Below are 72,089 nucleotides of genomic sequence, written 5' to 3'. Positions count from 1 at the left end.
CTGAAATACAATAGGCATGTGGATCTCCAATTAGTTCAACAGTCATTCCTGTCAACCTAATCTTATAGTTTAATAACATCCTCATTAACAAACTCTGCTTAAGAAGGAAGGATACTCAAACTTAGTGGAATCTCTGAGTTACAAAACACAGTTAAGGAATCATTACAAAATCAGGTACTTGTCCAAGAATGGAGAAAAGTTTAGTTAGTCTAACTTGTAGGTTATCTTATGTTTAAATAAATAGGTTTAAAAAAAATAAGTCAATTTTGTAGTATCAAGGCATTTACATGATGCTTAATTATCACTGGTAAAGAGTTCATTGACCATCCCTCTTAAGGAAAATTGAAGGAGATAAAACATTGGCAGATTGTCTATTATGCACCCACCTCTAGCCCTCTGAGCACATTCGTAACATCTAATTTCATCCTCACATTTGTGATCATTTCATAACAAAGCCTCTTTGTGAAACTAAAATGCACAAATACTTGAGTATCTAGGTTTTCTGGAAATCACTTCAGACACTGAAAATTCAACAGCAAATTCACTATACAAGTTCTCTGTTCTCACAGATATGGACAGATCAATATCAAACCAGTAAGCAAATAAATAATTATGAATAAATGCCACAATGACAATGAAAGAGTAAAATGGGATAGAAAGTGACCAGGTTTCATCCAAGGTAGTGATGCATTGCCTGCCAACATCAGCCATACTCGTTTTCATCCAGATCAAATGAGGTAAATTGACACTGGGAAATTCCTTTGGTGTTCACTGAGCTCCCCAGATTGAAAGTCAAAACCAGATCATTTAGGTAATGGTTTTCTGGGCCTGAAGCCTGCATAGTTACCTTTCTGAATTAGAATAGGAGGAATTTAGAACAGGAGAGGTGGGAAGTGCTATGTTATTAGGGTTTTCCAAAAAATGTCTCTCTGACAAAGTCACCTTTGAGTTGAGACAAGAATGGTGATAGGCACTAGGCCTGCAAAAATTTAGGGTAACAACATTTGAGGCAGAGGGGACAGTGGCAAAGTGAGGGAGGGAGAGGTGTGAGATTGATGAGCCAGTCTGAAACTGACAGTTGAGACCTTGGAACACGGGAGAGCTGTTGGATTTGTTTCCCTATGCAATGGAAATATATCCGAGAGTGTTGGGTTGATTACTGATACATCAGCCCTCAACTGCAGCACCTGAGGCAAGAAGGAAAACATTTTCTAATACCTAGAATATAGGAAGTCACGAGGCATCACTTTTAGGAAGCTCTTGCTCCTCAGGCCAGAGTTACTGATCTGCATTAATCTGTCTGTTCTGTCTTTCTGTCTGTCTCTCTCTCTCTCTCTCCCCCCCCACCCCCATTTTTTACCATGCTTTGTTTGTTCAGACCACATTAGACCCCTTTTCCCATTTGGGGGAGGGCACTGTCTTTCCTGAGCCTCATGGTTTACCCCATACTGTCCTGAAAAGGAAGGAAAACAACTTCAATATGAACACACAATTCCAATGTCTTAAAAATAACTCCTAAAATCATTATGTTCTGCATTCTTTGGAAAAAGAAAAGTTAAATTTGTTTGTTTAACAAAGTTCTTAGGATCTAACCTTGTGGAATCTGATCATTACTACTTGGTACTAATCGATTTATTATAAGGTACATTGGTACTTGCTAGAATACAGTTTTGGAAACATCATTAATTAATTCCCTATTGAAATAAAAATTACATTGGTGTTCTGATATATGCTGTACAAGATTCACATTTTATTCCATAGAATCTTTATCAAAATATCACCACATAATAATTATAATAAATGATACTTCATATTTTTATTCCTTGTCATTTTTTTCCAATTTTAAGTTCATTACTGACATTAATTAGAGTTAAAGTATTCTGCAACTCTGGAAACATCTGCAAAATAAAATGCTGCATCTGTATTTTTAGAGCAATATTCTCTGAATAATTTCTAACTCTCCGTGTAGTTGATTTAGGATGAGAATGTAGCTAACAGGGTATTCATTTTTCTAGCAAGATTGCATTTCAAACAGACATCTAACATGAGTTTGCATTATTTCATATAGACAAGTTTTACACATGAGCTACATGGGGTGGGTGAGGATAAGAGAAAGGAGAAAGAGAGGGAGAAAGGGAAGGAGGACAAAATTGGACATATAAAATAAATGTACACTACATTATTCCTGAAGCCATACTCCACATTTACAAAATGTGATCGGCGGTGGCCACTGAGAATGGCATCTGTATTAGCTTTGCTTCGCTGTGACCAAAATTCCCAACAAGAACTATTAAAGGAGCAAAATTTTTTTGGTTTATGGTTTCAAGAGATTTAGTCCATGAACAGCTGGCTCCATTATTCTGGATTCAGGTGAGGCAGAACATCATGGTAAAAAGACATAGAGGAGGGAAACTGCTCATCTCATGGCAGCCAGGAAGCAGAGAGAAGAAGCAAAGAGGGCCCTATGGAAGATGAACCCTTCCAAGTATGCTCGGAGTGACTCACCTCCTTCAGCCCATCTACCAAAAATTACCACCCAGTTCATTCAAAGTAGGATACACTAATTAGGTTACAGCTCTCACAATCCAACCATTCACTTCTGAATATTCCTGCATTAACACGGGAACTTTTGGAGGATTCCTCATATCCAAAGCATAACAGAGCCCATTAAGTTTAACAGGTTAAGGATAATAGGGAATATGCTAAAGAATATTCATGCTTGATTAAACCTTCTGAGAGGGAGCATCCTTGGTTTGGAAAAGCCCCTGTTATTGGCTGGACTGGCACTTTTTCAGTTTTCTCCTCCCTTGGCCCCCTTGAGAAGGGTGCTCTGATGGACAATGTTCCCCAAAGTAGGCTCTTAGAACCCTTCTTCCTCCCTTAATGCAGAAATACGATGGGGTAGAGAGAGAAGATGGGAGGGGAGGGGAGGGGGGATAGTAGAGGATAGGAAAGGTAGCAGATTACAACAGTTACTAATAGGGCATTATGTAAAAATGTGGATGTGTAACCGATGTGATTCTGCAATCTGTATTTGGGGTAAAAATGGGAGTTCATAACCCACTTGAATCTAATGTATGAAATATGATATGTCAAGAGCTTTGTAATGTTTTGAACAACCAATAAAAAAATAATTTAAAAAAGGCAATCTTTATACCACTAAAAAAAAAAAAAGAAATTTGTTGTTGTTGTTGTTGTTGTTGTTATAAAGTAAGCTTACTAAGTGAAGAAAGAAGATTGAATAGAATTGTTCAACAACAAAACCAATCCTTCCTCTGGAGGCATTTGATTGATTATTCAGACGCTTAAAATGGAATACTGCATGAGTGATAGACTGATCTGAAAGAATTCTAAGGCTTCTTTATAAGGAGCCAAGGTATGGATGAACATTTTCACTAATTATAGAGTAATAAGATTCCTACTACCATGGATATCCCTTCAAATTCAAGTTCAAATTACTTTGGAGCTCTTAACATAAAAAAATGATGATGATAGCAATAACAGTGTTATTTAAACATGCCTAGTTATTATAACATCAAAGGAAACATCATGTGCTTCTTCAGCCTTTTACAAATCTGTTTCCTTTTGACTCATTTTTCTCTTTGCTTCTCAAATGGATAGCTGTAGCTCCTTCCACTGCCTTTTGTGATGTGTCTTCTGCACTCTTAGTCACTTGATAATACCACAATTCATGACCTACATCTTTTCTCCAACCTCATCTTTCTTTTGCATTTAATACCAGAGACTCCTGGCTGACTCAATTCCTATAACTCTCTAAGCTCAAGAAGAGCAAAACCATATCACAAATATACTCACATCCCCTCCAACATTGATTTGCTCATAGGAGGCTTCCAAATATGCATTCAGTAAAAACAACATTTGACATCTCTATTTCAGTTCCTTAAATTTAAACACCCATTGTCATTTACTGTTTTCCCCACCTTGCTACGTAACCCCCAAATCCAATCAATTCCCAATGCATATAAATTTAAAGTAAAAGTATATCTCCTAGGGTTCACTTTCCAGAACTTATCACCAAGTACAGAAAAAATGTAGCATGGAATGTGGAGTTAGATGAGCGTTTTTGTGTTGTGAATTCAAAGAATGAGATTCACAGACAAGTATGGGTGACAACAAAGTATAAAAATGTATTAAAGCAAAAGGAAACAAAGCTCCCAGGACTGGGAGAGGACCCAAGAGGGGGTGCCAGCAAACGGCTGTTATCTGGAGATTTTAATGGATCTATAAGTTTAAGGAGGTCAGCTCACTGGCCATTCCTTGGTAAGGCACTCAAGGTCCACAAGGTATTCATGCAGGCTGGAGTCCAATCAAAATATTGATCAGGCATTTTTCCTTCTTTGGAGAGACCATAGAGTCTAGGTCATGTATGTTTAATTTAAAAAATAACCTTTTTGCAAGTTTCTCAGCAAACTCCTTCAATAGCTGTTTGTGCTCTACTGCCAGGAAGGTGCTTGGGGGCCCTTTTCCCTATCTGCCTAGTGGTATCTCTTCCCCCTGACCTCAATAGTTCTCTTCAGAGCTGGGTTCTTTCAGTAACTTCTAAGTCACTAAGTCACTAAGTCACTAAGATCACCTCATAAAGTGATCTTAGGGAAGATGAGATAATCTTCAACAGATGGTTTTTCATCACATCACTCCTACCACACCCTCAGCAAAAGACCTACCTATTGCATTCCCATTCTCTGAACATATTCTGACTCCATAGGATTAGCTGATCATCTACTTTCTCCGTAGGTACCAAGGATTGAAATCAGTTTTGACTTCACAGGAAATACAGTTTCCAACCTATAATGGTTGGACTTAATAATAGTGCAAAAGCAAATATGCATTCAGTGGAAGCCGTTTTTTGAATTCTGACTTTTTGCAGGCTATTTAGAATTGGTTAGGATTCTCTCACATCCTAGGCAGCAGAAGTGAGCTGCTTTCCCAGTCAGTCATGCAATCATGAGCATAAACAATCTGTACTCTACAAGTGTACTGTATTTCTAAGCTCTGCTTCTCAGTAGGATAGGTATATTAGAGACATTTTCAATTTACAATATTTCCAAATACAATGGGATTATTGAGACAAAACCTTTACATAAATCACAGAGCATCCCTATACACACTAGACACCTGGAGGAGACAAATTGTTTCTAAAATTCAGCAACAGGTGATCACATTAGTTTGATCAATTAACAGTTTGTGGCAGACAGAATTCTACCCCTAGGATTTCCAGATTATGGTATATATACTTTGTATGGGTGGGATCTATGAATACAATGGATAACACTCTCATGATTAAGTTACTTTATATGACAAAGGAAAAGTGATGTTGCAGATGTAACTTAGGTCTTTAATAAAGTGACTTTCAGTTCATCAAAAAGGAGACTATCCTAGATGGGCCTGGTAGAATCAGATGAGCTCTTTCAAAGAGGGTCTAGAGGTAAGAAGCAAGTATCACCAATGTCTACTACTGGCCTTGATGCACAGAGGGTCAAATGCAAGGAATGGCAGGTAGTCTGCCTGGGCAGAGGACCCCAATCTGATAATCACAAAGAATTAAATTATGCCAACAACCACTGAGCCAGGACGAGGACCTTGAATCACAGATGGAACTGCAATCTTACCCAGCACCTTGATTGCAACCTAGAAGACCCTGAAAACAGAACCCAACTAAACTTCCCAGACTTCCCAACCACAGAAACTGAGATAATAAATGTATTTTTGAGAAACTAAAATTGCGGTGGTTTGTCACGCAACTTAAACAAAGGATTGCATGCTTTATCTCCTCTTACTGGTTTGCCTGGAACCCTTTGCTTCGCAGTCCTGAATTTTCTGATTCACATGTTAATTACCTGGAGTCTTAATCTATCAGCCCAGCCCAACTGCATGTTTGTAATCTGCCCAGAACCTCAGTGGAGTCCTGATTCTGAACTCTAGACCTGCCTCCTTTCTTTAAACCTCCACCTGCCTCTTCAGACCATATACTCTAATACTTTTCTCCTGGTGGCTGATTTACCACATTCACTTCTACCCTGCCACCCATGTCCCTGTCATCTGAAGCTCCTATCTATCATCCAGGGAAAATCATTTGAATCTAAACTATGCTACACATCAGGTTCAGTCAAGTGCAGAACTACAGAACAAAAGATTTTCACATATTCACAGGAGCCAATTTGCATCGGGCTGCTATTGAGATCCCCTTTCGCCTTGAAGTCATAATTATCTTACTGAGGAATATTCAGAGAATTCCTAAAGGAAGAAAGCACTTGATCTTGGTCACAGACACACCTTAACAAACCTGGTCAGATAGTTTGGTAAAAAGAGGCTTCATCTGGCAGCACATAGCCTATGATACAATCCTGTGTCTGCAGGCCCCAGAAACAGGCCTCCCTCTTCCCTCTGATCCTCCTGAACTTTACATCTTCATCTCTTTTGTTCTCTAACTCAGTTTAGTGTCTGGCTTCAGGTCTCCCTCAGATCCCTGCCAGAGGGTCAATCACCGACTGTCCCTGATCCTGCCTATACAATCCATTTGGAAGTGGCAATAGCTGCCATCTTGTCCCAGGCTCTGTCACTGCCCTCATACCCCAGGAAGGGCAAACAGCCTCTGCTTGACACCTCCCAGCACCTGAGCACAAGCTCAAATAGTGTACAACAAGTGCATGAGCTACCTGGTGTTTTCCACATCCTTGTCTGCATATGCTTAAGGCTCGATTTTGTGTGTCAGCTTAATTGGACCACAGGGTACCCAGACATTTGGTTGAACATTATTCTGGGTTCCTCTGTGGGAGTGCTTTAGAATGAGATTGACAATTGTACTGGAGGAAAAGTAAAGCAGATGGACCTCCCTAATTTGGATAGTCTGCTCAAATCAGTTGAAGGCCTGAATAAAACTAAAACTAGGTAAGAAGGAGCCTCTCTGACCTAACTGACTAAGTTGGGACATTGGTCTTGTCCTACCCTATGACTGAAATTTGGTCATCCTGGGTCTCCAGCTTACTGACTGCAGATCTTGGGACTTGTCAGCCTCATGACAGTCACATGAGTTAATTTATTATAATCTCTCTCTGTCTCTCTCTTCCAACTTTTTAAGAAGGTTCTAAAGAGCAGGAACCATTCCTTGTGATTTTTTTTTTTTTTTTTTTTGCCTTTTTTCCCCCATATACAGAGACCCATGCTTTGCATGCTGCGAATGTCGTATAAATGTTGTTGACTAAATGCTCAGAGAAAGAAAATCTACTGTTGAAATCCCTTACCCAGAGTGTGATATATTGGTATAAGCCATATTGATCATCATGCCCATTAGTGCTCTCAGCAAGGCAAGGGATTTCCTGTGGACAAGTAATTTGAGTGGCCCTGGTCACAGGGAAGAACAGAAAGCAGATAGCCTTTTCTTCCAGCAGAGGACTGCTGAGTCAATTCTCCTAAGGAGGCATCCTCTGTGTTTGCAATCACATCAGTATGTCTAAAATGGCCCAGAAAGGTACAAAGGAGTAAAAAAAAAATTACCCCTTGTCAAACCAGAATCAGAGTAAAAATAAAAGAACTAGAATTTAAGAGACTTTGTGATTATTCCATTCAAAGGATAAAGCTTCACTTTTTTAAAAGTATAAGAATGATGGAGGAAGAAGGAAGTAAAAATAGCTAATCCAGCCTGGATAGAGAAACTCACTACAGAAAGCATTCAAACAGCTAAAGGTCTCCATCAAAAGAGTAGGGGGTGGGGGGAAACCAGGTGTGTTAATCTCCAAAAGCAGCCTAGCTCAGGTGTGTAACATTTCTCTGTCCATAAATACTGGAAACAGGGTTACTTGGCCACAGTCCAGGCTATTTTTCAGTCCAGTCTTTGGAATTCAAGGACAAGTATGTCCATTGAAAAAGACAATTTACATTTGACTAGGCTACCCAGTGGATAGACTTGGGGCTGGATAAAAATCATTCTTAACCTGGAAAAAATCAAAATTGCTTTTCATGCAATTGATTCAAAACTTGGGATCCTGAACAAACTTCAGGGAGAGCCTGACCTGACCTTGTCAGGCCTCAAGAGTTTTCCATTCCCATTTCCAAGAGCAATACTATTGACCTCAGTAAACAATAAGCAACTGAGATTCCAAGTTTAAAAAGAAACATCAAAACATCCTGGTGCATGCACTGAACCTCTTGCTTCTTGGGAAATCAACCTGAAACTTAAATATAACCTGAAATTGGCACAGAGTGTGTTTATAGTTTGAATGTTGATTAAATCTCTCCAATTCCCACAGGCTGTTATCTACAAAGCAGTAAGCTCCGCTTTTTGTAGCTCTATAAACATATGCATTCTTTCCAGTGGTTAGATTGCCTCCTGTGAATATGTTACATTGGTAAGTGAGACCAATTGCCTTTTTGTTTTCTGGTTATGAGGCCATCATTTAGCCTGGGTCTTCACATATGGTTCTGAGTAAATTGAAATACCTGCTCTCCACCATTTCTGATTATTTTAGAAAAAAATAAATAAATAAATTTGTTGAAAATGGGTTAAAACCTGATTGAATGTTGTCAATCTCAAAAACAGAGTCAAAATAAAAATCCAGAGAATTGAAAGGGATGTTAACTGCTTCATGGAAAAGGTATTACTGTTTAGCCTAAATGACTCTATTACACTAAAATAACCTGTCCATTTAATCTTGTATTGAGGATACAGGATTTCTGCATAAATACAGAGTTGTATTGCCTAGACATCAAAGTCGTTCTCTGTCAGTTGGAAAGAGTTAAATGTTCAATTAGTACTAGGCATGGACTTAGGCATCAAGCCACAAGAAAACCAATAGGTAGCTTAGAATTCTGTCCAGAGAAAGTGCATGATCCCAAGTGGGGCATGGTCATATTCCAGCAGAAGTGTATACAAAATACAAAGAATATAGAGTCTGAGTGTACTGAATGTTCAATTTAAAAAGGTGTACACAGAAAAACCAAACCTCAGGTTTGAAAGCTAATCTAGGACTGTGACATAAAATATGAAGGCCAAGTGTTGGTCAGATTCAAAAGTGGTGATGAGCAGGTGAGAATAATGTAGCTGGACCCAAAACTGTTTCTGCACATGGGGCTGGCATAGGACATTTTTAACGGTATGATCATTGCACACCAGCACAATGATGCGTGTTCCAATCTTGTGTGAGCCCTGGTTCTGCTCTATTGACCCTAAGCAATTTCCCTACTCAGGGCAGTGGAGGTTTTAAGAGCACCAAAAACACTAAGGGAAAAGAATCTTCTTGCCCAGTGTTTGGAAGTCTGTTGGTAAGGTAAAATAAGAGAGCCAGATGCTGTTCTTTGCTGCAGTCCGGCTGCAGCAAAATAACGGGTGGGGGGGGTGACAAGCAACTTGTGTAGGTTGACACAGCAGGAGTGGGAGCCGTTTATTGTAGGACAGGAGGGGTATATATCCATTCCACACAGCTTATCTTAATTAACATAAACTAGATACAGCAGTCAACCAATAAGGAATCTCCACACTTAATGGCTCTCTGGCGTTACTTCACAAACCACTCCCTCTGGCAAAATGCCAGTTGCCATCCTGACTTGTTTACAGACCCTAACAGTTCTTTTTGTCCCCCAGCAGGTTGGCCAAGATGTAGGTATGGTCAGAGGGAGTATGCAGGAACATGAAACCCTGGATTTCTGGTGAAAATGGAAGTGCCAGCAAAGCACAGGGTACCAGAGAAATTACAATAATGAAAGACTTCAGAAAGCAACACTATGAAGTTGTTCATGACTCATGGGCTCCACTCCAAGATGTGTGTTCATGAATTTGATCCCAATTACTACACCAAAGACAGAGAACTAAACTGCAAAACAGGCCACTGACGAAGTCCAGCCTGACCACTGAGCAGTGCACACAGAGAAGAGGTCCAAATAAAACTATGAGACTAAAAAATAAAAAGGTCCAAATAAAACTATAGTTGATAGCTGTATCAACTATTACAGCAAAATCATTTGACATAATTCAACATCTATACGCTCAGCAAACTAGAAATAAAAAGGAATTTACTGAATTTTAAAAAAAGGAATTTACTTAATCTAATTTCCAAAGGGTATCTATAAAAAACCAAAAGCTGCAGCTAACATCATGCTTAGTAATGAAGGACTGAATGCTTTACTCTAAGTATGTGGGGGGATTTGCCCCTTGAAGGGGATCGTGGAATTGCCTTCTTGTTCTCTATCTCCTTCCTGGCTCATGTTGTAAGTAAGCAGTTTGCTCTACCACATACTGCCCTCACCAATGCTGCCCTCACCAGAAACCCAAAACAATGGGATTGCCCGGTCTTCGACCAGAGCCTTCAGAACTGTAAGCCAAAATATCTTTTTTTTCTCTTTGTAAGTTGATCGCCTCTGGTATTTCACTCTAGAAACAGAACTGAAAGGAATAAGCCAAAAATATTTGCTCTATTCATTCCTACCCAACATCATACAGGAAGCCCTAACCAATGCAATGAAATAAGAAAAATAAGTAAAAGATGTCCGGAGTAGAAGGAAAGAAATAAAACTGATCCAATTCACAGATCAAAGAATTTGTAAAAAAAAAAAAAAAAAAAAAAAACCACAAGAATTCTACCCTCAAAAATGTCCAAGTTCTGATAAATGAGTAAAGTTGTAGGATAAGATATCAAAAAAAATTGATCATGTTCTATGTAATATCAGTGAACAACTGAAAACAAGAATTTTTTAAAAATAATAAATGTTTCCCTCCCTAAAATAAAATATTTTGGTATAAATCTTATAAGATGCATACAAGATCTATATGCTGAAAGCTATGAAGCATTGAGAGAAGAAATCAAAGACCTAAATAAATGGAGAAAAATAACACATCCATGAATTGGAAGATTAGATGTAGTTAAGATGTCCTTTCTCCCCAACATGACCTAGAGATTTAATGTAATTCCAGTCTCAAAATACAGGCAGGAAATTTTATAGAAATAGCCAATCTAATTTGAAAATTTATGTAAAAATATAAAAGAACTAAAATACCAAAGTCTTTTGGTAAGAAAAAAGTGGGTAGATTTCCACTAACCAATGTTAACACTATAAAGCTCCAGAAATCAAGAGAGTATGAATTGGCAAAGGGATATGCACACAGATCAATGAAACAAAAAAAGAGTCCAGAAATAGAACCATATAAGTATGACAAATTGATTTTCTAACTGTTTTATTGAGATATACTTCACATACTATACTATTTGCCAATTTCAAGTGTGTAATTCAATGGTTTTAGTATATTTAGAGATGTCATAATCAATGTTAGAACATTTTCATCACCCCCAAAAAGAGATGCCATATTAACAGTCATACCACACATCTTCCCAATTTTCTCTGCCCAAGGAAACCACTGTTTTACGTTCCATCTCTACAGAGTTTCCTACTCTGGAAATTTTCTAGAAATAGAATCAATTAAAAACAAACATGAGATATAATTTCACATCCATTAGGATGGCTATAGTTTAAAAAATGGATAATAACAAGTGTTACCAAGTAGGTAGAGAAATTGAAACTTTATATGTTGCTGGTGGGAATAAAAAATGATGCAGTCATTTTGGAAAACAGTCTGGTGGTTCCTCAGAAGTTAAAACAAACTTTGCTTCTGACCCAGCAATTTCACTATGCATACCAAAAATAGTGAAAGCATATGTTCTCAAAAAATTTGCACATTTGAATGTTCATGACAGCATTATTCATAACTGATAAAAGAAAATAATCTAAATGATCATCAACTGATAAATGAATAGATAAAATGGGGTATATCTATATAATGGAATTTTCTCAGTCATAAAAACGAAAGAAGTATTGATCCATGGTGTAACATGGATGACCCTTGAAAATTTGCAAAGTGAAAGAAGTTTGTCACAAGAGACCACATACTACATAATGCCATTAATATGAAATGTTCGGAATAGGGAAATGTAAAAGTACAGAAAATAGATTCATAGTTGTCTAAGCCTGGAGAGGATGGGAAATGAAGGTGTACACTATGTCCTTTGGGGATGATGAAAATATTCTAAATATTATTGGGGTTGTGGATGCAGAGCTCTGTGAATATACTAAAAATCACTGAACATGAATTATATGGTATGTGAATTATACTTCAACAGAGCTGTTACCCAAAACACCCACATTTTCTATGGTGAGTTTGTCTATTACTTTTCCCCAATGAATTCTGAGGGTCCTCTTATTTTGAGGGATGTATATTATCCCTCAAAAATAAGGGATGTATATATTTTAAAATTGTATGAGTCTGCAGGTACAAAATAGCACAGAAATCTACGTGGTATCATTTCTTTCTTAGTCCTATCTCATCAGGTGATATCTGTAGAGAGGAAGTGCAATACAGAGTATTTAATTGGGATTATTAGATAGTCCAAGTTTGATATGGAAAACGAGGATAAAGAAGAGAGAACAAAGACAAACAAGCCAGCCCAATTTCTCAGCCTCTGTGCAAATTATAGAAAAGTACTTAAAGTGAAATATAAGAGCTGTATCTCTTATCTTTCTAAAGCTTCTAGTACCTAGGCAGTTTGTCCAATTCTTCCTCTTTCTCTTGGGTTATACTCTCACCTTTGGCCCTCCTGGGGAAATTTCTTCCTTAGATATTTTCTCCACTCCCAGACTGAAAATCTCCACTTATAATTTAGGGCTCAGTTCTATAACCATTTCCTCTTGATAATACAATAATATCACTTTCTTACCTTAGCTTAGCATTGATCACATAATATAATAAAAGGCAAATTGTTTAAGTATTTACTAGATGTGAGGCACTGAGCTAAGCTGGTTTACATTTACAGAAAACAGTGTCATAAAATTCACAGATGTAGATGCTCTTTATACCCCCACTTCACAAATGAGGGAATGGGTTTACGAGAGATTAAGTAACTTGGCCAACATCATACAGCAGTGCATGAGGGACTCAAGGTCTGAATGCAGATTTGTACCCTCCGAGTCTCCAGGTCACCCTTGTTTACCCTTTTTCTCCTCCACTTCCCTGTATCCATCTTGAGAATAGGGATAGTGTTCTGTCCACCATTGCCACATCACTAGCTGCTCTATTACAAGTGTTCAACAAATATTTACTGAATCAATAAGTAACTGTATTTTCAAACATGCATTTAATGTTTTTTCTTGTTCCAAGACTTTTCTCTTCTCTTCAAAACTTGGAGACACAGTGAAACTTTCATATGGCAGCAAGCCCTTCCCCAAAGCAATGATAACTCAGGACAAAATTTTTAAAGCAACCATTTTAGGGCTCTGGAAATTAACCAAAGGCAAACAACAAATTGAGAAATAGATACTCCTAGAAAAACTATTAAACTCCAGGTAAGTACAGTGGATATTTTTGGTGTTTTTGCTTGAAACTGCTCACACACTCCCTCTCTACACACCTTCCCTGCCCACTTTGGTAGAAAGTGGACATGGTGGTTCTACCAGAACAGGGAAGGCTGTGAAAAATCAACAGCTTCATTTCCAGAAGGCCATGCCCGGGGCCATATTTCACATCTTATTAATATCACCTTTATGTTTTACTCACCCGGCATTTCTCAACCTTTGCACTATTGATCTGGGGAGAGTAATTGTTTGTGGCAAGGGACTGTTCTGTGTGTTGCAGAATGACATTTAGTGACATCTCTGGCATGGATTCATTAGAAACCAGTAGCACTTCTTCCTAAGTGTGACAACCAAACACATCTCCTGACATTGTTAAATGTCCTCCCAGGATCAAAATCACCCCAAGTTGAGAACCATTGGTTTACATCCTTATCCCACACCATACAAAAAAATTAATTCAGACTGTATCAGAGACCTAATGTAAGAGCTAAACCTATAGAATTTATAGAAGGAAAGAGGGACAAATTTTTTGTGACCCCAATCTAGGAAAAGAATTCTTAAATATAATGCCAAAGTATAATCCATGAAAGAGAAAATTTGATCTATTGGACTTCCTCACAGTTAAAATTTTTCTTAAGTCAAAAGTCACCACTAAGTAAATGAAAGCAAACTAGAGTCTGGGGAAGATTTACAAAGCATATAGGTGTTAATGATCTTTTGTCCAAATTATATAAAAATACTTGAAAATTCATAATAATAATAATAATACAATAAACAACCTAAATTAAAATAAACAAATGATCTGAAGAGACATTTTACCAAAAAAAGAGAGCACATGCAATGTGTTCAACACCTAATAACTCAGATTGAGTTATTAGGGAACTACAATTCAAAACCAAAATGTGAGCCCACTATGTACCCAATAGAGTGATTTTAATTTCAAAAGACAGATAATAACCATTAGTGTGAATGAGGAGAAACAGGAACTCTACATGATACTAGTGGAACTCTAAAACAAAGAAACTACTTTGGAAAAAGTTTGGCAGTTACTTTGATAATTATACGTAATTTTACTCTATGACTTGGCAATTCCATACATAGGAATCTGCCAAAAATAAAACAATAATAGACTTGTATGTAAATCTTCATCCAAGTATTAATCAAGTTGTAAATAAATAAACAGCGTGTGGTACATACCTATAATTCAATACTATTTTTCAATAAAAATCAACAAACCACTAATACATGTTAAAATATAAATGAACCATAATAGCATTTTTCTAAATGGAAGAAAATTGACATGAAAGAATTTTCTGGAGTAATGAAAGGAGTCTAAAACAAGATTATGGTAATGACTGAAGAATTCTATAAATTTACTAAAGATCATTGAATTGTACATTTAAAATGGATTAATTTACAAAATTTAAAGTATTTCTCCATAAAGCCTCAAAGAAAAAAACCCCATCAAGAAATAGATAGTGGGGATTTGTAGAGAAAGCAAGATTGACAAAATATTAATAATTGCTGAAGATGGTTAATGGGTACATTCAATTATTTTTCCTACAGTATCGCCCTACCCAACCCCACTCCTGCCCTCTCTCTGCAGTTTCCCTTTTCATAGTTTCAGTTACTCACTGTCAACCAGCATGGTCATGACTCAATGATTTTCCTTCCGAGTTATTGTCAGAAGGCTGGAAATAGCAGAAATGCTATTCACAAGGCCTACATTATTTCACCTCACTTCATCTCCACATGTAGTCATTGTGTTATCTCACATTATCACAAAAAGTGAGAATAAAATATGAGATATTCTGAGAAAGAGAAACAGGTATCACATTCATATAAACTTTTTTTGTACTGGAAACTGAACCCAGAGGCACTCTAAACTACATTCCCATCCCTTTTTATTTTGAGACAGGATCTTGCTAAGTTGCCCAAACTGACCTCAATCTTGTGATCCTCCTGCCTCAGTCTCCTGGGTAGCTGAGATTATATAGGCAAATACCACGGTGCCAAGCTTATATAGCTTTTATTACAGTATTTTTATAATTGTTCTATGTCGTTATTAATTTTATTATTAATCTCTTCCTTGCAAAATTTGTACAGTAAGCTTTAATATATGTATTTCTACATGGAGGAAAATCATGCTATTTACAGGGTTTTGTAACATCTGAGGTTTTAGGCATCAGCTAAGGGTCTTTGAATGTATTCCCTACGATAACAGGGAACTACTTTACTTTTGCTTATGATTGAAATTGGAGATATGAATGCATACAAATATCAGTATACTTCACGTCCAAAAGTGGCCCTTTAGATAATCAAAGTTGTTATGTAGACTTCCAAGAAGTCTTAGAATAAATATTTTCCTAAGTATATTGATGACTGCAAGAATTTGCATAACATGATATTAATGACAGCAGAGCTTGCTAAGGAAACTGTACATTCTACTAATGGATGAGTCCTGGCAGGTTCTTCTTTTCAAAAGCTTGCCAAACAAGAAAGGAGTGTTGAGCTATTTGAAACTCCCTAAGCAGGCTGAAGTTGTGGCAAACAGCTTCAGCATTTTAACACCCTCCTCTGCTAACCAGACTCAACACTCCCCAAAATGTGTTGTTTTTCTGAGTGTTAATATTCTTCAGAATTTTGCATTTAAAATGATCCCAACTTTTCTGGAGAAACACTAGTGTGGTAGAAAGATCATGGAATTTGGATTCAGAATGGGTTAGATCCAAAACACAAAAACTTAAATCAAACTTGGTTGGATTTTAAACTTCATCAACTTATTTAATTTGTTCCTTCAAATATAAAACTGTAATAATAAACCTTACCTTTCAGGGCAATTGTGATTATTGAGTTAGATCCTATATAAACATGTAAAAACCTAAACACAGTATTTGCATAAATAATGGTTACATTTACTTGTCATCTAAATCATTTCTAAATAAGAAGTATCTCATAATAAAAATTTAGTAATTATTTTTACACTCTTACTCAATCATGTAAAATGCCCAGATTTCAAATCCACCTTTACGGAGGACGCTAAAATCCAAGTGTAACCCAGTTAAAACCTAAATAAACCTGTGAGTTCCACTTGCGTTTAGTTGGTTTTAAGATCATCAATTTCAGATATCACACAGCTGAGCAAGATATTATTAGCCTCCTATTAGTTTTGCTGTAGCTGACACCTCTGAATACAGCCACTTAAAGGTTAAAACAGTTGTGTGGAAAGTTGCATTTCACCATCCTGTCCAGCCAAAGCTGCCTTTCCCTTATCCATCATCTTGCCCTGTTCTCCAGGGCTCGAGTGTCTGCCCTGTACTACCAGGGTCAGCTGTCTTTCAATATCTTTCCCTCTTCTCCTATGAAAGATGATTTTTGTATCCAAATGATGAACTGCACAGTTAGCGATTCCTGGGAAAAGGAACTAAAAAGTCATGTGTCATAAGACTTTCTAGTCAGTAATTTCCTTTACATTCACAAAACCCAGAACATCTACTGACTTACAGAAAACAGCATCCCATGCCTCAGAAGAGTAGGCCACCTGAAACTTGTTTAACTATTCTGGTATGCACCTATGGGATATGCCTCCCCCAAATCCCTGAAAAAAAGACTTATACTGGCAAATCCTAAGTAAGATGATGTTTTTAGGATAAGAGTCCCTGTCTTCCAACCTGCCAACTTGTTGTCAATCAAGTTTTCACCCCCCATTACTCAGTCACTTCTTCAGCTGGGAAACAATGGAACCAGAGCTGTCCTGATTACAAGAACAGGTGCTCAAAAATTTAGAGATGGGGGTTTGGCTAGATGCAGAGTTTCCTGATTCCTGAAGTCAGTTTAGCAAAATTATTAAATGTCATCATTTTATCATGTCTTTCTGTTTTAGTCAGCTTTGTTGTCACTGTGACCAAAAGCGACAAGAACAATCAGAGCAGGAAAAGTTTATTTGGTGCTCCCAGTTTCAGAGGTTTCAGTCTTTAGATGGCTGACTCCATTGCTCTGGGCCCAAAGTGAGGCAGAACATCATGATGGAAAAGTGTGGAGGAGGAAAGCAGCTAAGGACTTGGCAATCAGGAAGCAGAGAGAGAGCTCTGCCCACCAGGATCAAAATATAAACACCAAACTCGGCAACCTACCTCCCAGCAACCTACCTCCTCCAGCACTCCTTCCCTCCTACAGTTACCACCCAGTTAACCCATCAGTGGACTAATTAAATCGCAACATGCAGTATTTGTCTTACTGCATCTGACTTCTTTCACATAGCATAACATTTTCCAATTGCATCCAGATTGTCAATGACAGAACTTCTTCCTTTTAAAGGCTGAATAGTATTGTGTACACCAATCCATTCATCTGTGGATAGACACTTAGGTTCATTCTAAATGTGGCCATTGTGAACAGAGCTGCAATGAACTTGGGAGTGTAGCCATTTCTTTGGCATGTTCATATCTTTTAGATAAATATTCAGAAGTAGGATTGCTAAAAAATATGGTAATTCATGTTTTCACTTTTCAGGGACCCTTTATACTGTCTTCCATAATGGTTGCACTACTTTACTTTCCCACCAAGAGTACACAAGTGTTCCCTTTTCTTCACATCCTCACCAATAAACCTGCAGAACAGCCACCATCTCATTTCTCTCTTCTTACCCTGCTTTTTATTTTTTCAAGGCACTGCCCATTTGACAGCACTGGAGATCTTATGTAACTGTTGCTGTTGTTTATTGTCTGTTTACCCCCCTCCCCCTACATCCAACTGGCATGCAAGCTCTAGCATTAAGGTAGAGGTCATTTTGTTTCTTTATTCATGGTGTCTACAACTGTGAGTGACATATAGGAGAACGTCACAAAAGTAACCATTCACTGAGTATGTGAGTAGATGAATAAGTAAAAATTAGTTTGAAGTATTGTTAGCCCTTGAACTAATTTTCCTGAAGTTCTTTTCCTTTTGTGGTGTATTTATCATAAATACCTAGAAACAAAAATGATATTTATACATGCATGTCTGTTTCTAACATAGGAGAGGCTTCTAACACTTTAAAATAATTTAATGTTGGTATTACAAACAAATAATTGCAAATTTAATAAACCTCTTCCAAGCAGATATCCTAGCAGTCATTTGATACCTTTTTAACACTGTAAAAAAATATTGATGGAATATTGGAAATGATGGAAACTGTAGGCTTTGATGAAGAATTACACTTATCAATTTATATTCCAGTTCCTTAACCAATCCCTAAATTTAGTAGTTTGGTTAATCTAGTAACAGAATGACTAATGAAAATAATTCAGAAAGCATGTTAAACTAGAAAGTGGGGGTATTAAGACACTAACTATTTCTTTTCAGAATCTATATCCTAGAAATTCTGAGAGAAAAATTCAATTTATTTCAAAACCCTAGAATAACCACAGTTAGCATGAGTAATCGATAATGCAGGAATCAACAAATTCTTATTAATGATGCCTCCTTGTTATAATATAATAAAGCAAACTGCTGTGATGCTTATTTATCTTTTACCGTTTGTCCTACTCCCTATGGACAAACCAGGGATAGCTGCATACATTTAGCAGATGTGAGAAAATAGCTGTTCTTCGGGCATACTGCAGTCTGCAGTGTGCATTTTAAATTAATGCCTTGGAGAGATGGATGAACTGTAATTGTCTCAGTGTGTCCATCTTGAGATTCGTCAGATTTCTGTGTTTCAAGCTTCTGATATCCACTGGGCTACATCCATTTGCTGTTTCCTGGGCAGGCACTGCGCTTCTGACTTCCTGTATTTTCTCAGCAAGGCCAATGTTGCAGACTTCCTAAGATCCTGGACCCCCACGACCCATACACCTAAGCAACAACCTCAGGGTTTACATAAATTTTACTCCAATAAATTCACTCATAAATTTTCCCTTAGCATCATCAGCTTACAGAAGTTCAGAAAAAAAAAAGGTTGAGGTGTAAGGGTCCGGCGAAGCGTCGGAGGGAGAGACCACAAGAGACCAGCTCCATGCAATTGGCAGAAGGGGTTTTATTGATTCAGCATACTGAGGCTCCAGGCTCACTCAGGAAGACAGAGCAGCCCAGAGCCCAGAGCAGAGGTCAGGCAGAGCTTAAGTAAACTTTTTGGAGAGGGCGGGGGGCTTTGCATACATCAGAACAAATCATCATGAGGCATGGGAAAATTGAACAACAACTCTGAGACCTGATTAGTATATTTATTGGCGGGAACAGATTGGACAGGGGTGATTGGTCACTTCTAAGCAGGGTGCACATTTAAACTGATTGGTTTTAGGTTCTGCGATGCCTACATGCCAGCTTCACAGAACCCCAGGTTATTAGACAACCAGAGAAGTCAGTGAGAATATTTACTGGGCAGTTCGGGTATTGTCCTAACAGCTACAGAGATTACAGGTTCCGGGGGTAGCAGAGGAATTTAACAATACTTGGTCTTTTACTTTTTAATCCAAGCCTTGCAGCCTAGAAACTTCACAATGTCCGGTCTTTTACACTTTAACTCGGGCTCTGCGGCTTAGAGTCAGCTTAAAAATTTTACCTTTACAGAGGCACTAATTAAAGACAAAAAAAAATTAAGAAATTTGGAAAGACATTAATTCACAACTACACTCACCCCTTGTTCCTTTCTCCTTCTTTCCCAACATGTATCAGCTGTTGCTGAACTGGGTCAAATTGAAGAGATGAGGCACAGCATTAATGGGTTGCTCAAGGTTCAACTTTTTAAATGAGTAAATTTAATAGCCCTATATTAGCGTATCACAGAAATATTTCAGCAGCACCAAGACAGGCAAGGTGTTATTATCCCACTTCAATGAAATAGGCTTTTCATTGGATCTTGAAAGCGGAAGTCATATGCTGTATTTCAATTTTAAATACTCAATTAGAAGCCAAAGCTTAAGCAAGAGGACTTCCAAAAAATAATAACATAGGTGTTAGCTTGAATCCCTTTGAGGTGCGTCTCTGTTCTGCCCTTGGCAGGGAGGATTCGGAGTGTTCCTCCTGTGTTCTGGACTTAGCCCATTTTTCCTTGACTGCTCCAATATATTACCTATTTGTGCTAATGGAACAGGCTTGGGACCTCTCCACATGTGAATAAAAGGAACATCTTTCGAGTCCTCTCTATCCAACCTTGATAGCATCCATTAAAAAAAGAGGTGTCTCCATTCTCAAAATGTCAAAAACAGGTTAAATGGGTTAAACAGTACAGTTCCTAAATTCCATGTCTACCCAAAACTTGAGAATTTGGAAATAGAGTCTTTACAGCTGTAATTGGTTAAGATGAGGTCATGCTGCATTAGAGTGGGCCCTAACTCCACTGAGTGGTATCTTTACAAGAAGCAAAGACACACAGAGACTCCCAGGAGAGTGGTAGGTGTAGACAGAAGCGGAGACAGGAGCAATGCATCTATAAGCCAAGAAAAGTCAGCGATTGTTGGCAACTACCAGCAGCTAGGAAATAGCAAGGCAGGACTCTTCCCTGGAGCTATTGGAAGCGGCCAGGCCCTGTCAATGCCCCTATTTCAGACATCCGGTCTCCAGACTGTCAGAGAAGGAATTTCTATTGTTTTAAGTCACCCAGTTTGCATTAATTTGTGATGACAGCCCAAGGAAACTAATAAGCAACCAGCACAGAAGATTCCAGAGAACTTTCCAGGTTGATTTGGAAAGGATGTTTTTTCCTCCTTGAGAACAGAGTTTGAAAAATAAAAACAAAGTATAGGCTGAGACGGCATCCAATGGGAATGGGTATCTTCCCATTCCATTAGGAGGATTTCTAGACACCATTGTTAGTCAGGGCCACACTAGCCCTCATTTAATTCCTTCTCACTTCTCTTACCTAATTAGGTTCTTCTACCAATTATTTGCCAAATGGAGGCTGATTTTTTATTCAAGGTCATAGAGTGTAAGGACCAGTCTGTGATTATAAGGCTACAACTTGGTGTTCAGATTAGGCAGGCTGCCATAGGTCAAAATTTCCTGGGCAATACTGCAGCAGAATGTTTCAGAAAATCAAGAGTTAACCAGCGTTAAGGAAATCACAAACTAAACACTCTCCTCAAAAATAAGGGGGGAAACCTTAAGGGAAATATAATTAAGCCAAATGTGTGAGTTTGTTTACATATAAATTAGGCAGCATGAAATTGAGTGTTGTTGGCCAAAGGTTAAGGAATTTGTATCCAATTTGTAACTTGCAGTTGGCAGCAAACAGGAAAAAACAAAGACAAAAATCCATCCTTCAAGATCCTCCCTGCCCATGGAAGTTGACTGACTAATGGCCCTGGTCCAACATTCTGCATGTCTTGTTGCAGCACTCGGGACACAAGTTTAAAGTCATTTTAGCCACAGAAGATGGTCACAACTTATTCTGGTGTTGGCTTCTCACAGAGATTAGTAAGGGAGAGAATCATGTTGTTTTCTATTCATTCCCAGCTTTTCTAATGCCAAAGAACAGAATGGAGCTTTCAAAGGCAATGCACAACAAAGAAAAAAGAATCAATAGTAAAAGCCAACTAATGGCCAGCCACTGTCAATGTTTGGAGTACACAATACACAGCTGCGGGAGGGGAAAGAAGGGAGGGCAAAATGCTGATCAGAAGAGTTCTGTTCTGTTCAGTTAAAAGAATCAGAAGTGAGACTAAAGTGAGATGACAAAAAGATCAACCATTCAAGTCCACGCTCTGTGCTTACCTCTCACAATCTCATCTTCCAAGTCCTTCCTGAGAAAGAGCTACAGATTCTCCTTGAATTCTCTTGGGGTGGAGGTGGGGGGAACACAAACTGGTTTTAGCATGCTTACCCATAATATAAGAATGTTGGGGGGAAGATGAATTCTTGCTATGCATGGATGGTAATTCAGGATCAGATGCAATCTGGACCCTAACAATTTTCTTTCCGTGGCTTGGATAGGGTTTATGTGCATCCCCCAAAAGTCATGTCCTGGAATCTCAGTGCCTAAAATAATACTGAGAAGAGGCAGCTCTTCGAGAGGTGGGTCCTCATGGAAGGTAATGAGGTCATGGAGATGCCACCCTCAGCAGGATTAATGTGGGTTTTTCAGGACGAGGTTAGTTCTCAGGAGAGCAGACTGTTACAAAGCAAGACCACCCGCACATACTGTTCTGCACATGGCTGTTTCCTTTTCTTCGATGCCACATTGTGACACAGCCCAGAGAATTGTTGCCAGGTGCCAGCACCATGCTATTGGACTTTCCAGTCACCAAAATTGTAAGCCAACTTTTTTTTACTTTATAAAGTAGCCAGCTTTCAGTATTTTATTATAACAATACAAAGTAGATTCAGATACCTTTCTTTCTCAAGATCGGCATGCTCTAGCTTTAAGCTGTTGCCTGCAGCTCTATAAAGTAATCCTGCACCTCTGATTTATCAGAAAAGCAGGATCAATGAGAAAGCAGTTTCTAGCACTATGCACATGGAAAACCCTAAGAGAGATTGACCTGCATGGCAAGTGCCAGGAGTTGGTTATGCATAAAAGGAAGTACAAAGAGGTCCTTGGAAAAAAAAAAGGATGGAATTTGGAAGGAACAGAATTTAGGTAAAGTCCTGGCTTTGTCCCTTAGTCCTAACTTGGGGGTCTTGGATAAGCCCTTTACCTTCTAAATTCTTCATACTTCTCTCTTGAAAATAGGGGCAGTAAAACCTACCTTAAGGAACAGTTGTAAAGATTGAATGCGAAGCATTTTCTAACTTATTTTCTTATCATTTTAATGCATTGTTTTTCTCACTGAGGAAGATGCTGCCAACCTAGGGGACAATACAAAGCTATCTTCATACTTGGTTCAAACATAGTTTCATCATTATTATCAAAGTGTGAAGAGCAGAGATCACAGATATGACCTCCACAGAGAATTTTTAAACTTAGAAATTTAAATCAATTATCAGCATTTAAAGCTTGGACTATTTACACCCATATCTGGGACCCTGCCTTCTCTGCCAGCTGTGTAGCAACCTCTCCACAGAGAATGGTCATCAGACCTGAGCAGGGATTCCAGGTGAGACGAGACAGGTGCTCCCTTCCACACAGCCCTACATGCAGGCTTGGTTGGGTGTCAGTCTTTCAAGTGTTTTCCTGGTGGTTTTTCTTGCACCTGCCTGCTTTGCTCAGTATGGTAGGCTGAATAATAGCTCCCCAAATACGTCCATTCCCTAATTCCCAGAACTTATGCATATGCCACCTTACTTGGTAAAGAGACTTTGCAGATGTGTTTTAGAATCTTAAAATGGAGAGATTATCCAAATAAATTCAATGTAACCCAAAAGATCCTTGTAAGAAGGAGTTACATGACCATCTGTCATGACTAAAGAACCAAATGTACAAAGTCATTCTTAGCAGTACATGGCTTACCACTTGCAGGACAGTTTTTGTTGTAAGCAGCACAACTTTATTCAAGTCCCATCATGAGTCAGGGATAGATTTAAAGAAATAACTAATCTATCCTATAAAGTCTTTGCATATAATTTTATGTTTTGTGCCAATTTGATTACTAGTTTCCCCCTTTAGGCTACTGCTGTTTATATCTTAGAATAAACTTGTACAGGACTGTTTTGCATAAAAATTGGCTGATGGTTACATAAATCCAATTCTTTCTCAGGTCAGTCATTTTACATTGTTCTAACATCCTAAGGAGGCTTTAGTTCAATTCCCCAATGTATTTAACTATCAATATAAGTATTATTATATAACAGACATACACAGGTAGTCGAATTTTACCAGTAATGTTGCTGTTACACCATATCACAGCATGGTAATTGTTTGATTCAATTTCATTTAACACAACAAATCAGTAATATGGTAGCAACGGAATTGGCCTTTGTCCACATGCCAAATATTATAATGGACAAGTATGGTTACAACTATGATTTGGTTATTTCTGAAGACAAAATTAGTCACATTGTTCAGCTTATAACCTTATACTGAGATTCGTTTCCACCATGTACTGTTACATAGCAAGACCCCACAGGGAGGATATAGATAGTATTCAGAATAGTTTCTATCCTCTCCCTGCTAACTGTACCATAGGATAAGTTGTATTCCAATTTATTCTTGGGGAGTCATGATTCATAGTACTAAATACATGTGTACTCAGAGAATTTCCATAGGTAAGAATCCATCCCACAGATATTCCCCTTAAACTACAAGAGTTAGGATGGAGGGCCATCATCACGGTATTTTGGCCTCCACCTGTGTGAAAATAGTCAAGAGGCCACGACTATTTCATAAGAGTGAAAGTCCTTTTCTAACCCTGAATCCTAACATCATCCAGCATTATTTTTGAGTCTCCCCCAAATTTTCCAATTTTCATCATCATTTCAGGCTGACTCTCATCTTTGCCTTCCTCCTAGAATGGGAATTCCTCTAATCAGTTTTTTGTTTATGAACAGAAGGTTATTCATAGGGTGCTGCTAATCTTGCGTTTAGATTTCTCAGTTCCTCAGACAGTTCCAAAGTCAGCTCAGAGGCGTCTGAGGCTACCTGCTCTTGGATGCAACATGTACTTCCTGCATTCTCCCAGAAGTGTGTTTCTGCACAAACCACTTCTAGCTGATTTTGGAACTCCTCTGCGTCTACCTTCCAAATTAAACAATTTCTCTGATATCATTCAAGACATTCTGGGTATTTCTTATTTCCACATTATTTTATGTCCTCAGTTAATGTTTCTGTTAATGTCAATGTAAGTGAATAATTTTCTCTCCAAGGGTGTTTACCTGGTCCAAACTCCCTGTGACCACCACTGGTAGTATTCATAGGATTTTGCCATAAGCTCTAATCTGCGTAGGTACTTATTACAAGACACTTTGAAAATCATATGTAACTATGGATCATAACAGGCCAAACACATTAAGACAGCTACCGCTTTTTGTAATTCAGACATAGTCTGCTTTTGTTGAGGTTGCCATTCAAAGATGACCTTCTGAAGAAGGTAGGAATCCGAAGAAGGAAGGTAGTCTTCGAGATAGGATCCACCAATATTTCAAGATGTGAAATATATACTCTCCAAAATCCACACTGACCAGGTATTGTGATTCTTACTTAGGTTTCAACATAGACAACAAGAGCAGCTAGTGTTTAGTACTCTGTGGAAGGTCAGTGGTGTCTCCTGTCCAGGTTATTCCTAAGCATTTTGTCACTTGGGCAGACCCTTAGATCTTTCCTGAATTTATCAACCAGGTTTTACTGGTAATGTGTGTTATCATTGCATTCAAGTCAGTCTTAGGTTGCTCTTTAGTTTCTGATATTTTCATATCATCAATACAGTATATTATGATACTTGAGACCTGCATCAAGTCCAAATCTCTTCTAACAAAATTATGAAAGTAAGTTAGTGAATTCAAATAATCCTGTGATAATACTTGAATCATTCTTATACAAGACAAACTATCAGTGGTTTTTTTTTCTGAAATTGAGAGAGAAAAAAAGAATTTGCAAGATCAATCACTTAATGCCATTTTTTAGCCTGTTATACTCTTTGCCTTGTGGAAACCATTTGCAGGACAGCTTATGTTGAAGCAGCACAACTTTATTCAAGTCTCAGTAGGTTTGTTGTGAATCTCATTGAGTCATGCTCCTTTATCAAGGGCCATAGGGCTATTGCACAGAGAATTTTTGGTATCAACACTCCAGCTTCTAACATTGTATGCAACTAAAGTAGTAATCCTTTTGTCCACCAGGTATTCTATATTGCTGTATTTTAATGTATAAACACAGGTATAGATTCCTGTTTAGTATGTCTAGTTAATACTGCCTGAAAGGTAAATATGCATGCCTTCTGTTTCATAATACTATGAAGGGACATATTCACCCAGACATAATATCCATCCCAATAATGTGTTCAAGTAGGTACAACCATGTCACTTAAAGCCCATTTGAATTTTCCAATTTTCATCAAAAATTGACCAAAATTCTGTTAACTATTTCATTCCAATATCCTCCAGGGTAGCTGTAGCCCCTGTTAGGTACTCTTTCAAACGTTTGGAATCATAGTACATTTGACTCCCACATCACAGAGTCCCCAAAAACCTTCTTCTCCACTAGCTAGCTGTTTTATTCATATATGTGAATATGGCTTTGCTCCCAGGTAAGGGTTGAACCAGAAAACACTGTTCCACTATAAATCCTCACCTGATTAATTTGTCAGACCATCACCCCTAGAAATAGAAATCATATTTCTTATTATCATCTTTGCCTTCCAACTTTTTAAATTCTTTCAAACTATATTAAGTACAACAGATTTTTTTAGTGCCCTAAATCTTAACAACTAGCAGGGCTTCCATTGAACCACCCAGCTTCCCATAGTGCTGCATTAAGAACTTGCTACAACCATATTGAAATGTGCTTTATACATGCCATTTATAAATAACTATCTATAGATACCCTTCAAGCTGGGACAATTCCCATAAAACACTTCTTGGTTTCTCCCTCATTCTCCTGTGAATAATTCTAATTTTCTTAGGATATATAGACAAATGGGAGCTGAGATAATAAATCTAATAAGACTTCCCAGACCATTGCTTGATTTTGTAGCACTAAGGATACATGGGTTGTCCATGCCAAAGTGAATCCCTTAATCATATCATTTACCATGACTCAGTTATGGGGCATATTATGGAATCCCAACCATTATACAATCAATCTAGCATTGACATATAAAACATATCATCCACTTAATTTATGGGATTGTATTTAGCATTTAATAAAGGAAAAGTAGAACTCCCATCCTGACTAAACATACTCTGTCCATTCCTCTGGGTTATTGGTCCCCTTGGGAACAACCTGTTATGTATCTGGATCATATATAATGATCTGTGATTGTTCATAGCTGTGTGTCCTTTACCAACCCAAGCCCTCTCTTCTGTACTGTAGCATTCAAAGCCATGGACCAGAAATGGGTCACACTTACCATCTATTTCTAGTAAAGATTCTTTAGGAAGCTGATGATATCAATCTGTAAAGTGAGACAACTTTTTGTTCCCTGATTTCGGTAGCTCATTGGTTTTTCTCCCCTCCCCCACTTGGACTAACTTCTTGGTGAACAGAGGTTGCAGAGGTTCTATCTGTTATCCCAACATAATTTATTCCTTTTGTGGTGGGTGTAAAGCTTTATCTGTATCTTGGTGTGGCTGAAATCTGAGCTTGGTGAAATGTGTAGATATGCCCCAACACTCCCCTTTACTTTCATTTTAGCTATAAGGGATAGCAACAACCAAGGAATTGTACAGTTAGCTAGCTTCTTGCTGTTTTGCATTTCCTTATGTATCTAGTGAATCAACTCCTTGACAGTTTTATTTATCATTTCTATATTCCATTGGTAACTTTTACCTATAGCAAATGGTCACATGTTTCATATTCTCATTTCACAATTGCCATTTAGCAATCAAAATTTTGTCCACCCCTGCCTTCTCATTCTTTCTTTTCCCAAACTGTGCTTTTGCCTTGTTTCAGTGAGTCAGGTTCATCCTCGAGAGTACCACTTCCAATGCAACTGTTATCAGTATCCCCCAAGACTGCCTTCATGTCCAAGGATCAATGAGGATGATTCAGAGAACTCAGAAAAGCTCTTACACTCATGGTTTTGCTTATTACAGGAAAAGGATACTAAACAAAATCTGAAAAAGAAGAAAGCACCAGGTATGTGCTTCCCACTGTTCTCTCCCTGTGGAGTCATGCAGATAGAGCTCCATTCTCCAGCAATGATATGTAACAACATATGCAAACTGTTGACAACCAGGGACCTTCACCTGAGCGTTGCTGTTCAGGATTTTTCCTGGCAATCAGTCAGTAGGCATGGAGAATCTGGGTGGTTTAGCTTCCCTACTCAATCTCTAACCCCTCTAGATGTCAGATTCGTACATTATGGCCCAGGGCCCCACATGAACAAAAGCAAGCATTCATCATAAATCATACTGTTAGCATAAACTATCTGGCGAGGCCCAAAGCCTCAGGTATGCAAGACCCTCTAATCAAGCAGGAGATTACAGGGGCTTAGAGGTTGTGTTCTAGGAGAGAGGTCAATGATCAGTTCTTTCTTTGGAATATGCAATTTGAGCAAACCAAACCTGCTGAGCTCACACTTCATTGCAAAATTTAAACTTCCATTCAAGGTTTTCTTGAAATAAAATATATATTTCTCAAATATCCAGAAAATCAAGACCAAAAAGAAAGATAATGTGCTTTACAGTTCTTCACAGATATCATGCTACAAATGTAAATGTTATCTGTGAAGCTTCAAAGAAAATAGAAGCTGACTTGTGACTTAGACAAATATGAGAATTTATGCTGAAATTGAAACTTCATAAGAATCAATAGTAAAGATTTTTACACATTTTTCTTGCATGAATGAACATAAAGATTTTAATTATTATTGACTCTATGAAAGAACACTCTGTTATACTATTAAAATTAGAATTGCTTGGCAATTTATACACTATTCATCCAATTCAATGTTAATAATAATCAGTTGACAAAATAGTGACGTTATTTTACTTACACATGATTTGAAAATCATACACTTTTGCATCAATATCAAATCAGTTTTTCTAAAAAGGATGCACTAATTTGGTTAATAAATATTAAAGGAAAATTATTTTTAACACTCAATTCAATTATTGGAAAAATTTTAATTATATTTGGGACAACTCAGTATGTGAATATACCTTTTTCAAATTTAAGCTTTGTTTAAATACAGATGAAGTATTTATAATGAAAATTTAGTGTTTACACTTAAAACAGAAATGTGTTTTAAGTGTAAAGTACATGATTTGAAATTTGTAGTACAAAAGATATAAAGTGGCACTTTAATAATTTTATGATGATTAGATGTTAAAATGATAACATTTTGAATATATTGGGTTTAGTTATAAAATGTTTTGCTAAAATCAATTTCAATTTTTTTTTACTTTTTTTGTAGCTACTAAAATTTTTAAATTACACATATGCTCCTGTAATATTTCTACTGGATAGCACTGTCATAGATAGGTATTGAGTTAAAGAAGAAATCATGATGTATATTTGAAAATATGTAGAAACAAATAATAATAATAATAATAATAATAATAATAATAATAATACAAACATACATACCAAATTAATTACTCACAGGAGATTTATGCCTTTAAATGTTTATATTTTTAAAAAAAGAAGAAATGATAAAGAGTAATGATTAAGCATCCAACTGAAAAACAGCTCAAAAAATTAGGGAAACATAAAAAGTAACACTCTAGATAAAAGTGGAAATTGATAAGATTGAGGGGGTTTAAAGAATCAATAAAAGCAAAGCCAAGTTCCAAGAATGATTAGTTAAATAGACAAATTTGTGTCAAATTAATCACAAAAAATATAAATGTAACAAATAATATGAATGAGTAAAAAGAGGACTTAGCTTCAACTATAGAAAAAATTAAAAAGAATTTTGCCTGTTAAGCTAATAATTTAACCTGAAAGTCTAGTTATCATATACAATTTCTGAGGGAAAAGTTGTAATTTACCAAACTGATGAAAGGGAATAGAATATTTAAATTTTCTTTTAGTCTTAGAGAAGTTGAATCACAATGAAAACCCCATTTTCAAAGACGACTCCATTCCCTGGTAATTTTAAGGTGATTTCTAATCAATGTTCAAGGAAAAGATAATTCCAACATTTTTCAAATTCTCCAAAGAATAGAAGAAAATGTAAATGCTTCCAAATTTACAGTGCAAGTCTGGTATAGCTGAAATCAAAACCAATCAAAGATAGTGCAAAATAGGATATTAGAACACACGCCATTTATGAAGAGAGGCACAAATGTCAAAAGTAAGATACTGTTTTATTCAGCTTTTTCACTCCTGTGACCAAAAGACCTGACAAGAACAATTTAGAGAAGGAAAAATTTATTTGGGGGCTCCTGGTTTCAAAGGCCTCAATTCATATACAGCTGTCTCCATTCCTCAGGTCTTAAGGAGAGGCAGATCATCATGGTGGAAGAGTGTGGTGGAGGAAAGTGGCTGAGAACAACTCACCAGGAAGCAGAGAGACAAATATTTGTACTCATCAAGAACAAAATATATACCCCAAAGGCAGCTGCTAGGGACCCACCTCCTCCAGCCATACCCTATCAGCCTGTTAACACCCAGTTCAACCCTACTGGGGACTAATGCACTAATTATATCAAGGCTCCCATAACCCATCATTTCACCTCTAACCTTTCTTGCTTTGTCTCACACATGAACTTTTAGGGGAGATCTAATATCTAAACCATAACAGATACTAACATGCTAAATCCATAAATATATTTTTAAAAGTAAAACATCATGAACAAATTAGGTTTATCACAGCAATGCAAGAATGATTTGTCTGGAAGGAACGAACATGGCGGGCCAGAAGGAGGCAGCATTCTGTGTCGCTCCATGATCCAGATTTCACGTAGTCGGAATACTGCATCTCTGACAGTGTTGCAGGACCCCATACAGCTGCTTTCCACAGAAATCACCAGCTCTGTGAGCCCATGCAGGCCTCAGTGTTCAAGCAGGACTCTGGACTCCTGGCTCCCAAAACCCAAAGCCTGAAGTTTCAGCAAATGCAGGGCTAGGGGGCGCCTTAGCAGAATCACCCATCAGCATCTCTACAGAACTCCCAGACTTCGCTTGATCCCACGTAAGTTACTCGGCTCCTACCTACCCCATCACCTGGCTCCCCACACCTTAGCCACACCTGCACAGAAGCAGACTGCCTCCATCTTGGCTCACCTCCCTCGCCATATTTGCTGGGGGCAGCTCCCAGATGGGATCTCCAGCTGGCCAGGTACCAGTTTTTCAACTCCCCACTTTCCCCAGCAGCGGTAACCCGGCACAGTAACTGCCCAACACAAAACAGCTCTCAGTTGGACAGGTGTGCAGTGCGACCAGGGTGCTGCCGACGGGAGCCCAGTTGTGAGAGGTCCCGCAATTCGGAACTGCTAAGGGAGACAAGGCTAAAGTTTGGAAACTAACAAAGAGACCAGGAACTTGTAAATCTCCAGGCAATATAGGGAGATAGTACAGGGCCCTCAATTCATACGAGCTGTCCCAAATAGATACCTGTGAGGTGCAGTCTCCCTGCAGGCACTGGTGGGTTCCACTCCCCACTTTCAGGGGCCCTGCACTAAGACCAGCCTTGCCACCCTGGTTACCTCCACCATCCTGAGGGCAGAGACACCAGCTTAAAACAGACAACCCCACCTATTGGATGAGAAGAGAAACAGGAAGATACAGATCTCTAAAACTAGTAACAATCCTGGTTTCTTCCTTCGAGTATTTTTTTCTTCTACCCCTCTCTCCTCCCACCCTCACATCCCCAACATATGTGAAACCAAGAACTTTGCATGAAATAGGATTTTGAAGACTGAGTCATCTGAATAATATAATATAGAAGTGTTGTATATGTCCTTTTTTTTCTTTTTTCATTTTTCTTTCCCCTTCCAAATTTTACTATTTTAACATCCTGTATTTTTCTAAATACATATGTGTGTTTGTTTTATGTATACTCTGCTATCTTCTCATGTACTTGTCCACTCTAAATTACTTCCTGTCTATTCTCTTGCTACTATCCCTTTTTATTCAATTTCTCTATCACACTTCCTAAGATATATTAACTCTATCTCCTCAAATCCTACCTTCTCAACATATCATCCTATGCCCCAACCTCAGTTTACGGTTCACTGTCAGAAACTGTAAACCCTTTTACAAAACTACTGATTATAATATATATAATAATTGAATCCAGCATTTCTGTACATTGAGACTATACTGTAAATGTCTTAATAACAACAAAATGTTCTTAGGTGGTATATTGTTGATATTGAGATCTTTTAACATTGTCCTTCCCCGCAAAGGAGAGGTCTTAGAACCCTATAAAAGCACTAGAAACCTATAAGGTAAAAAAAAAAAAAAACCCTAGCCCACAGAGCTGGAAAGGAAGACACACAAACAACATGAAAAGACAAGGGAATAAAGTGCCCCAAACAAATAAAGACATCACATTGTTAGAATCATTGGAAGCCACAGCAGAAGAAATTACAGAGAAGGATTTCAGGATGTACATGGTTAAACTATTCTGTGAACTCAAGGAAGATATAAGAGAGCAAATACAGGCAGTGAAAGATCACTTCGACAAGGAGCTACATAAACAAATACAGGAAGCAAAAGATCACCTCAACAGGGAGACAGAGAGTCTTTAAAAAAAAAAAAAAACAGAAATTCTTGAAATGAAGGAAACAATAAACCAAATTAAAAAACTCAAGTGAAAGCATCACAAACAGAGTAGACCACATGGAAGATAGGACATCAGACAATGAAGACAAAATAAATAATCTTGAAAAGAATGCAGACCACACAGTGATAACGGTAAGAAACCATGAGCAGAACATTCAAGAAATATGGTATAACATAAAAAAGACCAAAATTAAGAGCTATTGGGATAGAGGAAGGCATAGAAGTCCAAACCAAAGGAATGAACAATCTACCTAATGAAATACTGTAAGAAAATATGAAGAATGAATTGGAAATCCAAATTCAAGAAGCCTACAGGATGCTGAGTGTACAAAATCACAACAGATTCACACCAAGGCACATTATAATAAAAATGCCCAACATATAGAATAAGGAGAGAGTTTTTTAAAACATGAGAGAAAGGAATCAGATTACATATAAGGTAAAACCAATTAGGATAACAGCAGATTTTTTAACACAGTCCCTGAAAGCTAGAAGATTCTGCAACAACATATATCAAACTCTGAAAGAAAATGGATGACAACCAAGAATCTTGTATCCAGAAAAATTAATCTTTAGATTTGATGATGAAATAAAAACCTTACATAATAAACAAAAGTTAAAAGAATTTATAGCTAGAAAACTGGCACTACAAAACATCCTTGGAAAAATATTCTATGAAGAGGAAATGAAAAACAATAGTGAAAATCAACAGAGGGAGGTACTTCCTAAAGGAAAAGTCAATCAAATAAGAAAATCAAGTCAAGTTAATAACAAAAATAAACAAATATCACTGGGACTACAAACCATGTCTCAATAATAACCCTGAATGTTAATGCTTAAACTCACCAATCAAAAAACATAGACTAGCAGATTGAATTTAAAAATAAGAACCAACAATATTCTACCTCCAGGAGACTCATCTCATAGGAAAAGACATACAGAGACCGAAGGTGAAAGGTTGGGAAAAATCATACTGCTCACATGAACGGAGGAAGCAAGCAGGGGTTTCCATCCTCATATCAAAGAAAGTAGACTTCAAGCCAAAGCTAATCAAAAAGGATAGAGATGGATATTACATACTGCTCAAGGGAACCATACACCAACAAGATATAACAATCATAAATATATATGCCCCAAACAATGGAGCAGCTATGTTCATCAAATAAATTATTCTCAAGTTCAAGAGTCAAATTAACCACAACACAATAATCATGTGACTTTAACATGCCTCTATCACCACTGGATAGATCTTTCAAACAAAAGCTGAACAAAGAAACTATAAATCTCAATAATACAATTAATAACTTTGACATAACTGACATAATATAGAATATTTCAACCTGCATCAACCAGATACACTTTCTTCTCAGCAGCACATGGATCCTTCTCTAAAACAGACCATATAATATGCCACAAAGCAACTCTTAGCAAATACAAATAAGTAGAGATACTACAATGCATCTTACCAGATCATAATGGAGTGAAATTGAAAATCAATGACAAAGTAAAAAATAAAAATTACTCCAACACCTGGAGACTAAACAATATGCTACTGAATGAACAATGGGTTGCAAAAGACATCAAGGTGGAGATTAAAAAATTCCTAGAGGTAAATGAGAACATACACACAACATATTGAAATCTCTGGGACACTATGGAAACAGTACTAAGAGGAAAGTTTATTGCATGGAGTTTATTCCTTAAAAGAAGAAAAGGTCCACAAATAAATGACCTACCATTACATCTCAAAGCCCTAGAAAAAAAAAAGAACAAATTGACACCAAAAGCAGTAGAAGTCAAGAAATAATTAAAATCAGAGCTGAAATCAATGAAATCAAAACAAAGGAAACAATTGAAAAAATTGACAAAACAAAAACTTGGTTCTTGGAAAAAATAAATAAAATTGACAGACCCTTAGCAATAATAATGAAGAAAAGGAGAGTGAAAAAATCAAATTATCAGCATATGTGATAAAAAAGATAATATCACAAGAGACACTACAGAAATACAGGAGATAATAAAAAATTATTTTGAAAACTTATATTCCAATAAAATAGAAGATATTGAAGGCATCAAAAAATTTCATAAGTCATACGATTTCCCCAGATTGAACCAGGATGATATAACAATTTAAACAGACCAATGTCAAGTGATGAAATAGAAGATGCCATCAGAAGTCTACCAACCAAGAAAAGCCCAGGACTGGATGGATACACAGCCAAGGTCTTCAAAGGTCTGCAAGACCTTTAAATAAGAACTAATACCAATATTCTTCAATTTATTTCAGGAAAAAGAGGAAGCACTTCCAAAATCATTATATGAGGGCAAAATGACCCTGATTCCAAAACCAGTCAAAGACACATCAAAGAAAGAAAATTTCAGATCAATATCTCTAATGAACATAGATGCAAAAATTCTCAATAAAATTCTGGCAAATTGAATACAAAAACATATCAAAAAGATCATGCACCAAGATCAAGTGGGATTCATCCCAGGAATTCAAGGTTGGTTCAACGTAAGAAAATCAATAAATGTTATTCATGACATCAATAGACTCTAAGATAAGAATCATATGATCATCTCAATAGATGCAGAAAAATCATTCAATAAAATACAGCACCGCTTCATGTTCAAAACACTAGAAAAACTAAGGATAACAGGAACATATCTCAACATCGTAAAAACTATCTACACTAAGCCCCAGGACAACATCATTCTAAATGGAGAAAACTTGAAGGCATTCCCTCTAAAAACTGGAATAAGTCAGGGATGTCCTCTTTCACCACTTCTATTTAATATAGGTCTTGAAACATTGGCCAGAGCAATTAAACAAATGAAAGAAATTAAAGGATTTGGATAGGAAAAGAAGAACTTAAATTAGCACTATTTGCTGATGATATGATTCTATACCTAGAAGACCCAAAAAGTTCCACCAGAAAACTTCTAGAACTAGTAAATGAATTCAGTAAAGTAGTAGGATATAAAATTAACACCCATAAATCAAAGGCATTTCTATATCTCAGTGACAAATACTCTGAGAGGGAAATGAGGAAAACTACCTCATTTACAATAGCCTTAAAAAATACTTGGGAATCAATGTAATGAAAATGTTGAAAGATCTATACAATGAAAACCATAGAACCCTAAAGAAAGAAATCAAAAGAGACTTTAGAAGAGGTAAAGATCTACCTTGCTTTTGGATAGGCAGGATTAATGTTGTCAAAATGACCATACTACCAAAAGCACTATACAGATGAAATGTAATTCCAATCAAAATCCCAATGGCATTCCTCATAGAAATAGAAAAAGCAATCATAAAATTCATCTGGAAAAATAAGAGCCCAGAATAGCTAAAGCAGTCCTTAGCAGAAAGAGTGAAGCAGGTGGCATCACTATACCAGACTTTAAACTATACTACATTCTATGGTATTGGCACCAAAACAGACTGGTAGACCAATGGTACATAATAAAGGACACAGAGATTAACCCACAAAATACAATTATTTTATATTAGACAAAGGTGCCAAAACATGCATTAGAGAAAAGATAGCATCTCAACAAATTGTGTTGGGAAAATTGGAAATCCATATACAACAAAATAAAATTAAACCTCTATCTCTCACCATGCACAAAACTCAACTCAAAGTGGATCAAGGACCCAGGAATTAAACAAGAGACTCTATGTCTAATAGAGAAAAAGTAGGCCCTAATCTTTATCATGTGAAATTAGGTTCCAACTTCCTTAATAAGACTCCTATAGCATAAGAATTAAAACCAAGAATCAATAAATGGAGCAGATTCAAACTAAAAAGTTTCTTCTCAGCAAAAGAAACACTCAGTGAGGTGAATAGAGAGCATACATCTTGGGAGCAAATTTTTACCCCTCACACATCAGATAGAGCACTAATCTCTAGGATATATAAAGAACTCAAAAAGCTAAATACCCAAAAAAAACCCAATTAATAAATAGGCCAAGGGCTTGAATAGATATTTCTCAGAAGAGAATATACAATCAATCGACAAATGTATGAAAAAATGTTCATCATCTCTAGCAGTTAGAGAAATGCAAATCAAAACCTCTCTAAGATATTATCTCAAACCAGTCAGAATGGCAGCTATTATGCATACAAACAACAATAAATGTTGGTGAGGATGTGGGGGGAAAGGCACACTCATAGACTGCTGGTGGGACTGCAAATAGGTGTAGCAAATATAGAAAGCAATATGGAGATTCCATGGAAAACTGGGAATGGAACCACCATTTGACCCGGCTATTCCTCTCCTCAGACTATACCCAAAAGACTTAAAAACAGTATATTACAAGGACACAGCCACATCAATGTTTATAGCAGCACAATTCACAACAGCTAAACTGTGGAACCAACCTAGATTCCCTTCAGTAGATGAATGGAAAAAAAAATGTGGCACATATACACAATAGAATTTTACTCAGCAATAAAAGAGAATAAAATCATGGCATCTGCAGTAAGTGGATGGCATTGGAGAAGTTAATGCTAAGTGAAGTTAGCCAATCCCAAAAACCCAAATTCGGTATGTTTTCTCTGATATAAGGAGACTCATAGTGGGGTAGGGAGAGGGAGCATGGGAAGAATAGACGAACTCTAGATAGGGCAGAGGGGTGGGAAGGGAAGAGGGGGAATAGGGGATTAGCAAGGGTGGTGGAATGTGATGGACATCGTTTTCCAAAGTACACATATGAAGACACAAATTGGTGTGAACACACTTTATATACAACCAGAGATAAGAAAAATTGTGCTCTATATGTGTAATAAGAAATGTAATGCACCCTGCTGTCACTTATTTTTAAAAATCAATTTAAAAATTTTAAAAAACGGTTTATCTGTACAAATTCTAGGAATAAAGCCCTCAATTTAAAAGATTTAACATTTTCAAATACCCTATGACAATCTTAACAGTTACATTTAAAAAATCATCTGATATCAATTCATGAAAAAATCATTTCATACCAATTCACGATTTAGAAACAAACTTGCAGACTAGGAAGAAAAGAGAACTCCCTTAATCTGATAAAGAATGTCTACTCTAAGTTGGTATTTTAGGTCATAGTAAGTGATTAAACCTTAAAAACATTCCCTTTAAAATCAGGAATGAAACAAGTTTCTCACTATCATTTCTGCTTTCCAATATGATTGTGCTATACACGTCCATACACATGAGGTTAAAAGAAAAGATTAGAAAGAAAAAAGCAAAACTATCATTATTTCAAGATGACATGTTTACATGGAAAGCCGTAGAACTCACAGAAAACTTTGTAGAACAATAAATAATTTAGACAGGTTACTAAATAAAATATTTACATATAAAATTCAATCTCTTTCCTGTATAGTAACAACATTCAGTTAGGAAATGCAATTTTTAAAGAGTTCAATTTAATAGCAAAAAAATTCTAAAAGAATTCCTATGAACAATTCTAATATGTGAGTGTAACCTTTTCATTTAAAAAATATTTGTCAGATTCCTACTGCAGAAACGCCAAGAAACAAAGGAGTTAGAAACACTGACTTTCATGTAACTCATACTGTGTATGGGGAAGACAGACAATAACTAAATTTAGCAAATAAGACATATGATATATTTGAAGATGATTAATGCCATGGAGAAAAGTAAGGCAAGAGAGTGCCACAGAGAAATCCAGGGACAAGAATTGGTATTTGGGTGTTCAGGGAGAGGATCATTGAAAAGATGACATTTAATCAAAAGCCTGAAGGAGATGAGGGAGAAAATCGTGTAGATGGGCAAGGGAAGAGAATTTCCAGCTAATGAGACTCAAGTGCAGTCAGGGTATACCTGTCATGCTCAGGTATAGCAGAAACCAAGTGAGCAAGGGGATTCGAAGTAGGAGTTTGAATCCAAAAGTCATAAGCAGTTAAATCACTTAGTCTTATAAAACTTTGAAGAAGTTTGACTTTTACTCTGAGCATGATGCAGAACCATTTAAGAGTTTTGAACAGGAGTGATCTGATGTAAATCTTTACTAGAGTTGCTCTGGTAGCTATAGACACACTAGTCTAAAAGGCTCAAGTGTGGGAGCAGGAATGACCAGGGAATGGCATTTAGTGTACAAGTGTGTGGCTCAGATTTATACAGAAGTGCAGTTATTTCCTAGTAACCAGGAAGGAAGTCAGGGTTTATAGGAATAGATACAACAGATAGTGGAGTTGTTTGGAGCTTGTGGACATCCTCTTTTGCTTACTTCTCTTTCCTCAGTAAAATAGGAAGCAAGTCATCACATCAGGGTGACGAAGGCGAGTGAAGCACCAGAGTTTTGAGAAGAAGAGCATGTAAAGTTGTCATCTAGGAGGGGAGAGGGGTAAAGAGAGAATGCAAACCAGATTACCAAGCAGCACTGAAGACTCGCTGACATTAACATTGATGGACTTTAAGTGAGACCAATAAGCATGGCTATGGGTTTTTCTTCTGCTGCAATGATACAAAGTAAGAGTTAGAATTTACCAGGAAAAAAGTTCTTCCAAGCCAGTAATGACAGAAAGAAAGGGGCAAAGGGAGCTAAGGTGTCTGCAGGGGAAAGGCCACAATGACTGGTGGTGGAGCTTACAGGGTAGAAGCAGTGGGGACTAGAGACAGTGAAAAGTCACATGGTCAGTGAACTGTGGATCTTGGGGCTTGAAGGAATTAGCGGTAGCATTAGAATAATCAAGCTGAAAGGACAGGACAAGGGCTGAATGTTTGACCCTGAGATTATGCAAAGGTGATGGAAAGCCTAGAATGTGAGTACGGTTGAGTGGCTCAGAGGGGAAAGGCCATGGGGTACAAGAACCATTTACATGAATATTAACTTCACCAATAATTAAGGCAGGAAAATTGCTGAAAATATTGGCAGTAATTTGGACCAAAATTCATTGACAAATGAAGAGAGAGGGAGATGGAGAGAGCAGATAGCCACCACGGGCAAGAGGGTGGGTGTGATGGCCTGAGAGCCAATCTTAGGGACGAAGAAGGTCTTGCAGCAACACAAGAGATTGAGTAGGATGCACATCCCACCTCCATGACCAATGACATGAGAGGTGGGGGACATTAAATAGCCCCCACAAGCGTGGGGGCAATGTTCTGTGCACAGAGTAATTTTGAAAGATCATGGACTACAGAATTATATAAAGCCATAGTGCCAAAAGAAAACCTGAAACAACCTATTTTTCCAAAAAGGAGAGAAAGGATAAATATGTAGATTATGTATATGATGGAATGGCAAAGACCACTGAAAAGAAAAGAGCTAATGTTCGTGTGTTAAAGTGGACAAAACTTGCAAAAATAATCTGAGTGGGAAAAGCAGGTGGCAGAATGGTCTCCCAGGATGATACAATTTTTATAATATTTCAGACATTTTATATACATGGATTAGTTATATATGCAGAGAGATACATGCATATGTTCCAAAATTATTTTTAAATGCTTTGGAAATTTAGGTAGATTCAATATCATTAATTTTGGAGGTAAAAGGAAAGTAATTGTATCAGGGAAAAGTATACACGATTGGGGGGAAAGGGACTTCAAATTATCAGCAATCTGTTATTTCTTAACCCTTGTTGTAGATAACAAAGTATTTATTCTATAATTCTCTATATTTCTTAAATTTATGAAAAAGCACAAATTATAAAAGGTAAAAATTGTGTAAATTTTTAGTAACTTGTAGGGTGCTTTATAGGTATAATCTCAGCTGATAGGATAAACCTTTGAGCTAGTGAAGATTATTATTTTTAGAATCTTAATTTCATAATTGAGGAAAACCTGGCTCAAATTTTAAAACTGCTACAGTTATTAAATAGAAGACATGGAGGGTAAAAACTAAGCTCTTCAGGGCCCAAATATTACTTTTATTTGATTTGGTAATATTTGGTCAGTGAGACTGCAGTTGATCAGAGTCAAGGGTACAACCATCCCGGTTTATCCTTTTCTCAACCTTGTGATAAATCAAATTGTGTTAAATCAGATTGAAACAAAAGAAATTTATTGAAGTGCTGCTGCTATGTCCAAGGTTATGAAAGGTCTTTCTTCTTCCTGGTTTTCTGAAACTTTATATATTATCAATTTTTCTCCAGCACCGTAAAGCAATGTAGAGGGTGTCGGTTCTTATTCAGAACCATGGAGTCATTTTTCTGTCCCTAGAAATAAAACTCTCTTTAGCTACTCAACTGCAAAGCAGTAGGGGCATCAGAAAATCTGGGCAATCAGAAACCAAAATTGGATTCTTTGCTGTAGCAATGGATTTGTGTTGGGCTGTAGGTAGGTCATTTTGTATTTCTCTGTCTCACTTCATTCAATTGGGACAGAAAGACAGACAGTTGGCCATTTTAAAGCACTCAAAGACATTGCATGATTACAAAGCATATTAATGTACCTTTCCTAGCCTATTGCATGATAGCAACTACTTGATTTGCTGATCACAAATGAGTAGTGTAAAGAAATATTTTTCCCTAGGATTGAATGCATCTTATCAGATATTTCATGTTATATGCTTCTATTCAGGTTGGTTGATGATCATTTAAGACAGTACGGTATGGTATTTAACAATTCAGTTATACTAAATATGATTTCTAACCTATAAAATATGAATAATACTACCTATTAGAGCCATGATGATCAAATGAGAGAATATATATGACTTAGTCCTGGTTAGACTCAATAACAGTTGTCTGTTTTCATTATTATTTGTAATAATCATATTAATTTCATACTATTAACCAGACCATTGACCTGTTACTATCAGATTTTGGATTGTGAAGATGTTAACTTTGGAACTGGTTTTCTCTACACCACTTTTATAGAAAGTTCTACCACCCAACCCATTCATAGGATGGCCCCCAAACCTGCCATGTTTCTCTAATGTGTCTTTGTCTCTTAATACTTTTTTTTTTTTGGTCCAAGCGTTAATCCATGAGTTGAGCTGGTTTCATTATTTATTCATGGAAATTATGGCACTGGATTGATCATTTATTCCTAGAAAATATGGAACTTGAAATGGAGGAAGAGGAGGAGAAAATGGGAGAGAGAAAAAATGCAGGAGTCAAGATCAAAAGAGTTTGTCTCTTTCTTAGTTACTGTACCTCTATATAGGACCATGTTGGTGCCCATTTTCCCTGCCCTGTAATCTAGAGGCTGAAAAAGAGGAAAATAAAGCAAAAAAGTAAGAAAAAAAAAGCACAGCAGAAAGATGCAGATGATAGCAATATCTTTCAGGAGGCCCCTCTTCCTAGATTGTTATGGTTTGGATATGAAATGTCCCTCAAAAACTTGTGTGTTGAATGTTTGGACCCAGGGCAGCAATGTTTAGAGATGGAGCTTTGGGGAAGTGATTGGATCATGAAGGTTCTAACCTCATCAATGGATTAATCCAGTGAGGGATTCACAGTTGATGGCATTCTTGGTAGGTGGTAGAAACTCAGAAGGAGAAGTTTGGAAGACAAGAGTCACTGGTAGCATATCCTGAAAGAGTATATTGTTTCTTTGCTTCACGGCTGCCATGAGCTGTGCAGCTTTCCTCCATCACACCTGTCCACCATGATGTTCTGCCTTACCTCAGCCTCAACCATGAACTGAAACCTCTGAAACCATGAACCCAAATAAATCATTCTTCCTCAAAGTTGTTTTTTTTCCTTCTTCTTCTGCAGGTATTTGTCATGTGGTGAAAAGCTGACCAAAATACAGATTATTCCCAAGAGGCAGCTGCATTTCTGTCTTTGGATACTATGAGATATCCGAGTATTATCCTCTTTCACTTCGCTTAGCCAAAGTTTGATTATGAAACTTGCAATCAAGAAAAGTCCCAACTGACATCTGCTTGTCATCCTCTTCTTCAACATGTAATGGGAATATAGTCTACCCTTAATCAGCCTCAACATGTCCTCCTAAAAATCTTGTCATCACATCAAATCAATTACTGGCCTCCACTCAAGGCCGAATCCATGCCCTATTACTCCTACTCCTATTATCTGAGAATGAATCCTTCCTCTAGTCTCCCTGATATTAGGTTATGGGGAACTACTGGGAGGGACAAATTAGAAATGGCTGAAACCACAAAGCAAAAAAAGTTGGCGGACTCTAGCAGAGACCAATCATCTCTCAGCAAATACAAGTAGATCACAAATAGTTGGGCATATGAATCCATTCAGACCACTTAGTGAAACTGAGCTCATAATCTGGGTGAGGCAAGGGGAAGAAGAGAGTTTAGCATCAGGAGGGACAAACAAAGAAAACAGAATGGTTTGGGAAATCCAATGAGAGACTACACTGATAGTTGCCCTATTATCTCAGAAAAAAAGATTCCCGTGCAGGTCACTGACTTCATTCTAACTGGCATGAACCCAAGTGGACCTCAGACTGTCTCCAGCTTCCAAGTAATAAAAACACAAAGCAAAGGACAAGCAGCCTCCTGGTCAAGTTGCCACTCTCTTCCTGGTGAACACTGGCGGTCTACACTGTGTGCCTGAGCAAACTTGGAAACTCACAGACTATTCTCAGCTAATCTCTTTAGATAGGAACTTTTTGAATATCTAACTCCTTAGTGTTTCACTGGAGCTAATTCAAAAACCAATTTTATACACCTATACCAGGGACTGGCTAGGAACTTGGGATTCAAAAACTAATGAAACAATCCTTAGAAATGCATAAAGGGTATGGAATCAATCCAACTGTGTTTGATTGGCCCTATGTAATTTATGGACTGATCTGGGACAATATGCTTAAACTCTGTGAGTTTTAATGTTATCTTCTATAAAATGATGATCATGCTGTTGACTCTCAAACTGATTATAAGGATTAGAATAATGCACATCAAGTGTCTAGAATGTGGTAGATACCCAATTAATGGCACTTATTAGCATGTCTGTTGTAAAGTCCTATAAATGCTCTGAAGTAACAAAATCAGACTGAAAACGTCCATACTGTATTTATCCATGTCATCACCCATACTTTTCTACCAGCTGAAAGTTAGGAGAAAGGCACATGCACTTATATATTTTAGGAGCAATGCTTCTTCATTTTCATCCATTATCATATCTGCCTAGCTCTTCCTGTAGCAATCAGTATTCAATGCTTATAATGCCAGAAACTTGCTACAGATGTTCCTTGTGTTCATCAGTGCAAGGTGCCTGAAATTTGAGTTTTAATGCCTAATAGAATTTAGCCTTAGGGAATCAGAAATTGGCTGGACCTGATTCCCTAAAAAGCATTATTGCATTCAAATAGACTCACTGCTCGGCATTGCCTCAGCTTTCAATAAAATGAATCTTTTAAAAAACTCATTGTACACAGGAGATTAACCACACTCTGAAGTCACCTTCGAGTTAGGTATGTATGTTAACTTCCTCATATCATTTCATCATAAAGATCCCAGAAAACGTGCTACAATCTTGGAAACTACAGTAATCAGGCATCAGGCTCCAGAAAGTGCTCCACACAGTGTTATTTTCTGCCTGAAAGTTAATTTGAAGCAGTTTGTATAAAAGAGGAGAAAGAACTTCAGACTAGGAGTTGGTCCTACCCAAACTGTATTAACTATTGTGTGTCCTCTAGACATATGTTCACAACCTCCAACCCAAACCCAGGGCCTTAGTTTCAACTTCTATCGAATGATATGTTCAAACTCCCAGGGATGACCATCTCATATCATCAAATTCTTTCTGTCTTATCTCCTGATGGAGGGTAGAAGGGTAAAGGAGATAATAATAGGCTGATCTGGCCATCTTAGGCCCTTTTATAATTCGTATTAATTCATTCATGAGAGTATAGCCCTAAACACCTTCCATTAGGCCCCTCCCATCGAGTGGCATTGCAGACTAAAGTACAAACACATGCTTTTTTTGAGTACATCCAAATCTCAGCAATGGGAAAATATTTTATAAAAATAGAAAACAAAGAAATAAATTAATGAAAGCAAGATGTCCCACATGATTCTTCTGACAGTTATTATAGTAATCACTAGCAGCTGATTAGAGTTGAAGAGCTATTCTCTTTGCTTTCTCTCTTAGCACATTACACTTGTGTTCTCTATAGCAATAGTATATGCACCATCATTAATGAGTCTCTGTTACACATTTTGTTGTGGGTTTTTTAAGAAAAAGATCTATGCCTTAGCACTCTTGATCTTTGACTCAGAGTATCCCATAATGAGGAAACAAAGGTAGGAATGTTTGGGTAAGGTGATAAATGAACAGACAACTGAATACCTCTGGTCTCTCATGGATGGGACATCAATTACCTGTCAAGTTGATACATTATATTAAACAGAAGTCCTTTTATTTCTCCTAAATTTCTAATTGTACATTTGGAAGAAAATGTTTGGAAAATATTGGGCTACCACCTTTCCTTTTATAGGTAAAAATACATAGTTCCGTTTCTTTCTTCACTCCCTCAAATCTACCAGAAAGTATTTGTACCTTTTGTTTTTGTCATCCAGACCACACAATTTTAATTCCCTGGTGGTAAAGATGGTTAGATGTCAGTGATGGATGATAGACCATAGGAAAAGGTATCTCCAACTGAATGTTACCACACAGGCTCAGTAGACTGGCCACAAGATGGAAGCCAGTTAGTCAAGAGGCAAGGTCGTAGTAAAAAAAGAACTTCTGAAATGATCTAATTAACTGGCAGATGGAGGCTCATAGTCCTGAAAGAGCCATGCTTCTGATTTAGGGGTGGTTTACATAAAAGATGGATAATTGCAAAGTGGTGGGCTCCTCCTCATAGCTGGAGGTCTGTGACCAAGTAATACACCTCTGATCTAATCACCCCATCACCAGATGTTTCTTAGTTCTGCAGCTCTCAAGAACAACAATCATTATTTCCTAGGGCTATTCTTCTCACTGATTAGTTTGTCCATTTGCAGTTCCTGGCATATTACACAAAGGATGTGCTAGAGGGGGCATCTACCCAAGGCCCTCTTGCTGATCACTAAACTCGTGGTAATGAAAGAAAACATACTTCATCTGATTTCTGTGAAAGACAAGATTCAGGTGAGGTCAACTAGAGAGTGGAGCTTAAGAAACCAAGCTTAAGCTTGGTTTCATAAATACCAAGTCTTGTGTAACTAAAATTTCTTTCCAATATCTCTCTTGTCTTTGTTCTAATGCTCACAAGTTTTTGACAACTAGTTCCCACATACAACAGGCATAATTAATAATCAAAGACAGCATACTCAATTAGATGGTTAAAAGGGATATAAACACACTTTGGAGGACACTCCCCCTAAAGTGAGGGAAATAATCCTGCACTAGACTATCCTGTGCATCCACACTTGTGTACAAACTGCTTCTTTTTTATAACTTCAAAAATTTCAGTTTCTTTTCCTCATCAAAATTACATCAAAGAAGAAGAAAATTAGGGGCAAACAAAAGGCCAAGTTTCTTCCATACTTTCCTCAAGCAAAGTTTTTATTGTGTGCTGAAATGTGGCTTCAATATTAACTTGTGTTGAAAATTGTTTGATTGATTTCAGTAACATTTAGTCCAGCTAAAGAGTCATAGACATATATGTAAAAAGAAAAAAAAAACCAAATAAATTTCCATTGAGGACTACCAGGGCCAACTGTGTAGTTGACCAGGGCACCAATCAACAGAGGCATTAAAACATCACTGGAAATGTAATGAAATGAAGATGCCAGTATTTGCTCAAAGTCCTCCAAAAACACTATGTAGTTGAAAAGAGTTTCAGATAAACTACTTAGGATGGGACTTGAGACCTTTATGTGGCACACCCCAGAAACCTAAAGAGTCATAATCACTATTGCATCTGATGTGGCCACTTGGCTACATGGATTTGTTTTGTTGAGAATGATATGTATATTTGGAGCCAGAACTTATCTCAGAGGAAAGGTTGAGTATAATCAACAAGAACTCCTCCTCCTCCTTCCCTCATACATTCTCTGCCTCCCTTCTACATAAATAACAAACTTCTTGAAGAATATCATTTCAAGGGACATTGATTATTGGTCTACTGTGAGATTCATGTGTCCTGCTCAGGGAAACCTCTAGTATCAGGCAACTCTAAGCCTTGAGGTATTAGGAATTTATAGAAGAATAGGCTAGGGAACAGCATCCTTCCATGTCTCAAGAAGTTACAAGAATGCTTCTCAGCTGCAGGTAAAGATTCCTAGGACACGCAGTAATTAGGCTCATTCAAGGGGTCCAAGGTAACATGGAAATGGGTCTGGATGCAAAAATGGCTTGGCAGCCTCAGAAAAATTTAGCACTAAATTGTACTTAAATTCAAGCTACTGTGAGACCTATATAACAATAGATAGGTAATATAACAAGCAAAGAGATGCCCCAAAGAACTTCCTTCTCACACATCTCTAAAATAGGTAAAAGTGTCCTTCCAACAGTAAGCAGTGGTTGAGTGATATGAACTTAAGCCAACCTCTCATATCCCTTTTAGGGTTTTTTTTTAACTTTTTAAAAAAATATTTTTAGTTACAGATGGGCACCATACTTTTATTTTATTTGTTTTTATGTGGTGCTGGAGAATTGAGCCCAGTGCCTCACATGTGCTAGGCAAGTATTCTACCACTGAGCCACAACCCCAGCTCTGCCCTGGTGTATGTGTCCACAGCCTCCATGAGATTGCTCCCCATAAGGCATTAATCCATCTAACAGGATGACTTTTGAAGAAAAGCATCTTTAACTGGGTTGTTTTTTTGTATTCTAACTAGTGGAAATTGTGAAAGCCCAAGGGGCCTATGATAAGCCTTTTATTCTTTTGGGGATTCTTAATTCTATTCCTGGGCCCAAGTTATTCCACCAGAGAGCAATGCATTCTTATCTTGTTAGCTAAGACCTCAAAGAATAACTCTGCTGATTAGAGCTCTAATGTTATAATCCCCAAATTCCTTGTTTTATCCCCCCTCTTTTTGTTTTCCTTTGACTACTAGGAAGACTTGGATCAAATTTAATTTACAGTTTCTGAAACATTAATCTACATTTTTGGCACATTTATTCTTCTTACCTGCATACTATGTTGTTGTTGTTATCTTCTTTCTGCTTAAAAATGGCATTACAAATACATCTTTAATTTAAACATGTCAAATATTTTGTGGAAGCAAATAAGAAACTCATCACACTCTCCATTTTAGCTTTTCATCAACTGTGACAAAATACCTGAGAAAATCAACTTAGAGGAAAGATTTACTTTGGCTCCCAGTTTCAGAGGTTTCAGTTCACAGTTGCTTGATACCACTCACTGCTTTGGGCCTGAGGTGAAACCAAACACCATGGTGGAAAAGGATGGTGAAATAAAGCTACTAACCTCATGGCAACCAAAATCAGAGAGAAAGAAGAATGCCAGGGGCAGGATTACACCCTCCAGAGCATACACTCCTTTCAACTAAGTCCCACCTATGACAATTTCCACCACCTCCCAATCGTCCCTTCAGGTATGAATTCATCAGTGAACTAGTCCATTAATGAGATCACAGCCCTCATGGTTCAGTCACTTCCTCAAAGCCCCACCACTGAACATTGGTGCTTTGGGAACCAAGACCTTAAAACAGAACTCTTTGAGTGACATTCCAGATTCAAACCATAACAAACTATAAGTAGAAGATTTTATTTTTTTCATGAATCAATTGATATTTAAGGTACTTCTTTCTTGGTTTCTCATTAGATCATTATCGTTATTGATAATGATATCATTATTGATATGCTGGAGCGGGAAAATTTCAAAGATTCAAAAAAAATTTAATCTTTTCATTTATTGATTTAATGATGGATCCATATTTGACACTCTGCAACGGAGAATTATAGAATGCTCAAACGAGGCATAATGAAGTTTGAGACTGGATCTTGAGGACAAATAAGGAGTACTCTTTTATTTAAAAAGATGGTATGATTTTTAATTGCATTACTTCTAAGACATGATTCATAATTTTAAAAAATACAATAGATTAAATAATATCTCTGATTTTTCTTTGGTCCATTATGATTCTATTGACTCAGCCTGATTGTTTTTCATTCTTGATTCTATTGGATAAGAGATATTGAAGGATGGGTGAATGAAGTCATAATAAGGAAAAGCAGAGATATTTTTCTGAAGCACAGTATGTTAAGTCAATTCTCAGCTATACTCTGTGAAGCACTATTGTCCAGGAAGATGGTGACAGAGGTGTCCTATGAAGGGGTTTCCCAGCTCTAATAAATTTGAAAAATACTACATACCATTATCTCCTTGTTTAAGACATTAGTATGTTAAAATATTAGTATATTACTATTAGTATGTTAAAGTCTTTTAAATTTTTGCAATCAAGAAAGTTGTTTCACTTTACTTAACCTGTCTTTTCTCAAAGTTTTTTTAAAGTAAGAAAGGCTGTTTCCATGGAATCCCTATGAACATTATATTCTCAAATTTGTGTAACTAGTATCAAGTAGCTCACCCCCTTGTTGATTGAACTGGGAGAATTACCGGGACTTTTTGAAGTCTTGCCTATCACATCTGTAAAAGTGCTGCAGAGGTTGAGTCCTGCCATGCTCCAAAATGGGCTGTGATCATATTAGGTGGTTGCATCTTTTGAGCTAATGCAACCAGTTTTTTAGTCTGTCCAGCTGCTATCACAAAATAAAAAACTAAGTAGCTTTTAAACCACAGATATTTACTTCCCAAAGTTCTGTGGAGTGGGACCTCCAAGATCAAGGTGCCCACAGACTGGATGTTTGGTGAGGCTTTATTTCTGGTTCATAGATGACACCTTCTAGCTGTGTTTTTACCTGGTGGAAAGAGAGAAATATAGTCCTTGAAACTCCTACTAAGAACACTACTCCATCCATAAGGGTGCCACTCACGAGACCTAATTTCCTCCCAAAGGTGCCTCCTAACATCTCACATTGCAGGGTTAGGTTTCAACATATGGATTTGAGGAGACACAAGCATTCAGCTGCCAGAACAAAACAAAACAAAACAAAAAGCCTACCATCATTCCAGTTCACAGATGAGTAAACTGAGAATTTAGGAAGAGTTCTTAAACAGGCATTTCTCATGGAATGCCTGTGGTCAACAAGTATATGAAAAAAAATTCAATATGCTTAGCAATCAGGGAATTGCAAATCACAACTACACTGAGATTTCATTTCATTCCCTATGAAACCAACTTGTGTGTCTGCCAACAAAGAAATGGATAAAGAAAATGTAGGTTATGTACATGATGGAGTTTTACTCAGCCATAAAGAAGAATGGCAAATGGATGGAATTAGACACTATCATGCTAAAGTGAAATAAGCCATACTAAAAAAGTCAAAGGTTAAATTCTTTCTTCTATGTGTGGAGGCCAAAGAGGGGGAAAAAAGAAAAACGAAAAAGAAAAACAGCTTCTCACAAAAATAAAAGGAAGACCAACAGAGTAGAGGAAGAGGCTTAGGGGGAGAGAGGAGGAGGAGACATGGGGATATACTGGGAAACAAAATCTACCAAATTATGCTCTGCCTATGCATGAATATACCACAATGAATATGGTTTTTATATGTAATTGTAATGCACTCATTAAAATAATAATAACAATAGCAATAATAATAACAGAAGAGAGATCAATAGAGGAAGCAGTTTAGGGAGAAGGAGAAGAGGAAGGTAAGGGGAATGAAATTGATCAAATTTTGTCACATGTGTACAAATATGACATAGTGAATCCAATTATTATGTATAATTATAATGTACCAATAAAAATATGAAAAGAACAACTTAGGTAGACAAGTTCACACACTTAGGATGGCAGCTAAGTCTGTCTGACCGCAAAGACCATTATTTTAAGCCCTGAAGATGGGAATAGAGGAGAGGGTTTTAGAAAGCTATCTCAGTGAGGAGGTGGACACAAACACCTGGATTTCTCAGTCGTTATAGAAAGAAACTAAAGGGGCTACAAGTAGTACTGGCTCCTTACCCATTCAATTCTGAAGGGAGAGAATTACAATAGCCAGGCAATTCTCCTCCTCAGTACTTTGTCAACCCATCAACTTGCAGTTCACTGATGGAGGACTATTACCTTTCAAAACTCACTGGCCTTTTTTTTATACAAGCTAATTCCATTATAAAGCTAGTCCTTCCCCCACTTGGTTCTCAAGGAATTCATTTTTTCAAAGCAGTTCAAATGTCACCACTTCTCTGTGAAGTCTTCCTTAATTGCTAATCATTCCACCTCATTCCCTCTGTCCTTCCTCTGTGATTTCCCAAACCACACTGTACGTCCTCACATATCACACAGCTCCAGCTGCAGAATCTTTGTTCATGTATCTGTCTTTCACTGTATCCTAAGTGCATATCATACATATCCTCATATCCCAGCACTGAACATAGGGATTGACAATACTTTGTAAATATTCCTTGAACAGATGCATTCGTGTTTGTGTCAATAATTAATCAGCCTCTACTGGTATGCTGCTATGTAATATGGGAGCATTTTAAAGTTTAAAAAATGTACAAAGCAGGAGGGAAAACTGATCCTCCTTTGAACAAATATTAAAATCTCTTTAATGATTCATGGAATGGTGTATACATAGATATATAGATAATGGCAGCTAACAGGAAGGAACTAGAACTACTTAAACCAACATGCATAAATCTCAAAAATGTTGATGTTAAAAAAACAAGTTGTAAAATTATATATATGATTCAATATATATATGTATACATTTTTAAAACATAAAAATAGCTTTCTTTATAACTTATGGATAATTATGACAATTAATTATCTGTATGCTTTAATTGCAGAAAAATCTTAGTAAATATGACAAAATAGGTCTGATTAATAGATAGGTAGGATTTGGTAATTTTCTCTACACTGACTATTTGAAATATTGCATAATAAAGCCCTTATATTATATTTCATCCTCCTTCCATCTTATACAATAGCATGGTTCTGGACACCCAGGACTGGAGGAAGGGAAAAGCCTGAGAGTCAATGGGATTTCACAGTAGGAGACTGAGATCCATAACTATCATGATGAATACCTCGGAGGAAGGGGTGGCAACCTGAGGCCAGGCAGATATCTAGGAGAAACTCAACCTCTGTTTCACTGGGCTAGAACTGCCTTAAAGAAAACGTCATTGTTCCAGACTCAGAAACCCCATACACTCTATCTTGGTTTCAGTAGAAGCCCCCTCCCCTGTGCCCAATGTTGTCTCTCTATCCAGTCCTTTACCAGTCAGTGAACAAACTCCCCTCTGAGCAGAAGACTAAATGGCCCAGAGCTGGATAAGTAGCACCAGCACCCTGCCCAGACAGATCAGCTCACCCTCTCTGGTTCAAAGGCAGCCAGATGTCTCGCTTACAAAGAAAGCTCACTATGTAGGATCTCAGTCCCTGAAAGTTTCACTCGCTCAGCGACTGATGTGCATTGACCAGGGAGGGAGCCACTGGACTTCTCCTTGCTGTGGAATCTCAGAATTGCCAGGCCTCCCTGCCTTCCAAACTGAGTTGAGATATCAAACTTACGTTCTGGTGGGTGTCTATTTCCATGATACTGGAGTGGGGAGAGAGAGCAAGAAAGAAAAAAAAATGGGGATAGAGAGAGGAAGGCTTACACATCAGTGTTCCTGGCACCCTGCCCTTCCTGTGGTCCCCATATCCACTCACCCTCTTTTCTCAACCCTCTATGAAGAAGTCCCCAGGGTACCCCTACAAACATCTACTACCTTCAGACCAATCAACCTGGTTGGTTCCCCAGGAAATTGGGACAATGTTTCAATTTTTCAACTTTTTAAGTCTAAAACTTTGTCTTATCCTCAGAAAGTTTTTTTTTTAAATCACACCATGTTTTTACATTGTAATTTGGAAATATTACTAAATATTAAGATACAACACCCCCACTAAAATAACCAATTGATATCTGTTTAAGCAAGTCTCCCTAACTATCATTACTCAAACATAGGACTAAATAAATTCAATGGATATCTCAGTAGGTTCAATGTACCTCACAAATCAAATCACTACTCTTGATAGTCACAAGATAATAGCCATGACTCCAAATCACAGGTGTGTGTGTGTGTCTACCTCCACAGTATATTTTGGGCACTTAGTTTATGCCAGGATTTGTGTGACGTGCTCAGACAGAGATGATTAAGACCCAGTCCTTGTCCTTCAGTAGTCGCTGTCTATATATGATGCCTAACTATTCTCATATAGCTTACAGCTTTAAAATGTATTTGACAGTCTACATAACAGGATCCTTTGAACTTAACAAATGGAAATTAGCTATTTGCTTTGATTTGATTGGGTTGAATGGTGCCCATAATGATGTCTTTTACATTTTTATTATGATTATTTTCCTGACCTGTGCTGAATAGAGCCCACAGTCTGTAGACAGCAATGAATCCAGAATATACTTTAAATTGATTAAAGAAATCTAATTGCCACTTACAGGAAGGCCAAGGTCTTTGCAGCCACAAATTTCGAAAAGTGTGTAGCCACTTATCACTCACCATTACGTAAATTATGGTTGTGCACAGGGACATGTATAAAGCTGGATGAAACACTTGACCTGCTGCAAGTTCAGTACAGCAGAGGTTAATCAAATAAATGTGTCTTGGAATATAAGTGTGGCTTATCTTCTCTTTTTCAGAATTTGATAGTCCTCGGGGTCAGTAGCTCATTAATGTTAAATGTTCTCCTGTAAACTGGTATGTTAACATTAATGACCTACATCTCTGATTTTAAAAGTCCACATGTAGATATTTCACATAAAAATTGCAAAAGACCTCTAGAGATGATGGCTAGAGACACACATTATATCACTGAAAAGAATACAAGATATCTATAATGGCAAAATGGCATCTTTTAACAGGATGTCTATCTCTTCTTTGGGAAGACCACCAAACCCAACAACTGCATTTTTTCAAGGGAATCTTAAATCTTCTCCATTTGATTTGAGAATCCCTTCTATAACATACTTAGTAGATGGTTACCTAGTGTCCACTTAAATAAACCCTCGTATGGAGCTCAGCACTCAAGGTACCTTTTGTGTAACCTAGCTCCTAAAATTGTTCAGTGACCTTATTCACACTGCAGGGAACCATGAATCACAGTGGTGAAGTATTTTGAATTCAAAACCAGAAAACCTTTATGAAGCTCATACCAGTGGTGTGATCTTGGGCACAATTCTTATCATCCTATAAATCTCAGTTTCCCTATTTGTTATTGTAACTAATAGTAATGGTGTTTCACAGAATTGCTAAAAGAATGAAGGCGGGGACAATATATAAATCCCTAAACAATGAATGGCACATAGTAAGTGCTTCATGGATACTCTTACCGTTAACAATCCCAGTTTGATTTTTTGTTTTGTTGCTATCCTTACTTTCCACAACTGCTCCAGGTCACTACCTCTGTTGACCATACCCCTTCTTCAAACTCTCTTGCTGTTTTTCACTACTTTCCTCTCCCCTTATTTCCCATGCACGCCCTTGAGTCTGCTCTTCATCCTCAGTTCGTATCTTTCTCTAATTGATACACAATTGGCAGCACAATTGACCATGATAGAAACAAGACAGGTATTAGCCACAAGTGCATCCCTACTCCTGAAAGGAGTGAGGATTCTTACCTGATGGGTCATCTCCTATTCTTTCCTCTTAGGTGCAGAAACAAACTAAAGGCAAAACAAATCTAACAAATTGACATAGTATAAACTGATTTCCCAAATAAAAAAACTGATTATAAAAGAAGAAGGTAAAATGTTTGCAGGTAGCTTACAAAGAGATAAAAGAAAGATGCTGCATTTGTTTATGTCTTTTTTTTTCCTATTTTAATTACTGACAGGTAAATGAGAGAGATTTTAAGAAATTGGGCTGTGCTACTGTCATTCCAATTTCCTTGCCTTCCTTCCTGAGTAACTTATCCAAAGGGGACTAGGTTGTCTGAGCAAGGAAGGTGTTAATGCAGAGGGAGGAAGAGGGGAATGTGGACAGAAACAATAATAACAACTGTTGTCCAGAGTCAAGGTGTGCACGGGCAGGACATGGAATTGGTGGTGGGTCAGGAGGGAGAATCAGAGCCTCTGTAAGATTAAAAGGGTGTGTACAGAGGCAAGAGATAGTGTGGGAAACTGACCTGGGGTATGGTGAGTTGGGCATCCATCAAGTAAGGGATGTGGATGGCAGTGGCAAAAGCACTGTCCAGGAAGTCCATGCCAAGCAGATGAGCAATATGTCTTGTTGGGGAGGGAGTGTACTGGCAACAGAGTCAGAAGGTTGGTTCCATTCAAAGGATTCATCAAATAAGGAAATATCATGAGGATATCAGAAGCCAGGGTCCTCACTGTTAGAAAAAGGAGTTCTAAATTTGGAAAGGGAAATAACTAGAAGATGCCCCTGTGGTATTTGATTAGATCTGGAAATATTACTGAAAATGTGTGTTTATTAATTATAGAGGTAAATATAGAAATAACTAGAGACATATATGTGTTTTATATATATATATATATATGTATGTATGTGCTCATATAAACATGAGCTCCATCTGCTGAAAGGGCTTCGAAGCAACTAAATATAAATGAGCACAGATGAAGCTTAGATGCTGATTTCTAAACTTCATTTTCTATTAAAGCAAACATGGCACCTTGGAGTGATGGCTAATTCCAGAACTTGGACAAGAAAAGTATAAGATAAACCTGCAACAGCTTATGCCAGAAAAAGGAAGTGCTTAAATAATGACAACAGGTCAAAAAGGACAGAGGAACCAACTTAAAGGATCACCAATAGCCAAATCTGGGGCAATTTGAGTATCAAAACAATCATAATATCTGATCATGATCCTTTGTATAAAATAGGTATTCATGATCCCTATTAATAGTAATATATTATACCACTATAAAAATGAATGGATAAATTAAAGGTGTGATTAGGAATGGGATGCTTACAGGGATGCAATATAACTTCTCACCAAAAGAAAGTAAAAATTACAAAGGTAAAAGTTACAATTTGAGAGCAGAGAAGGCTGAGAGATGTCACCTTAACTACCTAATTGAAGATAATTTTCAAAACTTTTTTATGTTTATATATGAATACATGACCAGTGGAACTCCACATGCTGTATAACTGTAAGAATAGGATCCCAGTTAGAAAAAGTTATACACCATGTATGTGTAACGTGTCAAAATACATTCTACCTATCATGTATATCTAAAAATAACAAATAAAAAACAAACAAAAAAATAATAAACCAATTTCACCAGAAATGTGACCTTAAAGTCATCGTTTCCTGTTCACATGATGAATACAGCCTCATTTGTGAGGCACTCCTGTCAAAAATGAACAAGTTGAATCTCATGATTAGGAAACATCAGACAAACCCCAATTGGAAGATATTCTACAAAGCATTCTTTCTGCAAAATGTCTCAGAGTATCAAAAGTAAAGGAAAAAGTGAGAAATTGTTCCAGATTGAAAGTAGCTAAAGAGACAGGAAAACAAATGCTCCAGGTAATCCTTGACCGAATCCTTCAGACAGAGCAAGAGAGAAACTGAAGAGAATCTGCAAAATCATATTATTATTTCCCTGTTCATCTCCTGATGTTTATGATTTAATAGTGTTTATGTGACAGAATGTCCTTCTTCATCAGAACTTCATGCTTAAATGTTCAAGGACAATTGGAGCATCAGATCAGTAACATAACATTCAGATGATACTTAAAAATGTGGATTATTCTTGGAAATTTTCTGTAAATTTGAAATTGTTTCAAAACAAAAAGAAAAAAGTTTCCCTGTAAATTTTGGGTGAAAGAACTTTATATTCTCTTCAGAAATCGATAGTAATTATTGCAGTTGCTTCCCAAACATTCCAGGTGGAGAGACTAACTTCAAGGTAAGAGCAAATCTTTCTGCCTCTCTGAGGTTACAATATTAGTCTACACATGATGAAATGGAAAAACAAGTAGGAATTGACTGGGAAAAAATGGAAAAAATTCTTGAGGAGGTAAACACTGAGTAATAAGTGTACTAAACTCTTAGTACTCTCTAGCTCTTTAATAATTGAGGAATTTTTTTCTTTTATAATTTGTTTTAATTAATTATACATGACAGTAGAATGCATCTATGCACTTTGATGTATTATACACACATGTGATATAATTTCTCGTTTTTCTGAGTATACATGTTGCAGAACCATATTGGTCATGTAGTCACTTATATACATACAGTAATAATGTCTGTTTCATTCTACTGTCTTTCCAATCCCCACATCCCCTTTCCTTCCTTCCCTTCACTTCCCTCTACCTAATCTAAGGTAATACCATTCTTCCCTAATGTCCCCCACCTTGTTGTGAATTAGCATCTGCATATTAGAGGATTGGCTTATTTCGCTTAGCATGGTATTCTCCAACTTCATCCATTTACCAGCAAATGCCATAATTTCACTCTTCATTAAAGCTGAGTAATATTTCATTGAATATATATATGCCACATTTTCTTTATCCATACATATATTGAGGGACACCTAGGTTGGTTCTATAGTTTAGCTATTGTGAATTGAGCTGCTATAAACATTGATGTGGCTACATTACTATAGTATGTTGATTTTAAGTCCTTTGGGTATAAACTGAGGCATGGGATAGCTGGGTCAAACGATGGTTTCATTCCCAGTTTTCTAAGAACTCTCCATACTGCTTTTCAGAGTGGTTGCACCAAGTTGCAGTCCCACCAGCAATGTATGAGTGTACCTTTTCCCCCACATCCTTGCCAACATTTATTGTTTTCTGTATTCTTGATGATTGCCATTCTGACAGGAGTAAGATAAAATCTTAGAGTAGTTTTGCTTTGCATTTCTGTAATTGCTAGAGACGTTGAACATTTTTTCATATATTTGTTGATCGATTGTATTTCTTCTTCTGTGAAGTGTCTGTTCAGTTCCTTAGCCCATTTATTGATTGGGTTATTTGTTGTTGTTGTTGTTGTTGTTTTTTAGTGTTAAGTTTTTTGAGTTCTTTATATATCATAGAGATTAATGCTTTATCAAAGGTGCATGTGGTAAATATTTCCTCCCAATCTGTAAGTCCTTTCCTCACATTATTGTTTCCTTTGCTGAGAAGAAGCTTTTTAATTGAATCTATCCCTTTTATTGATTCTTGATTTTACTTCTTATGCCTTAGGAGTCTTATTAAGGAAGTCAGATCCTAGGCCAATATGGTGAAGACTTGGGCCTATTTTTTCTTCTATTAGGCACAGGGTCTCTGTTCTAGGGCCTAAGTCCTTGATCCACTTTGAGTTGATTTTTGTATAGGATGAGAGATTTTTAATTTCATTTTGCTACATATGGATTTCCAGTTTTGCCAGCACCACTAGTTGAATAGGCTGTCTTTTCTCCAATCAATGTTTTTGACACCTTTGTCTAATATGACATAACCATATTTATGTGGGTTTGTCTCTGTGTCCTCTATTCTGTACCATTGGTTTACAAGTCTATTTTGGTGTCAATACCATGCCATTTTTGTTACAAAAGTTCTGTAGTTAGTTTAAGGTCTGGTACTCCTGCTTCACTTTTCTTACTAAGGATTGCTTTAACTATTCTAGGTCTCTTATTTTTCCAAATAAATTTAATGATTGCTTTTTTCATTTCTATGAAGAATGTCATAGGTATTTTAATAGGAATTGCACTAAATCTGTATAATGCTTTTGATAGTATGGCCATTTTGATAATATTAATTCTGCCTATCCAGGAACATAGGCGATCTTTTCATCTTCTGAGGTTTTCTTCAATTTCAATTTCTTTTCTTGTAGTTTCCATTGTAGAGGTCTTTCACCTCTTTTAAGGATTCAACAAAATGCAAATCAAAGGATACATATATAAGAGAATAAGTGTTTAAGATTTTATATTTGTGTATGCACACACGCATCTTTGTGTGTACATATATGTGTATTTATTTATTTTCAAAATTTTTTTTAGTTGTAGTTGGACACAATATCTTTATTTTTATGTGGTGCTGAGGATCGAACCCATACCTCACACGTACAAGGCAGGTGTTCTACCACTGAGCTACAGTCCCAGCCCATACATGTGTATTTATAAAGAAGCCATAATAAAGTGTAAATGTCACTTCTATACTGCATTAGTAAAGCAAATTGTGCAATGGAATTTTAGTGAATGTATGAAAATCCCCTAACTTCATACTTATCCATAATTTCACTTCTAGAGGTCCATCTGGAAAATGTATACATAAAGAATTAGGTCCATGATAAAATTATCCACTATGGCATTATTCATTATAGCAAACATTGAAAATGTATTAGGTATTCAACAATAAAAAATTATGTGTTTCTGATTTATGATAAACCTATCCATAGAATTTTATGTATTTAAGAAAGTACTGTTATAAAGGAATTTGAAATAATGCAGGAAAAATATTCCCAAAATAATATTAATTTTTAAAATAGGTTTTCAACCCATATATCCAAAATGTATTAAAACTAAATTTATTATACATATATTCATTTTTTTAAAAAAAGACCTGAAAAAATATCACAAATGTTAGCAGTAATTGAGGTCCAAGGAGGCTTGGGGTCATTTTTCTTTTCTCTTTTTACATTTATTTGTATTCTTTTTTTATTAATATGTGCACAATGTTAGTGGCCAGAACAATAAAAGCGATTACTTATGGCAAAGACAGCCATGTCTCCTGTTTCCCAGAGCCCCTGACTCTTTCTCACCCTGCCTGCTAGCAGCACAGTGTTAACACCAGGCCCCAAACAGCCTTCTCCTTGTTGCTCCCTCTGCCATTTGAGAGCTGAAATTGTAAAATATTAATCAGACATTCTGCTTTTAGCATAATAAAATTCTGAGAAGCTATCCAGAGAGTTGAATTGTGTTATCGGGGGTATGTTTTGCTTTTTTGCCTGTTTTATAATCTGAGCGATGTATATTCAACTCATAACTCCTGCCTGGCTGTGTGGTCTATCAACTAATTCCACAATAACAGCATTCTGCTTCTCACGCCTGCCATGCTCATTCTGCTTCTCACGCCTCCCATATCTCTCTAGCGAGCTCCCCTTTTAGATATTTGAATATTCATTGGAATATTTTATTTACTTAACTTCTTTACTATGACTCTTTACTATTCTTCCCCCAAGTGTTATTGATTCATTCATTCATTTGGTTATTGAGCTGTAACACATTTTTTATTAGGGATCATCATGTGCAAAAGTCACTGGAGCCACAAAGACACAAAACAAAACTCTTCCTATTTAAATGAGTACACAATATGGCGGGGGGGGGGGGGGGGGTCAAAGAAAAAAAAAAAACCAACAACCACCATAATATCCTAGCATGATTGCTTTAGTGGAAGACTGCATGAACTTCAGTTTACACATTGAAGCTTTTCCTAGTGGGGGGCCCAGAGAGGAGTTTGCAAAGTGAAACATTGGCCTCCAAATAAAAGAAACAGCATGTTTGAAAGAAAGCAGGTTGAAGATGCTATCAGAAGCACAGAACAGGCAAAGGAGAGGTAGAAGGAGAAGAAATGGGAAATGAGATCTAACAGGTAGGGAGACAGCAGTCTAAAAGTGTATCTTGTTATCTTTCCACTGTAGTTTTTCTACTCATTAATCCCATCCCACCCAGCCAGTGGCAATCAAATATGCCATTTTAAAGCTAATCCATCCCAACACAAAAGAAATGAGGCTCAGCAGTTAAGAGCACACTGCTGGAAGTTCACTGCCCATGGACAGGCCTGGACATCCTTTTCCTGCTCACCACACACCTGGCACACAGTCATAATGCTCATAACACCATTTTCCAGATGCCCCTTTATCCTTCTCAATGTGCCATCTAAGCAAACAGCTGTTCTCTCCAACTGTACTCTGTGCTCCAGTCCTGGAATATGTTCTTATAAGTCCATTGATTCCACAACCTAATATTTTATAAATTGTCAGTTTAAAAAAATATATATAAATTGTCAGTTTTTAAATCCTGGATTTTCATTACCACCTTACTTGTTATGTATTAGCTGGAAAAAAATTGCACAGCATCTATAAACATCGATTTCTTCATCTTGGTTCATAAATAAATACAATAGAGGTGATATGATAGTCCTCAAAATGGGTGGTTATTATGAGGAATGAAGAAAATACTGACAACATGGGCTGGGGATGTGGCTCAAACGTTAGCGCGCTCGCCTGGCACACGTGCGGCCCGGGTTCGATCCTTAGCACCACATACAAAAAACAAAGATGTTGTGTCCACCGAAAACTAAAAAATAAAATATTAAAAATTCTTTTTCTCTCTATCTATCTCTATCTCTCTATTTAAAAAAATAGTGACAACAAGTACAACTTGGGCTCTGAATGAAAGTTATCTGTAGCTACAATTCAACACTTTTCATAAATACTAACCCTTAGTAGTTATAACACTAGTTACAATGCTAACATGCTAACTAGTTATCATGCTAACCTGCTTTTGTTGTTAAAATCTTGGCTAGCATCACTTCTTGTCCACAATCCAAGTGGCCATCTTCCTGTCATCTGTTTGCTCCATGTAGCTGAGCATTCTTTCTGACTCCTTGACAATTATGTCGCTTAGCATCATGTAAGTTGTTCTCCATGGGCATGACCTTGTATTTTAGAATTTCTACTCTGTCTTGGGATTTAGTTTGGAATTTTCTAGATTAGCCATTTTGCCAAATATATATATTATGTAATCTCATCCAGATTTGGGATTTACACCTGTAATTTCTCAGAAAAAACATAAAATCTGGAGTATCAATTATACTGTAAACAACCAAACCAAATTAAACTGGACCCTGTGAATGCTTACAATGGTCATTCACTATATTCATAACAGAAATACCAAATAGAACAAGTGAAATGGATGCAACGTGGCCACTTAATTACTGTTATGTTTTTCAGTCTGAGAGGACAATTTGACAGCCTCTTGGGAAATTGCAAATCATATTATATTGTCCCTTAAATTTAAATGGTGCCAGGAGTTTGGGATAACATTTTCAGGCAATTTAAACATTCTCATGTTCAAAGCTCTTCTTTAAATTTCATAAGCCACCTACAATTGCTTATTTCCCATACCAGTGAATGGTGATAGGGACCCAAATGATTATAAAAAGTGATGATCCTTACACCTCTGTGATTATTGCTGCTAACAGAAGACAACACCATCATGCTTAGCAACTGGATGTCAAAAGGAACATCTGGTAGACTGTTCTGTACTGAACAGATTACAGACTTGGTTATTGAACCAAAAATATTTTAACATAAATAGCTATTTTAAATTTACATAATTACTCCACCAATGCTCAGTCATTGGCAAAGATAAAGAATAAATTAAATAGCTTTGGAATAATAGATTCTTCATCAATTACTTGACCAAATTCAATATGCACTCTCTAGTTGAATGACATACTAGAGGCAATATAAATTAGGCAATCTGCAAACAAATACCTTTCCACTTAGTCAATCACTGTAATTAAGGCAAGGGAGGAGGGTGGTTATCATATTTTTATTTATAATTGAAATGAATGAATGAATATTTAATAGTCAAGAATTTTGCAATTTATAAGACTTGTTTTCTAGAATGTGGAACACTTGGTCTTGAAGGACCCTTAGTCCTCTTGCTGCAAATTAATATGAGAGAAATTCTGTAGAAAAGGCCACCATAAACACACACTTGAATTAATAAGGCTTCTGTTGCCAGTAAAGATGTATGTATAGAGCTTCCGAACATAATGAATTTAAAATTGTGCTTTCTTGTTCATAGTGAAGCAAGAGATGGGTGGATGGAGTAACCTCTGCAGGAAGCGGCTGAGATGGACCTGATCCCCGTTCGTGCTAACTCCAGCTATGCTCAAGTCTTGCTTGTGTGCTGGAAACCCACTCCTGCTGTTTCTCTGATTGGTACCTATCTGATGCCAAGTTAGAGATGACTCTTTTCTAATCACCCTGTCCTGACCAGGACACTTTCTGTCTTGCTTTGGACCACTATCCAGAGCCAGCTGATGCACCCCTCTGAGGTTTTTTAAGGGCCTTATATTTATGGACCCGTCTTGGACTAACCTTGTAGTCCATCCTGCTCAGAGTAGTAACAACAGCAACAGCAGTAGCAAAAATTTCAGGCAAAACATTTCCAAACAAAATAACCAGACTTTAGGAAGCAGTCCTTGAAAATTCAATGTATTTCAATGACAGCAAACGCTAAAATCTATTTAGCTCTTGGTGGAAAAAGAACTGTATGGTTTGATAAATAGTCAACCCTTATATTTACATCAATTCTACCTTTCCAAATAATACTTCATTGTTGATGCCTAAGATGGAATTTATGTTGGAAATTCAATTTAGTGGCTGACTGAGGCAAACATTTACAACGTTTTCCTGAAAACCTCTTTCTCGGTCCCTAACCCATTGTCAGGTCTGTGGAAGCTAAAGATAGATGAAACCAGGTATAAACCTGACATTCATTGATGGTCAGCTTAAAGTTACCCTCTGCACATTAACTGGGATTGAACTATTGAACAATAGTCATTCATTTGTTCATTCATTCATTTCTCATTCCACTCAATTAATATTTACAGAATGCCTATTTATTATAGGAGAATCATTTCTCCTATATTTAGAAGAAAGAATAAAAAAATTCTTTAAATTTTTTTTATCCCATAAAACCTAAGTTAATACCCTACCAGAAAATTTTACTTATTGTTTCAACTCAGCCAAAAAGTTAAAAATCCATCTGTGATCAAACAAACTACTAATGAAACTATTTTCTGCAACAGCTACATGAAATAACCTCAAGGAATATTATATGGGTTTTTATGCCTCCATCTAAGAGAAGAATAAACAGACATGTTAAAATGTACCCCACTGGTATATTTGAATGTTCATCTTCTTGTCTGTGTGAACTTTCCAAAGGCAAGATGGACATGGATCTCAATACGAAGATAAAGAGACTGTGAGGCCCTACTTTCATAAGTATGGTGGTTAATACCCCAAACAACTCTGCCTCTAAAAACAATTAAAAGGCTATGTAAATTATTAAAATGTTTTCTAAAGGGACATAAGATGGATAATCAATACCATAAATGTTCAAAGGCCAAAAATAAAGTGGAAACAAGAATTCAGAAAAGTGAGCAACACACTAAAGCCAGATTTTGTCCCAAGGCAAAAGGTGGTGAATTTGAGCTTTATTAGTCGTGGCCTCTTTGAAGATTGGGGAGAGGAGATAAAATAGGGCCCTGGAAGGCAGAGAATCCCACAGAGGACCCCATCATAAGAGGTTGGCTATCCAACAGCTGTGGCCACAGGAAATGGGTGAATGTGAAATAAAACTGCCTGTCTCCCACCCTAAATAAAATAAGGAAACATCAGCTGTGGAGTTTCAGAGCTGAATAGGGAGGGAAAAATTCCCCCTAGAGGTTCTTAACTACAACTCAGCTTTCATAAACTCTTACAGCCCAAATCTATATTATCTGAATGGCCTAAAAACCTTCAACAAATAATTTAATGCAAAGTAGTATTAGGATGGCAGTTTCTAGAAGCCCCTGAAAAAAAATGTGAAGACTTTAGTTCATAGTTTAAAACTATAAAACATACAGAAAATAACCATTCAAGATATTAGATGTCAAAATTATTAAAGACAGATAAATGTAAAATATAAGCTAACTTTATTGTACATTATGAAATAAAAGAGATACAAAATAAGTAAGAAGTAACAATTATATTTAAAAATTATCAAAAAGATGTGGTAAAGAACAAAACTAAACTTGTATCTATATTTTTTGGGAACCAGGGATTGAATTTAGAGGCACTCGACCACTGAGCCACATCCCCAGCCCTATTTTGTATTTTATTTAGAGACAGGGTCTCACTGAGTTGCTTAGCACCTAGATATAGCTGAGGCTGGCTTTGAATTCGCAATTCTCCTGCCTCAGCCTCCCCAGCTGCTGATTTTACAGGCATGTACCACTGCACCCAGCCTACATCTATATTTTTAAATTATAATGACAAATGTAGAGGGAATGATATGGTTAAAATGTAACTTATCAGAAACCACTCCAAAAATCAGACTAAAATTTGGTTCCGGCAGGAATCATCAATGGATTTTTAAACTATTGGACAAAAGTTTGATAAACCACAGGATCTTTACACAGTCTAAAATTTCCCTCCACTGATTACAAATTAGTTGTATAGGAAAATATAAAAATCTTATAGTAGAATCCTCATTAACAACTGACACCATCTTAACCAGGTTATCAAGATTAACAACCTCAAAAATAAGAGAAACTGACATTTTTTTAAAAAATTAGGCACTGAAAAGAGAACAGTATGACTTACATAGCATTCCCATTAAAATGTACCTGGAGCCAGCTGTAGTGGCACACACTTGTAATCCCAGATAATCAGGAGGCTGAGGCTGGAGGATTGCAAGCTAAAGTTAACCTCATCAACTCAGCAATAACTATCTCAAAATCAGGGGGTGAGGGGGGATCCAAGATGGCAGACCAGAGGGAAGCAGCATTCTGTGTCACTTGGTGACCTAGGACTCAAGAAGCGAGAGTACTGCTTCTCTGTGAGTGATATTCCTGCTTCCACACAGAGACCATGGCCATGATGCCCCATGCAGGGCTGCAGGTCTCAGCAGCAGAGTAGGTCTGCCAACTACTTGCCCACGAAGGACTACGGATGCCTGAGTGGACCATTGGCATTAGCACCCGCAAAAGACTTTCAGCCGCCCACCTGAGCAGAAATCTCGAATGCAGCTCCCACACAGGACGCCTGGCAGCTACCCACATGCAGGATCTCCAGCCACCACTCCAGTGTGACCCCCGTCAACCAACATGGGGCTCCCCAGTCACTGCCATCTTGGGACCCAGCAGTAATGGAGATAGTTCCCTACCCACTATAGCCTGCCTGCACCAAGGAACTTCACACAGGCTCTGAAGACGGTCACAGCCACACGCTGCACTTCATAGACCCAGTCTCTGAACTCATCATTCAACACCGTCCCCCAGCTCCCCTCACCGAACCCAACACCCCCTTGCTGAAAGCAAACGCCTCCATCTTGGGTCCCTTTCATCACCATCTTTAGTGGGGGCAACTCCCAGTGTGGAAATTCGGATGGCCAGGAGCTCAGTTCCTAACTCCCCCCTCTCCTCAGCATCTGCTAACCCAACACAAAACAGCTCACAGCAGGGCAGGTGCGCAGCTCGCCCAAAGCACCGCACACAAGAGCCCCAGACAGAAAGGTCCCTTATTAGGAAGCAGTAGGCCAGAGGGTGAGTGTGATACAGTTGAGAGACTAACAGAGAGACCAGGAACTGGGAGGTCTTTATGTGACATAAGGAGATAAGACCAGCTGTCCACATCACAGGAGCAGGCCCCAAAAGAGACCACTGAGTTGCAGTCTCCCTTTGGGGACCCATGGGTGCCACACCCCACATCCAGGTGCCCTCCACCAGGACCAACCCTCCCTCCCTGGTTACCTTTACCATCCTGAGGGCGGACATACCAGCTGACAACAGACGACCCCACCTATTGGATGAGAAGGGAAGCAGGAAAGATACTGATCTCCAACCAAAACAATCCTTGTTTCTTCCTTTGAGATTTTTTTCTTTTTTTCTTTCTTCTCCCTCTCTATTCTCCTACCCTCACAACCCCAACATACATGAAACCAAGTACTTTGCATGAATTAGGATATTGAGGACTGAGATAATTGAATAGAACATTACAGTTGTGTTATATACTCTTTTTTCTTTTTATTCTCCAATTTTTACTATTTTAACATTTTTTTAAATTTTTCTCCATATATATGTGTTTTTGTTTTATCTACTCTGCTGTCTTCCCAGAATTACTTACTTGTCTACCCAAAATTACTTCCTCTCTACTCACGTGCTACTGACCTTTTTTAGATTTCTCTTTCACACGTCCTAAGATACAATAATTCTATATCCTCACCTCCTACCTCCTTAGCATATCTTCTTACACCTCACCACAGGTTCTTTGTACACTACCAGAAACTATAAACCCTTTTACAAACCTACTGATTATATTATAGTTAATAATTAAATTCACCACTTCTGTACATTGTGAACAAACTGTAAATGTCTATTAGCGATTATTTGTTTTTAGATGGAATATTGTTTATATTGGGGTCTATTAACATTGCCCTACCCCTCAAAGGAGAGGTACTGGAACACTACAGGGGCGCTATAAGCCTATAGGGTTAAAAGAAGGGAAGACACATGAGCCACATGAAAAGACAAGGGAAGAACATGCCCCAATCAAATCAAGATACCACATTATTAGAATCCATGGCCAGCACAGAAGATGATATGACAGAGAAGGAGTTCGGGATGTACACAATTAAAATGTTCTGTGAATTAAAGGATGATGTAAGAAAGCAAATACAGGCAGTAAAAGATTATTTTGGCAAAGAGCTATGTAAAAAAATACAGGAAGCAAAAGATGACTTCAATAGGGAGATAGAGGTTTTAAAGAAAAATGAAACAGAAATCCTTGAAAGAAAAGACACAATAAACCAAATTAAAAGCTCAATTGAAAGCATCACCAACAGATTAGACTACTTGGAAGACAGGACCTCAGACAATGAAGACAAAATATATAATCTTGAAAACAATGTAGACCACACAGTGATAATGGTGAGAAACCATGAGCAGAACATTCAAGAAATATGGGATAGCATAAAAAGACTAAATTTAAGAGTTATTGTGATAGAGGAAGGCATAGAGTTCCAAACCAAAGGAATGAACAATATATTCAATGAAATAATATCAGAAAATTTTCTAAACATGAAGAACAAATTGGAAAACCAAATTCGAGAGACTTACAGGACACCAAATATACAAAATCACAACACATCCACGCCAAGGCACACTCTGAAAGCTGGAAGATCCTGGAACAACATATATCAAGCTCTGAAAGAAAATGAATGCCAATCAAGAATTTTGTATCCAGCAAAATTAAGCTTTAGATTTATAGAAGGTTTTAATTTATGAAATTAAAACCCTCCATGACAAACAAAAGTTAAAAGAATTTCCAGCTAGACAACCTGCACTACAGAACATCCTTGGACATAGAAACTAACCCACAAAATTACAGTTATCTTATGACAAAGGTGCCAAAAATATACATTGGAGAAAAGATAGCCTCTTCAACAAATGGTGCTGGGAAAACTGGAAATCCATACACAACAAAATGAAATTAAACCCTATCTCTCACCATGCACAAAACTCAAAGTGGGTGAAGGACCTAGGAATAAAACCAGAGACCCTGCGTCTAATAGAAGAAAAAGTAGGCCCAAATCTCCCTCATGTAGGATTAGGCCCCAACTTCCTTAATAAGACTCCTGTAGCACAAGAACTAATATCAAGAATCAATAAATGGGATTTATTCAAACTAAAAAGCTTCTTCTCAGCAAAAGAAACAATCAGTAAGGTAAATAGAGAGCCCACATCTTGGGAGCAAATTTTTACCACTCGCACATCAGATAGAGCACTAATCTCTAGCATTTATAAAGAACTCAAAAAGCTAAACACCAAAAAAAAAACACACACACACACACACACACAAATAACCCAATCAATAAGTGGGCCAAGGAACTAAAAAGACACCTCTCAGAATATAATATACAATCAATCAACAAATATATGAAAAAAATGTACAACATCTCTAGCAATTAGAGAAATGCAAAGCAAAACTACTCTTAAGACTTTATCAGTCAGAATGGCAGCTATTAAGAACATAAACAACAATAAGTGTAGGTGAGGATGTGAGGAAATAAAGCACACTCATACATTCCTAGTGGGACTGCAAATTGGTGTAACCAGTATGGAAAGCAGTATGGAGATTCCTTAGAAAACTGGGAATGGAACCACCATTTAACCCAGCTATCCCACTCCTTGGTCTATACCCAAAGGACTTAAAAACAGCATACTATAGGGACACAGCCACATCAATATTTATTGCAGCACAATTCACAATAACTAAACTGTGGAACCAAACTAGATGCCCTTCAGTAGATGAATGGGGAAAAAATGTTGAATATATACCCTATGGAATATTACTCAGCAATAAAAGAGAATAAAATCATGACATTTGCAGGTAAATGGATGAAGTTGGAAACTATAATGCTAAGTGAAGTTAGCCAATCCCAAGAAACCAAATGTCAAATGTTTTCTCTGATATAAGAGGGCTGATTTTTAGTTGGGTTGGGAAGGGGAGCATGGGAGGATTAGAGGAACTCTAGATAGACCAAAGGGGTGAAAGGGGAAGAGAGAGGGCATGGGAGTGAAAAAGATGGTGGCATGAGATGGATATCACTATCCTAAGTACATGTATGAAGACACGAATGGTGTGAATATACTTTGATACAACCAGAGATAAGAAAAATTGTGGTCTATATGTGTAATATGAGTTGTAATGAATTCTAATGTCATATATAACAAATTACAATAAAAAATAAAGAAAAAACTGTCTCAAAATCAAAAATTTTTGAAAAGGGATGGGGCTGCAGCTCATTGGTAGAGTGCTTTTGGGTTCAATCTCCAGTATGGTAGGAAGGAAGATAGAGAGAAGGAGAGAAGTACAAAGAGAGAGAGAGAGAGGATAGTAAGGAAGGAAAAAAAGTAAGACTGCAACTGGATCCACATTGAGAGACATTTCACAAAACAACTTCCCAGTATCCTTCAAATATGTGATTATCAGAAAGATGAACTGTGGAAGCATTCTAAAGAAAATTAAAAATATATGACAACCAAATGTAATGTGTGACCCTAGACTGAACCTAGAAACAGGGAAAGGATATTGCTAGAAAGACATTTTTAAGACAACTGTTGAAATTTGAACATTGGCTATAGAGTAAATGATAGTATTATATCCATATTAAAATCTCATGACTGTGATAATTACATGTATTGAAGTATTTAAGGAAAAAGGCCATTATATATAAAACTTTCTCTTGATTGGCCTAAAGTAGAACAAATATGTTGGAGAAGAAAATTGTGTTATTTGGCCTTTTATTACTGTGGCCAAAACATCTGACAAGAGCAACCTGGAGAAGGAAAAAGTTTATTTTGGCTAACAGTTTCAGAGGTTCAGTCCATGGTGGGTCTACTCCATTGCTCTGGGCCTGAGAGGAGGCAGTCCACCGTGACAGAGGGTATGGTGGAAGAAAGGTGCTCAACTCACGGCAGCCAGGATGCGGGGAGAGGGGGTGGGGGGAGACAGCACATGAGGAACCAGGGACAAAATAACATTCCCAAGGGCACTTACTTTATCCAGCTACACTCCATCTGCTTACAGTTATCACTCAGTAAACCATTCAAATTATTAATCCATTAAATGGATTAATCCACCAATTAGTTACAGCTCTCATAATTTAATCATTTTACCTCCTAACATTCTTGCTTTGCAACAGGAGCTTTGGGGGGAGAAATCTCATATCTAAACCATAACAAAAATAAAGTGAGGATTGCCATAGAATATAACAAGAGTTTTTTTTGAATTGATAGCAGTTGCACAGAATAGAAAGATAGAAAAATCTACCAATGGTAAAGAATAATGAGCCCCTCAAAAAAGATCCTCACATACACGTAATTTAGATATACAATAAAGATGACTTTTCCAGTCAATGTAGAAAGGATAGATTATCATCAAACAGTTCAATAATAATTGATGAATGTTGATTTAGTATGTAAATAAATACTAAAATAGGAAAAACACATAAGCCACTTATAAAAATAATTCAGTATTTATCTAATGACATTCATGTCTATGGCCCTCTAATTCCATCCAGTCCAAGAAAATTTCTACCCTGTTTAGAACAATAACTAGAAACACATGAGACCCACCAAGGATAAGATGCACCAATAAGTTGTATATATTCCTACTGTGGGACACTATGCAAGTAAAGCTGAACAGACTACAGTTACATGCAATAATGGAAATAACTCTCTGTATTATAGTGTTAGGCAAACACCAAATGTTCTGTCTGATATGTGGATGTTAATACACAATGAATTAGACAAAGGGGAATGAAGGGAAGGGAGGAGAAATGGGAAAAGGAAATGTCATATACAACCACAAAATTGTGAAGTTATTCTCCGTATATGTATAATATGTCAAAATACACTCTACTGTCATGTATATCTAAAAAGAACAAATTTTTTGAAAAATAATATGATATTAGGCAAAAAATCAAGATACATAGAAGAAAAGCAAAACCTTGGTTTCATTCTTGTCATAAAAAAGGAAAGAAAGTACAGAAATAGATAAGAAAAGCAAAGGGCCTCCAAATTACTAATAACTTTCTATTTGTTAAATTAGATGGTAGGTACACTATTCCAATGTATATTTGTTATGCTATTTGCATTTTTAAAAAATACACTTCTATCCACTTGTCATGTTCAGAGCCCAGCTGCGCCAGGGCAGTGGGGTAAGTTGCAGGAAAGCCAAAGAAAGTGCCCAGCGAGAGCCTGCAAGACTTGTGATTGCTTGGGGAAAGTTTACAAGAGACCAGTGACTGCTTCAAAAAGAGTCCACTGGTGACCTGCTGAACAGACGGCACAGCCATCCCCCTCAGCATGTCTTGCCAAACAGTGTCTCCTCTCCCTCATGGCACTTTGTCCAGTGGTGATACATATCCTCTCCATGGTGCCCTTAATTGTGCCTCAGTTACCACTGAGAGGGCTTTGACATGTTAGGCTGCAGAAGCAGTGATACTGTTAGCATCATCTTGCTTACTTTTCTTATATGACCATTTATCTCAAGGAAGAGTTGTCCTGGTGTACACGCAAGAGACTAGAAACAGATGATGCTAAGTTGCCCTAGTTCCCAGGGTGCGTAAGAGAAAGCTAGCATCCTTCAAGACAATATATGTCTGGACTTTCCAGCTCAGGATCACGCTCATTGTTCCCTTAACTTGGTGAGGTTTGGAGGAAGAGGAAGGTGTCACTTGGAAACATAGTGTTTTACTCTCCTGGTTTTCTTTAAGGATGATACATCACTTAATAATAACAGAAAGGGGGAAAAATAAGGAGGGAACGTATTTCTTTGTTTTGTTTTTATTTTTGTCAGTTCGGGGATCAAATCAGGGCCTTGTACATACTGGGCAAGCACTCTACCACCGAGCAACATCTCTAGCCACACGACTCCGTTTCCAATGATCAGTTCTTGTCAGAACAACTATGTTTCCGATATTGAGACTCCTGACCAGGATATCTAGACTGTTCCAGATGATACTTGTATGCATTTTGCTTCTTAATCTTTCCTAGCAGATCCTCAAAGCACTCCGCGCCCCCCCCAAGTTTAAATGCAAGCTGTAACCCGTAATTTTATAAGATCAGGTGACAGCTTTATTTAAATTATAAAGAGAATGAGAAGACAACACATAACCTTGAAGGAGCCACCTTGGTGTGGCACTTGTCTGGAAGGTCTGATTAAGCCTGCGGATGAATGGGGCTGGGTAAATGTAAAATAACATATTATTCAGGATTATTAGTTAGAAAGATGTACATTACATCTTCG

Source organism: Callospermophilus lateralis, chromosome 14, assembly GCF_048772815.1.
Source record: "Callospermophilus lateralis isolate mCalLat2 chromosome 14, mCalLat2.hap1, whole genome shotgun sequence".
Classification (NCBI taxonomy): Eukaryota; Metazoa; Chordata; class Mammalia; order Rodentia; family Sciuridae; genus Callospermophilus; species Callospermophilus lateralis.
The sequence above is the reverse complement of the archived record's forward strand: the minus strand, read 5'-3'. Positions refer to the sequence as shown.